The sequence below is a fragment of the Pinus tabuliformis genome, chromosome Q, assembly GCF_031772625.1.
Source record: "Pinus tabuliformis cultivar Carrire ecotype Pingquan chromosome Q, CPIR1, whole genome shotgun sequence".
NCBI lineage: Eukaryota > Viridiplantae > Streptophyta > Pinopsida > Pinales > Pinaceae > Pinus > Pinus tabuliformis.
In genome coordinates, this window is record NC_142296.1 from 1112177545 (window position 1) to 1112249633 (window position 72089).

The 72089-nt window shown below is 36.9% G+C and overlaps 1 protein-coding gene across 2 annotated transcripts; it reads left to right on the forward strand.

The window, feature by feature from the left end:
* Window positions 1–15198: 15198 nt before the first annotated feature.
* On the forward strand, window positions 15199–18157 carry LOC149223398 (uncharacterized). Of its 2 annotated transcripts, XM_089385825.1 has the most exons (3): window positions 15199–15421; window positions 15516–15615; window positions 15791–18157. In XM_089385825.1, the coding sequence occupies exon 3, from the start codon at window positions 16079–16081 to the stop codon at window positions 17417–17419; it is 1341 nt and encodes a 446-aa protein (XP_089241951.1). In that variant the 5' UTR covers window positions 15199–15421; window positions 15516–15615; window positions 15791–16078; the 3' UTR covers window positions 17420–18157. The 2 variants fall into 2 exon arrangements, with proteins under 2 accessions (XP_089241951.1, XP_089241950.1); XM_089385824.1 differs by having other exon boundaries at window positions 15516–18157.
* Window positions 18158–72089: the final 53932 nt, after the last annotated feature.

The following is a 72089-nucleotide window of genomic DNA, read 5'->3' on the forward strand; positions in this document are numbered from 1 at the left end:
CAGGGTATGATTAATAGGAATGGGACACTAATGAGATGGAGAAACACAAGTATGTTGCCCACAATGATCACACTAGAAAGGGGAGGTTATAGATTGATCATGATCCTGAGGGGGTGCCAAAGGATATAAATAATATTCAATGAGGTGTTCTTCCTCGACACTATACTCAGAAAGGGGAAAGGTATCAAGGTCACATGATATCATATGAGAACAAGTGCGGGAATCACTTTCAAAATTATGAACAAGAGAGGGAGGCAAAGAGGGGGGTGGATTTTTGTATCCAACAAGATTTTCTTCCCCAAAATAATAAGGCTCAGGGGATTTGAATATAGCATCATACTTAGGAGAGGTGGGATCCTTACCGATTTCCTTAGTATCAAATATTGTGCCTCTCATAACAAGAAAATTGATCACTTCCAACTTCCCCTCTTTATGCAAAGGAAAACAAAATTTATCCTTCCCAAGGGCATCAATGGATATGTCATCATGAATAATACCTGAGAGAAAGGGAGGACCAATTTCATCCTCATCCTCCTTGTCGGTGTCGTAAATGGGAGCACAATCAAATTGAGGACCAACAATTTCCCATTTCTCCTTTTCAATATGGAAGTAATCTCCAATGTCATCTTCTAAGGGGAAAATGGGATCACCTTCCTCAAGGTTCTCAAAAGGAGAGTCATGAGGAGTAATATCCTCGAGAAAGGTAAGGTTGGTCTCAACTTAATTCTTCCCAACACATGTGTTCTCAAAATCACCCTTTTCTTCATGTGGACCTGAGGAGGACTCGTCTCCCTGCTCATTACTTAGATTGTCAGTATCTTGATGATGGTTAATGAAGGCTTCCTCTTGGATGCTTAATGTTGGGCATACTTGAAAATGTCTAAGGAAGTCATCAACAAACTCCTCAATAGATGAGATGCTCTTCGGCTCATGAAAATGCAACCATGAGTTATGACCACTGAGAGATCCCATGAACAACAACATAAGGACATCTTGGTGAACAACCTCCTCTCTTGAAGCATGTGCATTAAATATTTCTGCGTGGTCAATTACGGGGAATGGATCACCATAAAACAAGGGCACCCCACGTACCATCCTTCCCATTACATGATTAGGGTGCCCAAGGGTGCTAGAAATGTCCAAAGCGGGAAATTTATCAAAGAAAGACAACCTATTTGAGATATTCATGAAAAATATGTAGGAGTCTCCAGGGTGAATTTAAATATGCCTAGAGAAATACTTGCTTCACCCTACAATCATCGACCTTAAAGTTCAATGAAGAACTAGGGCTTCATTCTTCTAATGGAATCGCTAATAATGTTATGTCTATTAGAAAATTATATATTACGGAGTAATGGAACATATAAAATATTGCAGAAATATAAACACAGAAAACGCACAAAACAAGAGAGACACAGATATACGTGGTTCACCCAATTTGGGCTACGTCCACCCCAAACAGCCAGTCCTTCCTTTCTATTATCCAGCAAAATGAAGAGACACAACCTACAGCAAATCCGTTGTAATATCCTCTGTTTTCTCTCACAGTCTCACCTCTCTGTTTCTCGCTCACAGAATACACATCTATATCATAGCCTCAAATACAATACCCTCATACAAAGAGAGGGGTTGCCTTCTAGGGCAAAAAACCCTAAACTAAACATAAGTTCTACCATCAGATCATCCGCCTAATGAACGGCCCAGATTGACTAGAAATTACTATACTTTTACAAGGCAATTTTACATTTGTTTTTAGCTTCGGGGGTGCTGCCCCCGAGCCCCCGTCGGGGGACCGCTGGCCCCCGACCCCCCAGCCGGGGGGGATAGGCCCCCCCGGACCCCCGCGGGGGGGACAAGTCCCCCCCGACCCCCCAGCGTGGAGGGGTGTACAAACTTCCTGGGGTATACATCCGGTTGAAACAAAGACCTCTGAACAATCATGCTCCACACACAACAATCTCCCACTTGGAGAATGATTGTAGAAACTCCACTACTGCTTCATTTGCTGGACAATGACTCCTCTTTGGACCTGGTTGTTTCTCATCTTCATCGCCATCCTTGAAGACCAACTGAAACTGAGCATATTCTCAGTTTCTCCCTGGTTACAACTTTTGTTAGCATATCTGCAGGATTCTGGCTAGTGTGTATCTTTTCCAGCTTCAACTCTCCATCTTCCAACACTGATTGTATGAAATGGTACTTGAGCTGTATGTGTTTAGTTCTAGAATGAAATGCTGAGTTCTTTGCAAGATGAATGGCACTTTGACTATCACTGTATAACGTGCCCATATCATGCTCCTTACCCAATTCACCCATAAACCTTTGTAACCAAATCATTTCTTTACTAGCCTCTGTAACAACAACATACTCTGCTTCTGTTGTTGAAAGTGCAACAACACTTTGGATTTTTGAAACCCAACTGACAGCTGTTCCTCCAACAGTAAATACATATCATGTAGTGCTCCTCCTGTTATCCCTGTCACCTGCCATATCTGCATCAACATATCCCTGTAGAGAAATGTTTGCACCACCAAAGCATAATGCTTGATTTGTGGTACCTTTCAAATATCTAAGAATCCATTTCACTGCCATCCAATGTTCCTTTCCTGGATTATTCATGTACCTGCTTACAACTCCCACTGCATGTGCAATATCAGGCCTTGTGCAGACCATTGCATACATTAAGCTTCCAACTGCTGATGCATATGGAACTTTAGACATATAATCCATGTCTTCTTGGGTCTTTGGGCACATTTCCTTGCTAAGTTTGAAATGGCTAGCAAAAGGCGTACTAAGTGGTTTTGCATTGTGCATGTTAAATCTTTTCAACACCTTTTGTATGTACTCATTCTGAGACAATGTTAATTTACGATTTTTCCTGTCTCTAGTGATTCTCATACCAAGGATTTGTTTTGCAGCTCCCAAATCCTTCATTGCAAATGAATTTGCCAATTTTCTTTTGAGTACATTTATTTCCTGCATGTTAGATCCTGCAACAAGCATGTCATCCACATACAATAACAATATAATATAGCTGCCATCATTTTGCTTTTTCAAATAAACACAATGATCAGAGTGACATCTAGTATAACCTTGTTCAGACATAAACTTGTCAAATTTTAGATACCACTGCCTTGGAGCCTGTTTTAAGCCATACAAGCTCTTCTTCAACCTGCACACTAGTTTCTCCTTCCCTTTCACCTCATATCCTTGTGGCTGATGCATATATATCTCTTCCTCCAAATCCCCATGGAGAAAGGCTGTCTTTACATCTAACTGCTCAAGATGCAAATCTTCAGCTGCTACAAGACTTAAAATGGTTCTGATTGAAGTCATTTTAACAACAGGAGAAAATATTTCATCAAAATCAATACCTTTCTTCTGTGCAAACCCCTTCACCACAAGTCTAGCTTTGTACCTCTGTTTTCCTCCATCTTCTTCCTTAAGCCTGTAAACCCATTTATTCTTCAATGTAGTTTTTCCTGCAGGCAACCTGACTAAATCCCAAGTCTGGTTATGCATTAAGGAGTCCATCTCTTCTTCCATGGCTACCTCCCACTTCTTCCTGCTTTCAACCTGCATTGCTTCTTCATAACATTCGGGTTCACCAGAATCAGTGAACAATAAATAATATAATGAAGGAGAGTATCGTTCAGGGGGTCTACTTATCCTGGTAGATCTTCTAACACCACTTTTAGGTGTTTGGGGTGCCTGTTGTTGTTGTGGTGGTTGTTGTTGTTGTGGTTGTTGATTATTATTATTTTCAGGCACCTTTCCTTTTTCAGTGATTTCATCAAGAACTGCATATTCCTTGTTTTCCTTTTCCTGTTTCTTTTCCTGCAACTGATTCTTATACAAGACCTTTTCATTGAATATTACATCTCTGCTCCTAATGTTTCGTAATCATATAAGCGATAACCAAAATCATTAACACCATATCCAATAAAGGTACATTTCTTTGACTTTGCCTCAAGCTTTGTTCTATTTTCTTTATCAATATGGACAAAGGCCTCACAACCAAAAGGCTTTAAAAAGGAGTAGTTTACCTTTTTACCTGTCCATGCTTCCTCTGGAACACCACCATCCAAGGAACTTGAAGGCCCTTTGTTTATTAGATAAATAGCAGTATCTACAACATCTGCCCAAAACTGTAAAGGCAATCCTGCATGCAATCTCATGCACCTTGCATGCTCCATGATTGTTCTGTTCATCCTTTCTGACACACCATTTTCTTGTGGTGTTCTTGGAACTGTCTTCTCTCTGCGAATTCCATGCTCTGAACAGTGCCTATCAAACTCTTTGCTGCAATATTCACCTCCATTGTCTGATCTAAGACACTTCAATTTCTTTCCTGTCTCAATCTCAACCAAAGCTTTCCATTTCTTGAAAGTTTCAAATATATCAGATTTATTCTTAATACAATAAATCCAAGTTTTTCTAGTTGCATAATCAATAAAAGTAACATAATAACGAGAGCCACCGAGAGATGATACCTGAGCAGGTCCCCATACATCTGTATGTACAAGCTCTAATTTTTCATTCTTCTTTTCTTTCCCAACTCTGAGAAATCTGACTCTCTTCTGTTTTCCATAAATGCAATTCTCACAGAAGTCCAAATCAACATTCTTCAAACCTGGTAACAAATTCCTTGAGTGTAGAATCTTCATTCCCTTTTCACTCATGTGTCCGAGCCTATGATGCCATAATGCTGCATCTACTCCTTTGGAAGTTAAATCATTAACAGAGTTAGAAATACCATTGCATAAATACAATGTACCAACCTTTTCACCTTTTGCTATTACCAGGGCTCCTTTGGTCACCTTCCAAGCTTTATCTGTGAAAGTTGTCACACAACCTTCACCGCCTAACTGCCCTGTTGAAATCAGATTTTTCTTTAGATCTGGAACATGTCTTACCTCCTTTAATAGCCATTGGTTTCCATTCTGCTGTTTTACAAGAACCTTACCCATTCCAACGATTTTACAGGGTTTATCATCACCGAGACGAACTTGTCCAAAATCTCCTTGAACATAGTCATGAAAGTATTTCTTATCAGGTGTGGCATGGAATGAAGCCCCTGAATCTACCACCCAGGAATCAATAATATTTTCGAAAGAAAGAATCAAAGCATCTTGTAACACCTCATCTGTCACATTTGCTTCATGATTGTTTTCTTGTTGTGCATCTCCTTCTTTTCCCTTTCGAGATCTACAGTCTTTCTTTAAGTGTCCTTTCTTTCCACATTTCCAGCACACTATCCCCGATCTGGACTTGGATCTGCCTTTCCTTGATTTACTGCGATATCTTGAGCTCTTTCCTCTTTCCATTTTTCTTCCTCTAGACTCTGCACTCAAAGCATTTCCCGATGTCTCACGGAGCTTTTCCGTCGCATTTCCTCGCTAAGGATAGCACCGACAACATCATCAAACTTTAAAGTACTAGATCCAGAAACGGAGTTACTAATGGCCATTACCAAACCATTCCAACTTTCTGGTAATGAGCACAAGAATAACAGAGCTCTAACTTCATCATCAAAGTTTACCCCTACAGAACTTAACTGACTTGTAACTGTATTAAAATCATTTAAATGGTTTGCAACAGATCCACCTTCCGACATATTCATATTAAATAATTGTTTCATAAGAAATACCTTGTTTGAGGCCGAGGGTTTTTCATATAGTTTCGACAACGTCTGCATCAAACCCTCTGTCGTGGTTTCCTTCGAAATGTTTAAGGCGACTGATGCAGCAAGGCACAACCGTATTGTTCCGAGTGCCTTTCTATCGAGAAGGTTCCATTCTTCATCTTTCATACCCGTCGGCATCTTTGTTTTTCCGCCCAATGGTAGGTATAGATCTTTATGATACAGATAATCTTCCATCTGCATCTTCCACAGCGAGAAGTTTTGGCCATTAAATTTCTCGACCCTAAAATTACCATCTTCCGCCATTGATCCCACTCGAACCAGGAACCCTTCTTTCCTGCGAGTTTATCAGCCAAATAGACCTTCGGCTCTGATACCAGTTGTTAGAAAATTATATATTACAGAGCAATGGAACACATAAAATATTGCAGAAATATAAACACAGAAAACGCACAAAACAAGAGAGACACAGATATACGTGGTTCACCCAGTTTGGGTTACGTCCACCCCGAACAGCCAATCCTTCCTTTCTATTATCCAGCAAAATGAAGAGACACAACCTACAGCAAATCCGCTGTAATATCCTCTGTTTTCTCTCACAGTCTCACCTCTCTGTTTCTCGCTCACATAATACACATCTATATCACAGCCTCAAATACAATACCCTCATACAAAGAGAGGGGTTGCCTTCTAGGGCAAAAAACCCTAAACTAAACATAAGTTCTACCGTCAGATCATCCGCCTAATGAACGGCCCAGATTGACTAGAAATTACTATACTTTTACAAGGCAATTTTACATTTGTTTTTAGCTTCGGGGGTGCTGCCCCCGCCGGGGGACTGCTGGCCCCTGGACCCCCCCGGACCCCCGCGGGGGGGACAAGTCCCCCCCGCGTGGAGGGGTGTACAAACTTCCTGGGGTATACATCCGGCTGAAACAAAGACCTCTGAACAATCATGCTCCACACACAACAATGTCAATATTTCGTATGGGAAACCAAACACATGTTTCGTGTCCCCGACAATAGCGCAAATATTTTACCGTTCAAACTAGCAAGGGTCCTAGGAGGGAATCCTAAAGGGACAATTCATAGGTCAAGGGAAACAATGGAGTAATAGCCCACTGCCACCTCAACTACAGCTCCCTACTATTTATGGAATTTGACCAATGGGAGGAGACCCAGTATGATAAGGATCACAAAGATTAATAGATCACAGGTAGGATAAAGGGTGATTCTAGAAGCTTATTCACAAGAGAGGCTCAATATTGTGGCTTTCTTGTCTTGGAAGACAAGATGGAAGGCTCTCTAGGAAGGGCTTGGGGAGAATTTCAAGGGTTAGGTTTTGAGTATGTGTCTTGTGAAGGAGATCCCTGAGCCCTATTATTCCTTTGGAAACTTGGGTTCTAGGTGATCTTTGAAGAATTAACCTTGATAGTGCATCAAACCACACATGACCAAGTGGACCCAAGGTTGGGTTAAGGGGATAGGATCTAGAAACCAATGATATGCTTGACTTAATTAGGGAGGGGAAAGGGATCAAGGAATGAATTTTAAATAAAAGGCAATGCAAGGATCATAGTGAGGCTTCTAGCTTAAGGGAAACCAAGGGCAATAATTGGTCTTCGAGCTAGGGCTTGTGATATCTCAAGATCCCACCGTTGGAATCTCATGAAATTTGGAGGGCTTCTTGAGGACACACTAGTGCAGTTGTGGACCAAATATCAAAGTATTTGGATGGCTAGATTGTGAGATAGTTGATGCCCTAGGTGACTAGAGGACTAGACCTATGGGAGAGGAAAGGGGAGACAGAAAAAGGTTTAAGGTGACCACCTTTGGGTGGACCAGTGCTTAATCCTTTGGGGAGATTGGAGTCAGGTAGAATTATGACTATAGACCTTTGAATTTTCTAAGTCAAGGAGGCCTCAAAGACAACTTTTCTTAACACTAAGGCAACAACAACAACAACTTCAAAGACTTTATACTTCAATTTGCAAGATAAATGGATTATTAAGATGAATTTCAGCAATGAAACATCCCTAGGAACATTCATTATACATAGCCCATACATGAAGCATTCACTATCCAGAAACAAAATTTCCACAACTTCACATGGAGAGATGCAACAAATAAGCCCTAGAATGGCGAAATCCCAACAATAATGTATGTGACCAAATTAGAAAGAAAGAATAACATTAAAATGTACTTACATGTATAAGAATATATCCAACCATAAAAAAAACTTGCCATCAAGAAGCTCCAAGACATGTAAGAATTATCCAAACATGAAAAATTCATTCCATGCTCCAAAAATTCATCCTCAAAGAAGGATAGAGAAAATCTCTAAAGAGATACAAGTTCCAAATCCAAGTGATGATGCTAAAATGAATCCTCATCACTTCTATTTATACACTTCTAATGAGTTTGATTTAGCTACCTGGGCATACATTAGCCCCTAAAATAAAATAATGTGCAAAACAACTAACTTTTGGTGACAAGCCCACCAAACTAGCTCATAGACCAAAGAATACGCCTCTCAAGAGGTCAAATGATCAATAATACATGTCGTTGAGCCTTCGAAGAATCCTAATGAAGTCCATAAGTGCCACAATGATGAATAGGACTCCAAAAAGTAGTGGACAAGGGGTTGGCCCCTTGTTCTCCAAAAAATAAAGGTGGGAGGGCACACAATTAACCTCATGGGTTTCCAAGTAGGTCAAATATGCCTGTAGACCATCTGTAAGGGCTCATATGATGGGGTAAGTGATGCCACATCAGCATACAGGTCCTGGGTCATCAACCAAGTGCATGGTACAATTGTGGGGCCGACAGGTGCATCTTCCTCGTCTAATAGGTGAATCTCGAGCAATCTATGAACATCTTTGGGGATCCATGGAGTGTTGTCTACTGTTGTGGAGGCCCATGGCTCTCAACACACACCCTGCATGTGCCAATGTAACCCTCTGGAGGGTTAGGACCCCGTATAGGGAGACCAAGCCCAAAATGGAGACCATTTGCAATCCTGCATAAGATCCAATGTGTCTCCTAGCCTTCCAGTATAACAATTCATCAAAGGAAATTGAGTTAAAGAACTTACAAACCATGGATAATAGGTGGACACTTCGTAAATATGCCCTTCCATAGCAGGCTTTAGCATTTGCTAATGTCTCCAAGCTCCAAATGGGGTTAACCAAGTATCCTATTAGGTGGTTTCTACCTTTAGAGGGGATAGTATGTCCAAGGTACATCCTTCAAAGGGTGATGGCATGTGATAAATAGATGAATGGAGTAGGGAATGAAAATGGGAAGCCATGGGCCACATGTTGGGGTACAAGGGTAGCTAAGAAAATGGAAGCCCACACTTGGGTATATAATGTATAGGAGGGAGAAATCGTGGTGCATGAGGTTCCTCGACCTTGATTTTTCCACCCTTCTTTATATTCCTTTTGCCTTTTATGATTTTTCTTTGTTTAACTACTCGAGGATCAAGGGATAAGAGCATGATGTATAAGGTATAACAGTGGATATCTCCTTTAAGGTAGGGCGGTTCATCGCCCACCAGGGGTTGGGACAATCATGGGTTCCTAAATGATAAAGGAGGCTCATCTAGGGCCTATAGGAACCTAGGTGATGACCATGAGAATGGGGTAGAACTCATGCATTGACTTTTTCCCACGTGCTAAATGTGTTTGTCCCGACCATCTTTTGCATTTTGTGGTACATTTTCCTGTTAAATGTGGCCAATTATGCTTTTACTTTTCTTTTCAGCTGCATCAACCTCTAGGACATCATTCCCAGCTCGAACCAAGGTGTGGGCAAGGGAAGGGGGGAGGTTAACCCTATGTGGACCCATTGGAGGAATGTGGACCCAGGTGGCAGAAATGATGAATGGGGTTATAATGAGCGGAAGGGGAGTGATATATGTGGATGAGGGAATGGGACCACGCAACCAAAATCAGGGTTTCCCATGTAGTACCATCCCTAAAGCTCAAAAGCCAACAAATGAGATCTTACGGGACTAGGGTCCAAGGTTAACACTAAAAGAGGTCTAGGGGACAAGAGCACAGACCTAGCCCACTCTTTCCACTAAATCCCCCCATTAATCCATGCCCATAAGTATCCATGGTAAACAAATTGCAATACTCAATTACCAAATAACAAGGCATACCTTTAGGTTTGGGAGGCCCACCTTCAAACATACGATCATGGGAGATGGGTGAGGGACCACATGGTTAGCTTAGGTGGCGGAGAAATGGCACAATGAGCTAGTTGGTGGCTACAAGGGGCTACTGGCTGCCAGCTGAGGACCATCTCAGAAAAAAAATTCTCCTAAGGATATCACCCACAAAATGGTGGGTAACACGAGGATCTATACTAAACCAAACATTGCACATGTGGTGAGAGATTTAGGTAGTTATATTTCAAAACCAAAGAAGGAGCATTGAATAGTTTAAAGAGGACTTATAATTATTTGCATAACACTATAGATTATGGAATTGGTTACTAAGGAATACCTAAAGCATATAGAGTGTTGGAATTACATGGCTTTGTTGACATGGACTAGGTTGATGATATAGATCATATAAAACCTACAAGTGGTTATGTGTTTAATCTTTTGGGAGGAGCAATTAGTTGGATTAGCAACAGACAATATGTAGTTGCACTCTCAACTACAAAATTTGATGACATGGAAGTGACTCATGCAAGTAAGAAAGTTCTATGGTTATAAAAATAGTGTTCAAGCATTGGGTTTGTATAGCAAGTTGTAAGGTTAGATTGTGACAATAATATGTTATATTTCTGGAAAAGAAACTTGATTATCATTTTGAGATAAATCATATTAATGTTCAATGTCACTTTGGAAGAGACATGGTTGAAGTCAATAAGGTGTTGTTGGTGAAGGTGCATAATTTGAAGAATGTTGTAGATTCATTACCAAAGTCTGTTAGCATTGAGAAGTTTTCTCAATGTAGAAACAATGGAATTGCCACCCTAAATTGTTGATCATGTAATCACCGAGCCCCTTGCATGCAAATAAAACAACAAGTGGGAGAATGTTGGGTATGTGTTATATTATTTGCATAGTTATTTCCATGTGTTTCTTTGCATCGAGCATGTTAGGGGAGTTATGGGGGGGGGGGGGGTGGGGGGTGTTTCAACTAGCACCCCCTATATGTGGGTTCAAGAGTGGAGCCCCAATTATTTATTTATTTATTTATTTACTTTTGTGGGTGGAGTTGTTTTGGTCCATTTTTTGCCTCTTTTGATGTTTTCCTACTAATGGCTTTCAACCCATTATAATCTAATTCCAATCATGGATTTAGGGTTTTAATCTAATCTAGGTAAATGGATTAGGATTGTTGATCCCACAAGATCATATAGATTGTATTACATATAGTGAAGTTAATACAATGAGGGTTAAAGGTATGGCTCTAAATAATTGGCAATTTTCCCAATTAAGGGTTTCTAAGGTAAATTTTTTAGTACTATGTGTGAGAAGGATTATTTTCATTTTTGTTGTATAAGGAATATGTATTCACAATGATTTATTGTTAAGGCTTAAAACTCACAACATGCTTTGTAGGTTCACAATTTAAGTCCCATGGGTTTAAGTGAACTTCAACTATAACATCCACTTCAAACTAAGTATCGTCCTCAAAATATGAGGTTGTACACATGAGTTCCTCAGGGATTTGTTTCCTAGGAATGTGTGGTGAAAAGCCAATGACATATATGTATTGCTTACTATCACATGAGAGAATCATAAATAAGTCTATATAGTTTAAAACTTGGTTGAATTCTTTATAATAAGTATACTATGTATTTCGTTCAACGACAAGTTAAATGGACTAATTACATTTGGAACCAATTAATTTTGTAGAAAACTTCCTTTTAATTGTAATCTAGTGATACATAAAGTTAGAGTTCTCATCGATCAAGAACAATGATAAAATTTTTGATAATCTTGGTCGTCGTAATCCACTATACATGGATCTTGGACCATAGGATTTGCTCATGTTTAAAATTTCTATTGAATTCTTATTAAATTTGTGACAAGAAAGAAAGTTTATTTACTATAAGATTAGCGTACTATATTACATATATATGTGAAAACGTAATATTGATGATAATTGTGAGAAACATTTACAAGATAATTTTGAAATTAAGAAGCACTAAACTTCAATAAAAAAATTAAAAATTAAATTCAAATAACAACCTTATCATTATTGGTTAAAATTAATAAACAATTTTTTTTTTTTTTTTTAATTATAAAATTAATAGATCATTTTAAACTTTAGTCTAAACTTACCTACATGAAGCTAAATGGCTAATAATAATCAATTAGTTGTATGGTAATGAATCCACTTATTTCCTCATCGCCGGACAACGAGGTGGTTGTCTCACTAGGATATTATCCCCTCCACCCGGTTTCAAATCCCATGAGAGGGACACCATGGCCCATCATAGTAACGCTCCTCCACCCAGTTGACCCATCATAATAATGCTGGAAAGATAGGCTTCCCGTTGGAGTCTGAGATCTTGGCTCCAATTTTCAAATTGTTACATATATCTGAAAAGGTTGCTAGTTCCCCATCAACAATTTAGTTTAAAAAAATGAATCCACTTTTAAATTTTGTATGCACTTTCCATCCCATACCCTGGTCTTACTTTAATTGTAAAATAAGAAAAAATGAAATCTAAATTCTTAAATTGTAACCCTACTTTTAATCTTTAAAAAAACACACATATATAATAAATAAATTTTGAGCCCCCATGAAAGCAACTCAATGCAAAAATGTGTGATCGAGGTACTATGCGTACATTTTAACCAAAGATCAAGCAGGAAGATCACATAGTCAAAGTTGACCACTTCTCAATCATCTATACTTGCGACAACTTCCTTAGATTATTGTTCACGTGCAAATATGTTTGAGGGAAAGTTTTCCCAGTAGATTCACTATGGAAAAACTTTTTGAGTGTTTTGGGTATGGATGGTATGTACTATTATTCTATATATAATAATTTTTAATTATTTTTTTCATTTTATTATTTATTTATTTTTATTTTTAATATGTGTGGGAATAGTTTTTATAATTTTGTTGGTAAGTTAAATTATATTATGTAATAAATGTAATTTTTTATTCATATAATTTTTTATTAAATTTTGTTTATAAAGTATAAAATAGCTATTAAATAAGTGTACTATTAAGGTTTTTGTCATGTAATGATTAATTGTTTAAAATTTTAAAAGTTTTTTTTTACATAATTTTAAACTAAATGTTATAATAGTAGTCGTCGTAATCAACTATGTATCATGTAAGTACGAGATCAGTCTAGTAATTAACTATGTATTATGTAAGTACGATATCAATCTAATTATCTATTCCTCTAGTCATACACACATATGTATAAATTAAATTTTAAGCCCATCAAGGATAGTTTAAGTTGTTGGGACTCATGAGCATTATGTTGTCCACCTCAATTCAAATATTGGCTAACCTTATTTGATATGGATTACATATTATTAGACCAAGCCAATGGGGTTTTTCTAGACAATAACACTATGTGATTCTTAGTGACAACAATAATTGTATGTTCTAGATATCGATTCCTCATATCACTCTCTCTGTGTAATTTATTAAATTATAAGAACAATAATTTTAAGTAAATATGACATATGTTTGATATAGAAAGTTTAACCTAAATTTTATTACAATGTTTTATAATTCTAGTTCTTCAAGTTATTTCGTTATTTCATGAAGAATTTATTACTTCCTTTATATATATATAGTTTTGTCATTCTCTATTTTTTGTTTTCTATATGTGATTTACAATGCCGTTGAATGACAAAATTTCATCTTCTACATTACCATTAAAAAATTAGTGTAACTAACATACAATAATAACCATATTGCGAGTATTAAAATATTTTTTTTCTCTATTAGTAACTTCAATTTAGTGGAAAAACATAAACCACTTCTACCTTAAAAGAATAAAAAAAGAGTAAACTTCCCTTGCCTAAACAATTCAGTATTAAAATGAATTTACACTAGTTTAATTTATTTATCGTCTCATTTCTTATCCTAAAGTAAGTGAATAGCACGTTGGTACTTGGCGAGCCAATATATGCACTAGTTTTATCTATTTATTATCTCATCAACTATCCTTAAGTAAGTAAATATTGTTGATACTTAGCAAACACATCTATAAATTTTTCCTTTCTTCTTTAAATTACTTTGGAAAATGATATTAACTACCAACATCATAACAATTGGTAAGCCCAAAAGACTCAAGAAAAAATATTCAACTTCATGTAAACAGAAACACAAGTAACTTAACAAGTATATAAACATATATTAATAAATGATTTTTAGCAAGTATAATAAACATATATTAATAAATGATTTTTTTTGTCTTTTGATATTTTTTTTTGATAAATTTCTTTTTTAATTTTTAAATTTTAATTTATAAACATTACATACACAAAATAATTTTCATTTATATTAACTTATAAAATGTATTTATGGTTTAATATATATATATATATATATATATATATATATATATATATATATATATATATTTTTTTTTTTTTTTTTCAAGTTGGTTAGTTTGGAAGTGACATTCACTTCTGTTTTTCTTTTCTTTTCATTTTTTTTCTAAAAAAATATTTGGGCATATCAACCTAAAATGATGACATCTTGCCGACTTATTAGCAGAGTCTAACCTCGCGGGCTTTTAGAATTACTAACCCCGCGACATCTTATTAGCGAGGTGCTTTAGTGACGAAAACTCGACCAATTAAATTAACCCTCAAAGCTAAAATTGCATTCACTTATAAAATTTCAAATCAATACTTTTCACATAATTTTTTTATTAATAGTACATTTTATCACTATTTATTTTGCATCTGGTAAACATTTATAATTTAATAATTAACTATATCTAAAAATTTATTTATAAATTATTTATTTTATTAAAAATAAAACATATTTTCATATAGAATAACAAAATATCTATACATTCTCTTAGGGTAATATTTATACATTCTTTTTGTAACCTAAGTTTATTAGGTAAGGGGAGTGTACAAAATACAAAATTTATAAATAAATGGTAAAAAAAACAAAACATCTAAAGTTAGTCTAGTGAGTCTAGCTAAAATTAGTTTAGTCAGCCTAGTCTAGTCAGTGTAGTCAATGATGTAAAAGCAATTTCAATATTTTTCTAGTTGATTAAGCTATTTGGAAAATAAATCTTCCTTTAATTTAAAATTTTTATTATGAATTATTTTCTAAAAATATTTACACTCTAATCATACCAACAACAAAATTCTTAAGACTGTAAATATTGACTTCATGAAACTAAAAAGAAAACAAGTACATAAACTTCACTTGAGAAGGTGTTCCTTGGATTTCAAATATTATAAGATAATTAGACACCTAGTGATAAGCAAAAATTTAAAAGACAAAGCGCGTATAGGAGTGGAAAACATTAATAACAAATTTCATGTTCGCACTGAGTACTCTCATTGCAATACCAATACACGAGGGCGAAGGCTTAGAAAAAATACCAATACACAAGGGCGAAGGCTTAGAAAAAAAAGGGGGAAATATTATGAAGGAAAGGGTAAAATTGAGGTAGTCCAAGTAAGGAAGCGAGGGTGTATACGCAGTAGTAGTATTTGCAGCCAGGGTGCGATCGAGGGAGGGAGCGATCGAGCGGGTGATTGAGAATGGAAAGCAGCAGTTCCTTCGGACGACTGTCGGAAATCCCATAAAGGTCGGGCCAATACAAGAAACTCTTATAAGGTTTTTTAATTTTTGGTGCATATTAATCTCATAATTTTGATTACAATTTGACTGCAATTGGGTAGGGTTTAGTGCCCAAAAGGAACCCTGGATCTGCCGCAGCTTTTCTGTTCATAAATGTGATCGATTATGGTTTTACGAATTTCTGCGGGAAGTTCAGAACAGGTACGATTTTCAGGAAAAAAAATTGAGGGCTTTTCTGGAGCTTAGTTCAGTTTATGTAATCAATGGGTGCAATGGAATTAGTACTGGAAATGGGTTTACTGGAAGGATTGTAGCATTCAATTTGGTGTTTTATTTTGTTTTTTGGGGAAGTGATAGATCCAAAGTCGTCAAACAGGTAATTTGTGGGTGTGCGGCAGTGGGAAAATTTAAAGGAGAGGAATTGGTGCTGCCCAGTAGCTTCAGTGTACAGGGAATTTTCTTGATGTGGGTTTTAATTTTGGGGCTCAGTGGTTGATTGGGGTTAGCAATACTAGCCCTAATTACAGCACATAGGGGAGTTTGATTGGGAGTACTGAGGGTTTGAAGTGGCTTAATACTATCAGTGGTACTGTGGGGTTGCTGTGTGTGGGGGTGGGAGCACAACTTGTAAACTGAGTTACTTGTATGGCATTGACCAATTGAAATGCCACCCCGAGAGCAGCCTTCCCGTATAAATACTTTGGAGTTGAGGGCTCAGATTGAGAAGAAAATTGGTCCTGAGCGATCCGAGCGGTATTTTAACTACCTCACTAACTTTCTGAGCAGGAAACTTGAAAAGCGTGAATTTGACAAGCTTTGCTGCTCGGCGATTGGCGTTGAAAATGTTAGTTTGCACAATAACTTACTTAAAGCCATTTTGACGAATGCATGTCAGGCTACTCTTCCCCCACAGCCTGCTGTGCGAGATACTGATAAGCCTCTAAAAGGTGCTCGTCGGAAAGTTAGTTCCCCACGTGTTGGGAACGAAGATGGTTCTCCGCAGAATTCTCCTTCTCCAACTCATCCTACAGTTGCGACAGTTTGGGCCAATGGGGATACATTTCCTTCATCTCCTCGCAAAGGCAGGTCTGGCAGGGATCGCAGGTTTAGGGATAGACCGAGCCCTCTGGGTCCCCATGGAAGGGCAGATCATAGTGCACCACAAGGAATTATTAGTGACGAAGTTGCAGTTAAATCCTCAGAAAATGGTGACTTGAACTCTTGTGATCTGTATAGGCCATTGCAGCGTCCTCCAGGTACGGCTGAGCAGCCTGAAGTTGAGACTGATAGTATATCTCTGCCTTCTTTAAAGAGACAACGGGTTAGGATTGCAACTCCCCAGGAGCAAATATCTGTTGACAGCAAAGCTGCCCTTGAGGCAGTGACTGTGGAAGGTGGGGAAGAAGTAGAGCAAGTAGATGATAAGTCTACCATCTGGGTTGAAAGTCCATTGCAAGCTCCTTTAGGAGTTCCTTTCTGTCCGGGAAGTGTTGGTGCAGCTCGGAGAGCCCCCTACAATGGCTCAGTAAGTTATCTGACAGGTACATTGAGTAACCGAAATGAGGGTTTTGATAATTGTGAATTGTTGCCTGATACTGAAACATTACATAGGCGGATGGAGCAGATAGCAGCAGCAGAAGGCTTGCAAGGTGTATCCATGGAATCTGCTAAATTGTTAAACAGTGGATTGAACAGCTTCTTGAATAGGTTGATCAAGTCTAGCATAGACTTAAGGGGAGCAAAATTGTGTCATGAACAGGGCAAGCAAGCACCACCTAAGCAGAATCTATACAAGTTAGGACCAGGTGTGAATGGGTTCTGGCCGGCCCATTCTATGCAGGTGCAAAGCACAAGCACTCTCATAGAAGCTCCACTGAAAGCAAGGAGTCGTTCCCCACTTTCCCTGCTAGATTTTAAGGTGGCAATGGAATTGAACCCTCAACAACTTGGGGAAGACTGGCCATTGCAGCTGGAAAAAATTAATTCACTTGTATCTGAAGAATGAAAGGTTACAACTTTTCTATTATCAGTTCCTTGTTCGCTGCTTGAAGCTTCTACCTTTCCAAAGCTCTGCCACCATTCAGGTCATTGTAAAAGCAGCAAAATGCATTTTATTTTAAATGTCAAGGAGAGAAAATTTTGAACTCTTTTTACATTAATTATTCTGAAGATATTTGCCCTGTCTCTTCAGTTGAATCAGGAAAGTTAGGTATTTCTTTTCAAATGCGGATTCAATCTTCTGGGCAAGTTACAGGCAGAGGGTGGAAATGCTAGATTTCTCCCCAAGGAAGTTAAACCTGTAAATCACCTTGAAAAGGTCCAAATCCAAACAAATTATGGATACATTGTGACAGTTGAGCAGTCACTTCCCCCACACTTATTAGGGAAAGAAGGAGGTTGCATTGTTGTATGTTAAAACAATCACTTTTGGGGCTGTCCTGCCACTATTGCAATTCTTGAAATTTGCTTGCCACCCTTTTTTTAATGAGCATTGCAGAGCAACGTGACATGGATGTTTTTGCACATAAGGCTTGAGCTGATTGTAGAAATCAAATCATTGATGGGGTCTAGGGATTATGTGCCACACTTGGGATCTAGGGTGGTACATTTGTATGTATTTTCAATGCTGAGAACTGGCTTGGGAAACAGGCTTTGAATGGAAAACAACACCTTCTTAATGTGGTTAAGTAGCCATATCCAGAAAAGTTCTAATGTGAAGCTTCCCAATCAGTTGAAAATGTCAGACTTGAGTTTGTGGTTAGTGATATTTTGTTTCTTTGCAATCTCACATTGTGGGATAGCTTCCATTTATCTAAACTAAAGTTACATTGTTTGTACAAAATTGATTCACATCAAAGATATTTTTTCTGGCATCTTGTTATATTCATTGACATGCCTCATAGTCTTCAAATGTGTAATCTTGCATCTAAAGTAGTTAATATGTTGCAGATACACTGCCATAATACGTTTTCCATTTCAGCTGGCAATATGTTATAGCTTTTTCTAACGTCTTTATGGTTTTACAATGCTGTGTTGTTTTTTCAGTGCCAGGATGTTAAATCTGGTTTCTTTCATATTTGTTTGCTGACCGAATTTTGGTGTGAAATACAGTTTACTGTACTGCAGCTATAAGAGTTGTTGTTGAGCTGGGCACCACTACACTGCCTTTTACCTATTTACTGAATTTCTTGCGGTAAGAATTTGTCTTTAGTCGGAACATTCTAAATTGCACTTTTTTGAAGTGGAAGTTTATTTTTGGGGTGCATTATACCCTCCTTACTAGGAAGCAGGAAAACCTTCCCGGCACAATTTTGAGGAAGCATTCTTGAATTGGGCACTGAATAAATCAGCTGGCTTTTATGGCAACTATTTGTAAGATTAATAGTCTAATTTGACAGACTGTCTGAAGAACCACATGACAGCTAATGTGCCAGCTATAGTTTTCTGTATTGGTAATGATGATTGTCGATCACTGAAGGTAAATTGAGCTTTTTATTCAGTTCTCTCTAAAATTTTATATTTAATCACTTGCAGTTAAGGTATTATTTTGTTTCAAACTGCAAATATTATATTATAAATTGTAAATATTCCATCTTGATAATGCGTAATTTATCACAGATTATTGTAGGTGGCAGTCACCTAAGTTGATAGATTTTATTGTTGTTTTGTATCAAAGTGATTATTAGTCTACAGGGTTAAATGCATTTCGCACTGTGCTGCCACTTCATGATTGTATGCCTATCCCTTGGAAAGTTCTTAGTCCTGCTCAGGTTTTTATATATATAAATGAGACATGACATTTTGGAAGCTATTTTTGTCGTTCTAGCTGACCTAGCATCTGTGGAAACTAATGTCAGTTCCGTTTAGGGTTTACATTCATACTTGTTATTTGTGTTTTCTAAGTTGTACTTATATTATGATTTTATTCAGTTCAGCTATCAGTGTTTTTCTTTCATAAAACAAGAACTGGATTTTAGCATATTTGTGGAGGATTTGTTGCTCTGTTACTGTTTTTTGTCATGTAATATATGTCCTCATTTATCACACCTTATTTGTTGGAAAGCTTTTAAATCTCCCAATTGTTATTGAAAATTTGATCTCATTATTTCGTATTTCAGAGTGTGTTTGACAGAATATTTGTTGTCACAATACGTATCATAGAACATTTTTAGAAGATGCAAGGTTACTGTCTCATACCTAGAGAATGTCACTCTTTCTTGTAATTGGCGACAGAACCATTTCTGGATTATTTATTATGATTTTCAATTCAAGGCTGATTTTAACTTATGCTATTATGCATCGTGTATCTTTGTGCTTTTGTTTTGGTGGTTTTACAACGTTGTGTTGCTCTTTTGGGTGCCAATGGGGGTATTTTTAGTTTCCTTCGTTATTCTGTGCTGATAGAAGTTTGGTGAGAAATACACTTTTACTGTATTGCAGCTATACGAATGATTCTGAAGCTGGGCATCACTCTTGCGGTTACCGTTTTTTATTCATATTTCAGTTACTTTTTTTTTTTAAATTAATTTATATGGTCTTTCGTCAGAATGTTCTAAAGTGGTTTTCAGTTGAAAAATGTGGAAGCTTATTTCCAGGGTACACAATACCCTCGTTATTAGGAAGCAGGAAAATCTTTTCCGCACAATTTTGAGCAAGCGTTCTCAAATGGTGCACTGAATAAATCAGTTGGCTTTTGTAGCAACGATTTGCAAGATTTCTAGTTTAATGTGGCAGACTTTGTGAAGAAGCATATGGCAGTTTCTATTGATGATGATTATTGTGGGTCACTGAAGGTAAATTGAGCTTCATTGAAATCTATTTATCTTAAAAATTATATTTAATCACCATTAAGTTTGGTATACAGGTCATTTTTCTATTGATGATGATGATTGTGGGTCACTGACGGTACATTGAGCCTTATTTGAATTCAAGTCTCTTAATTTTTATATTTAATCACTATTAGTTTTAGGTATAATTTTTTGGACTTTAATGTAAAGCTTAACAAAACATCATAAACTCTGCAAATAATTCATGTTGATAATGCAGATCTTATCAGAGATTGTTGTATGAAGTGCACTGCCAAGTTTACTAGATTTTAATATTGCTTTGAAAGCAATTCAGTCCACAGGGTTAAATGCTTTTAGTTCTATATGATACCACTGCAGAATTTTATGCCCATCCTTTGGAAAGCTCTAAGTTCTCCTCTGGTTTTTGATTTATAAATGAGACAACATTTTTGAGCTATCTTTATCTTTTTGGCTGATGTAGCATCTGCGGAAACTAATGTCAGTTCTGTTTAGGGTTTGCAGTTCATACTTGTTATTTGTGTTTTCTAAGTTGTACCATGATTATAATATCACGAAGTTCAGATATCAGTGTCTTCTTTTTACAAAAAGAACTAGTTATGACATTGTGAAAGCTTTGTTGCATTGTTACTTCTTTTTTTCCTTTAACATATGCCCTCAGTCTCCCAGATGTTATCTAAAATTTGATCTCATTATGTTGTGTTTCAGAGGCTGTTTGACAAAGCAATTGCTGTCATAATGTCTCTTATAACATTAGAAGATGCAAGATTACTGCCTCTCACCTTAAGATTGTCACTTCTTGGCGCAAGTTGTGTCAAACACCATGGTTGGATTAGTTATGGTCATTTTCAATCCAAATAGAATCTGGTTTTGATTCATGATGTTATCCATCTGGCATTAGAGATGCCAGATTAAAGGTTTGACATTTCGAGGAATTTTTATGCTGAAACAAGAGATTTGTTAATTTACATCTAGAATTATTTTATCTGAGTGCCTTCCGTTCTGATAAACGTTTCTTTTGACTATTAATTATACAAGATGTACATAGGCATGTTATACAAAAATAAATGGACTTCAAAAGCAGATGGTACAAGCACGAGCGAAACACACACCATGCTAAAATCGGCCCTTAGGGCAGACAAAAACCATAGAGTTTATAAAGTATCTAACCAGCAACAACATAAACTGGCCCGTGGCCCTGATATAACCAGAAGTTTATTAACATCAGGCAGCAGCAGGAAGAAGCTTGGAGGGGGGCATCGGATCATCATGGTTCCTGTGGGTTGACCTCTAATATTGGAGTCTAATATTGCAGTTATTTAACAATATAATGTGAAACTTAATTTTTATGAAGTATCTAACAAGCAACAACATAAACTGGCCCGTGGCCCTCATATAACCAGAAGTTTATAGCAGCAGGAACAGTAGTCCACTGGCCCGTGGCCCTGATATAACCAGAAGTTTATAGCAGCAGGAACAGTAGTCCACTGGCCCATGGCCCCAAAATAGGCAGTCCATTAACATCAGGCAGCAGCAGGAAGAAGCTTGGGGGGGGGGGCATCGGATCATCATGGTTTCTGTGGGTTGGCCTCTAATATTGGAGCTATATAACAATATAATGTGAAACTTAATTTCTTTCCAAAGAGCATATTCTCCGGAACAGAGCTGCAAGCTTTTGTGAATTTGACACATGTTACAGCCTGTTTTCGCTTTCAATATGAATGGTTTTTTCAATTTTATTTTTCTATTCACCATTTTTTTTTAAGTAGATTTTGCAGCCTATGCGAACTCTCTCATATTGAAATTGTGATTGATATGCTTTGCATAAGGTATGATGTTTGCTGTCACTGTTTTTACACTTATTTTTTAATTAATTCTGTTTGGTGATATAAGTAGGCAGATTATAGTTTGTTATGGAAATAAAACTGCATTGTTGAATATGAAATCAACCTTGAAGTTGTTGATGGGAACAGTATATTTTAATTCTGTTTGGTGATATTGGTAGGGAGATTATAGTTTATTAGGGAAATAACGTTGCATTGTTGAATATGAATTCAAGCTTGAAGTTGTTGCTGGAAACAGTATATAAAGTCGTTGGATTTTGTATCTTGCAACTTATCTGAGTAACATGTATGGATGTTTATTGGTCTAGACCTAATGTTCGGGTATGGTTGCTTATTGGTCTTGAACTATTGTTACGTTATTTTGTGGGATCATATGTCCTTCTAACTTTTAGATAGTTAGATTGCTATATATTTGTTTATTGGTCTTGAACTGTTTATTGGTCTTGAACTAACGTTACGTTATTTTGTGGGATCATATGTCCTTCTAACTTTTAGATAGTTAGATTGCTATATATTTGTTCTTTAATTAAGCATAAAGAAAGTTAGACATAATAGAATTATTTTGTGGGATCATATGTCCTTCTACCTTTTAGATAGTTAGATTGCTATATATTTGTTGTTTAATTAAGAATAAAGAAAGTTGACATAATAGACCTAGTACTAACAAGGTGGGCGAATGATTAGATGCCTTGCCTTGACCCAGAGTAAGGCTTAATTGTTCTACTTATCAGATGTTTTTTTAAGAAGACAATTGAATATTGTATATAGATTTATCATAATGGAGCATTAATCAATTATATATTTAATTAAATATAACTATTATAAATTATTATGGTAACTAAGAAATAAGTTCCCCGATATTCATGGTATATAAATTCCAAAACATTTGATCTTTATGTTTAATAGTGACCCAGAGTAAGGCTTAATTGTTCTACTTATCAGATGTTTTTTTAAGAAGACAATTGAATATTGTATATGGATTTATCATAATGGAGCATTAATCAATTATATATTTAATTAAATATAACTATTATAAATTATTATGGTAACTAAGAAATAAGTTCCCCGATATTCATGGTATATAAATTCCAAAACATTTGATCTTTATGTTTAATAGAGGTAGTCACAATGAAGTGGTGTTCTACTTAATTTAATGGTTGGATGAGTGGGATTTTATTTGTTTATTTGGCTTTCCCTTAAATTATATTGTGAAACAAAAAATAATAAATGTTTAGTATAGGAAGTCACAATGAAGTGGTATTTCTTGTTAATTTAATGGTTGGATGAGTGATTTTATTTGCTTATTTGGCTTTCCCTTAAATTATATTGTGAAACAAAAAATAATAAATATTTTCACTAGGGATGTTTCACAATATTATTTTACATGTTTCTCAACACACCTAATAAAAAGGTTAGATGTGCTTAACAATTGTGAATCTTGGTATAGTTTTGATGAAAAATCTTCTTATTCAAAAAATTCTTATTCCACATTTTTTGATAGGGTTGTTTTGCCATAACAAAACACCATTTTTACATGTTTATTGACACACCTAATAAAAAGGTCATGTCTGCTTAACAATTGTGCATCTCGGAATTGTTTCAATGACAAACCTTCCTACTTAAAATTTCTTATTCCACATTTTTGATAGTATTGTTTTGCCTAACACAACACTAATATACCATGCTTCCTTTACCATTAGTTATATCTACAAAGAAATAAGGGTCGCTTGGTGTGGAGTATTCTCGTCTTTATTATGAAAAAATAATAATTGAAAACCAAATAGTTGGCAACTATGTTACTTGAGGTGGTTTAGTTGCTATAATGGATACCAAGATCAATGGCCATGTTGTTATCTCAAATTACATTTCAAGTTGTAATTTGAGTTAAAATTGTATAGAGTTTTCAAAAGAGGCTTGTGGATGGATGTCAATTTGCATTGGAAAGTTGCATTGGTTGTTATGTACATTGAAGGAATTACAAAGGAAGTTGTGCATAGTGAGATCCATAGGGACTTGTAAGTGTTGTGCCAAGGAAGGTTATGGTGCAAGCGATGTTGGTACAAAAGCTCATGGTTGTGAAAGTTGGAATTACCATCACCATAAAAGGTAGAATAGTTGAAGCTTGTAAAGGTTGTGAACTAGCATTAAGGATTCAATCATTGATTCATCCACAAAGAGAGTACCCTTAATTGCTTGTTACGACGATAAATGTATCTATTTCATAATAGAGCTTTGAAAATTTTAATTTAATTATCAAAAATTGTGCTATTAGGCATGTTTTTTTGGAATAGAGCTTCCAATTTTTTAATTTAATTATCAATTATTACTAGGTTGATGGTAAGGATTTAACCTGTAAGGAGTATTCTAGAATACTCATAGTAGCATACACAAATAAAAAATTGTGATTTATCTTCAAAGTAGTTATGTCATTTTTCCCTTTTAATTAAATTGATTAATTAAAAAAATGTCATATGAACAAGCGTCATATGAAATATGTTATGGTTTTTTGGGAATATGATATTGATCAACCATGGTATTGTAACAAAGCCTATTCACAAAATAAGAATCTTCATAGTAAAGTGGGGTAAATTTCAATGATTAAGAATGTTGTTTAGTGTTACATAAAAAAATTTGTTGCCGACGTTTTGAACTAATCAATGTGATTCATCTTAAGGATAAATATATGATGAAAATATGATCCAACCATAGAAATAAATGTAGAGAAACCCTAACAATTAAAGAGTAAAAAAAATGACCATTAAAAAAAATAATAAAACTTCTAAAATTTGATAGATATAATATTGTAATAATAAATAATAATTATTAAAAAATAATAAAATCTAAATTAAATATATATTAAGTCATAACAAATTATTAATAGAAAAATTTATATATCATAAACTTAATAATACTATTAATGGAAAAGGTAAATATAATAAATAATAGGAATGAATCAAAGCAAATTTATATATCATAAACTTAATAATGCTATTAATGGAAAAGGTAAATATAATAAATAATAGGAATGAGTCAAAGCTAAAGTGGAATGGGTGAATTAAGTATAAGTAAAATGTAAGGAAAAAGTTTAAATATAGAAAGTAAAATAACTCTAAATTATTAATAATATTAATAATACCTTATATTATTAATAATATTAATTATGTCTTATAGTGATTAATGACTAGTAATTATTAATTATATCTCATCAATAAGGGATAGTAGCTTTTTAGAATTATCAAGAAGATTTAAAGTAGTAATAATTAATTATTATATAAAATTATATATCATAAAAAATGGGTTAGGGTTCAAAACAAGAATAAAGGAAACAACAAGAAAACCAAAAGAGTAAAAAAGAGAAAAGACCTAAAAACCAAGGGCGGAAAGGGGAAGAGAAATGGAAAATAAAAAGAAATAAACTTGGACGAAAGAGTGTGAATCCAATTTCTATTGATTTTCCAACCATCATCTCTATTAAGATTGTTGGTCCCCTTCTTAGTCTTGATGGCTTCTCTAAACTTTCTATGATGATAGTGAGAAATATTAGTAAGGACGCAAGCATCCTCAATACGTATGTGATGTTTAATGTTTACAAAATGTTTAGCGAGAGCCGAGGAATGAGAATGATTATGTCTGCAGAGTATTCTTGAATTCTAAGCTTAATGGAATGACCAATCACTCCTACATAGGGCTTCCCATAGGAGCACGAGATCATGTAAAATTGTTTTGTGGTTAAGGGGTCAATCGGGTCTTTGACGAATATGAGGGAAGATTGAATAGTGTTGAGCAACTTAAAGATTGAAGAAATATTATTCTTCCTCCATTAATAATATTTATTATATTATTACTATATTTAGTATTATGTTATATTTATCTCATCCATTAATAATCTTATTAATCTTATTATATATAAAATTTTATATTAATATTCCCTTTTGAGGTAGTATATATTTAATTTAGATTTAATATCTTTTTAATAATAATTATTTATTATTAAAATATACTATCTTATCAATTGTATTTTTTATTATTTTTCCAGACGACTATTTTTTTTTGACTTCATCTTTTAGTTCTTAGGGTTCCTCCCTATTTATTCCTCTAGTTGGATCAAATTGTTTTCATCTATTCTTTTTGAGGATGAGTTACATTGGTTGATTCGAAATATTGGTAACACAAATCTTGATGTAATGGATCTAGAAGATGTATTTCAAATTATCTATTGATTCATAATAATAATAATAAATTTATAATTTAGTTAGTGTTTATGATTTTTTTTAAATTTTAATAACTTGAGGTGTATAATGAAGTATTTTGATGTTTATTATGAATATTTGCCCATGGTATTATACCAAGCCTATTTATAGACTAAGAATCTCCATAGTAAAATGGAGGTAGATATCTATGGTCAAGAATCTTGTTCCATATTTTTTTAAATGTATATATTTTAACTTATACATTAATATCTTTAATAATTAATAATTAATGATAATAATATAATTTAAAATAAAGTTATAATTTAGTTAGTTTTTGTGATTTTTTAGATGTTTTGATGTGTAGGAATTCCTTGTAGATTCAAAATACTTACGTAATATGTTAAAATAAAAGACTTGAATCTACTCTACTCATTAGTGGAAACAATTAATCGATCGAGAAATCACGAAACATGAGACAAGATTCAATCACATATGCTCAAAGGTTTTACTAAGGGGAAAACTTGTTGCTCAAAACCCCTTCCTATTTGTATATTACATTAGATCAGAAAAATAGAGAAGATTTACAATGCTTGCTCAATCATGAGCAACCTCTGCACTAGTACAATCTATTTCACTGCCTCACAAGCTAACTCTGACCAATATTTAGCCAATTTTGTATCCTGCCAAGCTCCTATTTCCTTGCATTGTTTCTCAAGGAATTAGCCCCCTATTAATTAGGGAAATCTCCAACCTGAATTGCACAATCTCTATAGGCCTTTCTTTCACTATATGCACCACCTATACAACTCAGAAAATTATACAACTGATAGTACACTGCCCTTGAACTCCAATCTCAACTGGGTAACTCAAATTTCATGCATGCATGAGTTTATTATGGTGGATTTATCAGTTAACTGGGTGAACACATGAAGCTGAACCCCACTGCTAAACCTCCTACTAGTTACTCCAACAATTTGAACTAGTTTAACTGGCATTAACTCAATTTAGCTAAATTAAAATATTACAACTCAAATGAAACTCAACCTAAGCTCCTAAAATTTAGAAACCAATCTACATGACTCGAGTTAGGCCCTCAACTCAAATTCATTGAGCCAACTAAGTGAAATTAACTTAGTTAACTCATTATCATTGTCTTGCGATGTGGAATTACAATTTTCTCCTAATCTAATTTAAAGGAAAATTAAATCAGAATCTTCTTGTTGCCATTTTCAACACTCCTCAACAAGAAAGGGATTATCTACTACCGTGATCTTGCCTCTATAGAACTCGAATTTGCATCTTTACAATGCCTTTGTCAAAATATCTGCATCCCGTTCTTCTATAGGAATGTACTCGAACAACATGATTCTCCTCTGCATACAATCTCATAGATTGTGATACCGGATGTTGATATTCTTAGATCGATTATGAAAAACTGGGTTTTCAGAGATTTTGATACAACTCTGATTGTCAAAGTAAATCATAGTGGGATCCATCATCTGACCAAATAACCCAACAAGAATCTTCCTCATCCAAATAGCTTCACAAGTTGCTTGACTAGCAACCATGTACTCTACTTCTGTTGAATTAAATGCAACTGATCTTTGCTTCATGCTATACCAAGCACTGTTGACCCAATACCGAAGATATATCCTGATGTGTTTTTCATGTCTGATGGAGTTCCTACCCAATCTACATTTGTGAATCCTTGCAACTTCACTCCCTCTGTTCGCTTGTACCAAAGACCAAACTGAGTGGTGCCTTTGAGGTATCTCAACACATGTTTCGTTGGCTTAACTATTTATTGACTAAGCTAGTTAGCTACATAACACATGTCTAGTCGTGTGTTCACCAAATACATAAGTGAACCCACAAGCTGCCTGTAAATAGTAGCCTCCACTACTTCACCTGAAGTAGCATTTTCCTTCCTCCAATTCCGTGCTAGAGGATTCTCCATAGGTTTTCCGCTCTCCATGTGGAACTTCTTCAATATCTCGTTGGCATACTTTCCCTGAGAGACAAACATTTCCCAATCTCCTTACCATACTTCCATACCAAGGAAATAATGCATAAGCCCCAGGTCCTTCATCTCAAATTCTCTTGCAAGATCTTCTTTACAAGATTTGACCAGCTTCTCATCACTTATTAAAATTAAATCATCGAAATATAATACTATAATCAATAATTTACCTTCAACCAAAATATGGTAAAGGTTTGCATCTACTTCACTTTTGGTGAAGCCCAACCTGGTGAAAAAGTTGTTAAACTTGGTATACCAAGCATGGGGTTCTTGTTTCATTCCATACATCTCTCGCTTGAGTCTGCACACATACGAATCTCTATCGAAGGTCTCAAATCCTTTCGGCTTCTCAATGTACACCTCTTCCTCAATCACTCCATTGAGGAATGTTGTCTTCACATCCATATGATTTATCTTCCATCCCATTTGTGCTGCAAGAGATAGAACTGATTTGATTGAAGAGTACCTTGCTATTGGAGCAAAGGTATCCTCGTAATCAATTCCCTCCACCTGAGAACCCCTTGGCCACAAATATGGCCTTGTGCTTCTCGATGCTTCCATCTGCTACTTGTTTCACCTTGTAGATCCACCTTGAACCTACCATTGACTTGTTCTCTGGTCTTGGGAAAACTTCCCAAACACTTCTTTTGACAATGGAATCATATTCCTCTACCATGGCATCAATCCATACTAGCTTCTCCACTGCTTCCTCGAATGATGATGGTTCTATCTCAACTAGCTCACTCATCAGAGCCATGTACCCAATGTACCTATATGGTGACCTCCTCTACCTGCGTTGTGATGTGGGTGCTCCCCCATTATCTCTAGCATCATGCAATAATTTTTCAGCTTCCCTAGTGCACTTCCTTCCATCTCTAGATGTCTTTTCATGAGTGGGTACTTCCACTCTCTGCTCCTCTGTTTGTGGTTGTTTCACATCATCTTAAGGTTTTTCCTGTGGAGCCAAAAGCTCCTCATCTGCATGTAATTGAAGCTCCCTCTCAAGGGAACATATCATGGCCTTCTCTTCATTGAACTTCACATCTCTACGAACAAATGTCATCCTATGAGATGACAGGTACACCTGATAGTTGTGAGGTGTATCAGTGTACCCCTCAAATATTCCCAACTCAGTGGTCGGCTCTAGATTTTTCATGCATCCTTAGTAACATGACAATCAACTAATTAACTGAAGGTCCTGAAGTGTGACACATCAGGTCTCTTCCCCGAAAAATATTCTTTTGGTGTACTCATCCCAAGAATTCGATGAGGACTCTTGTTCTGCACATATACAACTGTGTTGTTGTTAATTTTTGCAACTAGGGTCAAATTCCACATTGGACAACTTAGATGACCAAGATGATGATTACATTAAATTCCTCTTTTCTAGAGGACCACAATCGACCTAAAGATTACCCGATTTGGTTAAGCGGAAGTTAAGTTTTGAATTATTTTATTCATTCATTCTTTATGGAGATGGTCAGCCCTAACCACTTGGGTAACTGCTTGGGTTAACCTCAACCCCAAGTAAACCCTCAATAAATCCTATGAAAGGAAGCGACCTCAAGCTCATTTCACACTTGATCAAGACATGTTTCTATTCTTCTATTTTATTTTGGCTTGCACAAGTTCGTCGATCGAAGTTCACACAAGGTTTGGAATTACAGGCGAAAAGTTCGCTCTGGGTTAGTGTTTTCTGAATCTCAGTCACTGGCACAGAACATAAGTTTTTCATCCTTAGTCGCAGGCACAAAGTGGGCAAGAGAGCGACTCTGGCTCTCTGGTTGCTCAGACACAGTTCAGTGAGAGCGACTTTAGGTTCAAAGGCATATCAGAAGGTTTCGGTCCCCATCGCTCGCACAAGGTAGCCCTGGGAGCGACCCTGTCATCTCGGTCGCTCGCACAACTCGAAAATGGTGTGACTTTGGTTTTTTAGTCACTCGCACAACTTGGCAAGAGTGCGAATTTGGGTTTATCAGTACAGTTCCATAATCGCTCGCATCAAGACCTCCTGAGAGCAACCTTGCAGTTGCAGTTGCTCGCAAACAGTGACAAAGAGAGTGACCAAGGAGTTTTCAATCGCACAGAGACAGTTCGATGAGAGCAACTAGGGTTATGAGCTAGAGTTTGGCATCTTGGCTTCAATGATCTGGTAGATCTAGGTTTCTCTCTTATGTTATACAGATCTGTAGATCTGTATATATGATTTACTATTTTCCACTGCAACATCATATGTATTGAGCTCATTGTACTCACTATTGAAATATTTTTATGACAATCTACTAAAGAAGAAGATTTGAAAGGGTTTCCCCCTTGTGGGGTTTTTCATTGGTCTTGGACCAATCTACTATCTCTTATGGTTGTTCTGTTGTCTTCTTTATCACTGCATATATTGTTCTTTGTTTAGTTACATTTTTGATTGATTATACTAATAATAATTGGATGCATTGTTAATGAAAAGATAAACTGGGCTAAAGTAATTGATACAACATAGAACAATCAGAAAATTTAACATGTTATCGGAGCTAAGGTAAAAGACAAGCCCAAGAGAAGACAAGCTTTGAAGCCCTCTCCTTCAGAAAGAAAATTTCATATTCAAGGTCAAGATGTCGTCCTTTACCTTCAAGGAGCATGAAAATTTGGGTGATGCATCAAAATTTGTTGCATGGAAAGTCAGATTGGAAATCATAGTAGACAACAATGATGTGCTAGAATACATTCAAGGAAGGATGCCCGAGCCTCTAGAAAATGCTTCCGCTTCTCTCAAGAACAAGTACAAGAAAGGTAAGTCTAAAGCAAAGAAAATTATAGCTGATGGTTTACAAGATCATTTACTTACTTATGTTGGGAATTTAAGAAAGTCTAAAGACATGTATGACAAGATAACTGACATGTATGAAGTCAACAACCTGAATGAGATCATCACCTTGAAATATCAACTCAAGGAAGTTAATATGAACAAAGGGGAAGTTGTCCAATCCTACATTATGAGGATCTCTCATCTTAGAGATCAATTGCAGAGGGTTGGAGAAAATGTACCTGACAAGGAGCTAGTAGTTGTGACTCTTAGAGGTCTCCCCCCCATTTGGGAAACCTTCATTACTACTACTAGGAACAACAATATCCTTTCATCATATGATGAGATCATTGTAAAACTCACTCAAGAAGAATCTAGGATGATAGTAAGAGGAAGGATTCAAAATCATGAAGAGGGAGAGCCCGCTGCATACATCTCTCATGGGAAAATAAATAAGACAAGAGGAGGTTCATCAAGGAAGCTTCCTTCTCAAAATAAAAAAAGGAGGAATGAGAGATCGACATCTCATGTTGAATTCTTCAATTTTCAAAAGAAGGGTCATTACGCACAAGACTGTCATGAGAAAATAAAGAGGTCACATTACAACACTAGAGGCAACTACAATAACAAAATATGAAAAGAAAATCAAATAAATAGCCATGACAAAAAAGATGATAGAAGAAGAAGAGACTCCTCAAGCGACCATGAAGAATATCATCCTCCTCAAAAGAAGCCAAGGGTTCCCAGGTATGAAAGTAATGTTGTAAATAAATCTAAATACATTCTCAAATCTGCTCTTACTAGTTCTTCTCCACTGGATTCGTGGGACAGTTGGTTTGTTGATAGTGGGGCTGCTCATCATTTCTCTAGTTATAAAGAATTCCTCTCTAATCTAGTAGAGAGGGAGACTAAGCTAAATATCATTCTTGGATACAACTCTACTCATCCCGTGAAAGGTTTTGGGTCCCTCAAATTTCAACTAAATTATGGGGAATCAGTTATGCTACATGATGTTATGTATGTACCAAGATTAATGAAGAATGTGGTATACATATCTCAATTTGAAGATAAAGGGATGAGGGTTTCTTTCATCAAATGTAAAGTTCTAACTTGGCCTGTTGATTCACCTATGAGGGATGCCTTTTGTTGGGTCCCTATAATACTAGTGATTACCCCATTACTATTGTAGTTATACCCCTTATTAATATTGTTGTGCCCCTATTGCCCCCATATTGTTATTACTGTGCCCCATAGAATCCCTCTATTGTTATTTTTGTGGCTTTATATTATTATTGTTAGGTCGGCTGGATTATATTGTGACTCCTTAGCCTCCTATATATAGAAAGGAGGTTTTGTCATTTGAATCATCCAAGAATTGCTCATTTATGTAATGTAAAGGAGGTTGCCCCCTCGAAGAGGCTGAATTCTAAGGTGTTGATCTATCTTTTTTATCTTTTCTTGATCTGGTTTCATAACATTTGGTATCAGAGCGTTGGATTCTAGGGTTTCGCTGCTCCAAACAGGTCTTCGTGGCATTTTCGCTATAAATTTTTTTCTGCGACGTTTCAGAAGTTGCAAAAAAACCATTTGAGAAGAAATTGCGCTGAACCTCGGGTCCGAATTTCAGAGCTTTTAGTGCTATATTTGCGGAGATATGATCTAAGGAATTTGGTCTTTTTGCAGACTCCTGAATTACATTCCAAACAGGGGACCTGGGGAAAATCATCATAACTTTCTCTCTGGGGATCAGATTGAAATTTCGTAAGAAGGTACAGAAAGAGGACGGACTGTAGTTTCTTGTATGCATTTTCAGATCCAAAGGTCGAAACAGTGACTCGTGGTAGGTCGTACAAGTTCGCTCTACCGAACTAGTCTATAATCAAGTCACTATGGGATATTTCGCATAACTCTTCCCTGGAGAATCCAATTTGGGTTGGACTTGTGGCATTGGAAAGAGGACACAAAGGACTACTGCAGGTCACAAATTCAGAACTAGATGATCGGAAAGTACAAAGATACATCAGAGGCAATATCGAGCTCCTACAAAGTGAAAAAAGGTGTGTAGTTTTTTAATTTTTTTTGCATAAGATTGGTTTGAAAAATTAATTTGAAGGAATTCAAAGGGCATAGTAAAGCATTATTATTGATAATTGATGCCCAAGGAAAGAAAATGCAAACACCTAGTAGGAAACCTGAAAGCTCTAGCATGACCCATGAAGAAGAGGAAGAAATGCAACATGATATATCAAAATTACGAGACCAAGTGCAACAATTGTCACTTGCACAAAAAGAAACATAATCTAAGATGGATGGTTTAAAGAAAGATGTAGAAGCTAAGATGGATGGTTTAAAGAAAAGCGTAGAACCTAAGATGGACGATTTGAAGATAGATATGAAGACAGACATGGACGAATTGAAGATAAATATGAATAAGTTGCTACAAGAAATGGTCACTAAGGGTGAAAGGGTACTAAAGGAAACTCATGATGAGAACAAAAGAAATGTTAATCATGATTCCATAGACTCTAATGTTGGATCGAAGACTCACCATATTCCAAAAATCGATATGAGGAAGTTTGATGGCAAGGATCCCGCCACATGGATATTACAGATGGAGCAATTCTTCGATCTCGATAATGTGCAAAACACACAAAAGGTACGTATGGCAACTTTATATTTGGAACCAAATCAGTTTGTATGGTATCAATGGCTTTTCTCTCGTAAACAATTTATCACTTGGGCAATTTTTACGAAAGAATTGATAGCACATTATGAGGATACAAAAAGAAACACTTTTTTTAGCCAATTGATAAGTCTCAAACAAAAGGGTTCAATAATGGAGCACATTGAGGAGTTCCAAAAATTGAACATAAGGGTAAAAGATATTCCAGAGGAGCATACGATTTATGTGTTCATAGGGTCTTTAAAGGACAATATCCAACATGATGTTCGCCTTTGGGAACCTGATTCATTAGAGAAGGCATTCAGGTTAGCAAGAAAAATGGAAAGCAAAATTATGGCAACCAGGAAGCATACCACTCACAACTATAAAGACGGAAGTGTTGTTGCCCCTAGTCTTCCACAACCTATAAGGTTGACACCACAACAATTGGAAGAAAAAATAGAAAAAGGGCTTTGTTATAGTTGTGATAGCAAATACACTAAAGGTCACAAGTGTGCTGAGAAGAAATTATTCTACATAGATTGTCAAGAGGAAGAAGAAAAGGAGCAAGAAAGGTCAAAAGAAGAGGATATACTCGAGGAACAAAGCCTAAATGAAGAACAAATAAATCCAACCATATCTTGTAATGCATTGGCGGGAATTACCACTCCTGAAACTATCAAGATAGAAGGACAAATCAAGAAGAAAAAAGGTAATAGTGTTGATTGATTCAGGAAGCACCCACAATTTTATTCATTGTAAGGTAGCAAAAGAATTGAATTGCTTCCTATATCCAACACCAGAGTGTCAAGTGATGATTTCAAATGGAGGAACAATAAATTTCTCTGGAAAGTGCCATAATATCAAGCCATCCATGGGAGAATATGTATTGACTAGCTCAATGCTTTCCATTCCAATGGGAGGTGCTGATGTTGTACTAGGAGTCCAATGGCTACAATCCTTGGGTACAATAGCTTTTAATTTTCAAGAACTTTTCATCAAATTTTCTACGGAAGGAAAGGAAGTTGAATTAAGGGGTATTGTAGGGAAACCAGGAAAGATAATCAGCTCTAATGGTATGACAAAGCTTCTAAAAAGGGAGCAAAGAGGTGTAATTGCACAATTATGTTCGCTAGATGTTTCCACATTGGAATCATCTATTTCTCTAGATATCCAAAAAGTCCTGGACAATCATTCCAAGGTATTTGAGACTCCCAAAGGTCTCCCACCTATGCATAATCATGATCATGCTATTCATCTAATTCCAGGAAGTGTTCCTCCAAACATCAGGCCATACAGATATCCCTATGTCCAAAAGAGTGAAATTGAACGTATGGTTGCAGAAATGCTAGAGGGTGGTATAATTCAACCGAGTCAAAGTTCTTTCTCTGCTCCAGTAGTATTGGTGCACAAGAAGGATGGATCATGGCGCATGTGTCCGGATTATAGGGAGCTCAACAAGATCACTATTAAAGATAAGTTCCCCATTCCTGTCATTGATGAATTACTGGATGAATTGCATGGATCAATTTATTTCACCAAGTTGGATCTTCGTTCAGGATATCATCAAATCAGAATGAAGACTGAAGACATTCCGAAAATAGCATTTAGAACTCATGAGGGTCATTATGAATTTTTGGTCATGCCTTTTGGCCTTATCAATGCACCTTCAAAATTTCAAGGTTTGATGAATTCAATTTTCAAACCATTCCTTAGAAAATTTGTGTCAGTATTTTTTGATGATATACTAACCTACAACAACTCTTGGAAGGATCATGTTGAACATGTTGACAGGGTGCTACAACTATTGGAGGAGAAACAATTACATGCAAAAAGATCCAAATGTTTCTTTGGAGTCCAGGAGGTGGAATATCTAGGTCATATTGTATCTCATGAAGGAGTTAAGGTAGACCCTAGCAAAATTAAGGCCATTAAGGAATGGAAAATCCCCACATCCATAAAGCATCTGCGAGGATTTCTCGGGTTGACAGGGTATTATCGCAAGTTTGTTAATAATTATGGGAGAATAGCCACACCTCTAACAACATTATTGAAGAAAGATGCATTTTCATGGACTCCGGAAGCAACAAAGGCCTTTGAACATCTTAAAGAGGCAATGTACCAAGTACCGGTCTTAGCTACACCGGACTTCACAAAAACCTTTATTGTGGAATGTGATGCTTCAGGAAATGGAATTGGTGCTGTTCTAATGCAAGATGAAAGACCCATTGCTTTTGAAAGTCGTCCAATCAAGGGAAAGTTTTTAAGCAAAGCTATTTATGAGAAGGAAATGTTGGAAATACTCCATGCACTTAAGAAATGGCGACCCTACCTAGTGGGAAGACACTTCAAGGTAAAAACAGATCATGATAGCCTTAAATACTTTTTAGAAGAAATATTATTCTCTGAAGAGCAACAAAAGTGGGCCACAAAGATGTTGGGTTATAAATTTGAAATCATCTACAAAAAAGGGAAGCAAAATGTGGTGGCAGATGCACTCTCAAGAAAGGATGAGGATGTGGAAGCATTGTTGAGCGCCATTTCTATTATCCAAATAGATTGGATAAACGAAGCAAGGGACGAATGGAAGAATGACGAAGAAGTGTGGGCACTTATTCAAAAGTTACAACAAGATTCCAGTACGTCTGATACATTTAGCTGGCAAAATGATTCGTTATGGTACAAAGATCGCTTATACCTCTGTAAGAATTCCCCGCTAAAACAAAAGATTCTTATGGAATTGCACACTTCTCCCTTAGGAGGGCACTCAGGATTTTTAAAAACTTACCACAGGGTTAAGAAGGAATTTTTTTGGGATGGCCTTGAATCAGATATTCAAAATTTTGTGGCGGAATGTTTGGTTTGCCAACAAAATAAAGTTGAAACAATTAAGACACCGGGTCTATTACAACCTTTATCCATTCCAAGCCAACGTTGGGAGGAGGTTTCAATGGATTTATCACAGGTTTACCCAAGTCTGAGGGAAAGAGTGTCATCATGGTGGTAGTTGACAGACTTACCAAGTATGCACACTTTTGTGCATTATCACATCCATTTAAAGCCAGTACATTTTCTACTGCATTTATGGAAACAATTCAAAAGCGACATGGAAACCCAAAGATTATTGTAAGTGACGGAGATCCCATTTTCACTAGAAATTTTTGGACAGAATTATTTTCTTGTCTTGGTACTCAGTTAGCTCATAGCTCATCTTATCATCCTCAATCTGATGGGCAAACATTTTTTGTTGCTTTGTATCTGATAAACAGACACAATGGGTCAAATGGTTGCCTCTGGCTGAATGGTGGTATAACACTTCCTTCCATACATCAACAAAAATGACCCCATTTATGGCACTTTATGGGTATCAACCACCATCCATCACATCATATTTAAGAAAAAATTCTAAGGTTCAGGCAGTGGAACATCACATCGAACATCAACAACAAGTCCTCCAACTCTTAAAGGATAACCTCGTGTTGGCATAGAATAGAATGAAACAACAGGCAGATCAACATCGTAGCAAAAGAAGTTTTGATGTAGGTGATTGGGTATTCCTACGGCTACAACCATATAAGCAAATGTCCCTCAAGCAAGCTAAAAAGGATAATAAATTATCACCAAAGTATTATGGTTCGTACAAGGTGTTGCAAAAGATTGGTACTATGGCATACAAATTGGAGCTTCCTGCAACTTCTCGATTGCACCCAGTTTTCCATGTTTCATGTTTAAAGAAGGTTATAGGCGACAAGCTCCCAGTTCAAACAATATTGCCAGAACTTGACGAGGAAGGAAAAATTATATTGGAACCGGAAGCAGTCACAAAAACAAGAACTCGACAGCTACGAAATCGATCAATTTCAGAGTATCTTATCAAGTGGAAGAACTTATCCGCTGAAGATTCCACATGGGAGGATGAGAATTTTGTGCAGAAGTATCCAGAACTACTCAAGCGTTGAGGACAACACTTTTTTGAAGGAGAGGGGCATGTTGGGTCCCTATAATACTAGTGCTTACTCCATTACTATTGTAGTTATACCCCTTATTAATATTGTTGTGCCCCTATTTCCCCCATATTGTTATTACTGTGCCCCATAGAATCCCTCTATTGTTATTTTTGTGGCTTTATATTATTGTTGTTAGGTCGGCTGGATTATATTGTGACTCCTTAGACTCCTATATATAGAAAGGAGGTTTTGTCATTTGAATCATCCAAGAATTGCTCATTTATGTAATGTAAAGGAGGTTGCCCCCTCGAAGAGGTTGAATTCTAAGGCGTTGATCTATCTTTTCTTGAGCTAGTTTCATAACACCTTTGCACTAGAATCGAGAACTGAAGGACTCTTTAGGGTCACTAGAAGACCTCTCCTTGCATTGGTTCATAATACCAATCACTTGAGCGAATTATGGCACCGAAGACTGGCTCATCTTCACTATGATGCACTTCTGAAATTGAAGAAATTGTTTCTGGTATTCCCGACGTTCAAACTCATCATGATGGATTTTGCCCGGGTTGTGCAAGTGGAAAGTAAACAAGGGGACCATTTCCCTCTAGTAAGAACAAAACTCATGACATCCTCCATCTCATTCATTTTGATATATGTGGTCCAATGCCTGTACATTATGTTGGTGGTCATCTATACTACATTACCTTTATTGATGACTTCTCAAGAAAGACATGGATATACTATCTTAAGCACAAGGATGAAGCCTTTGAAACATTCAAGGAATTCAAAGCCTTGATCGAAAATCAATCAGGAAAGAGAATCAAAGTCTTCAGGTTCGACAATGGAGGAGAATACATGTCAAAATAATTCATAGCATTTTTCAAGAAAGATGGAATCAAGAAGGAAATGATTGTGCCATATACTCCTGAACATAATGGTCTAGCCGAAAGAAAGAACAAGTCTATATTAGAAGCTGCCCATGATATGCTCCATGATCAAAAGGTGCCAAAGTTCCTTTGGGTCGAAGCTACATCTACTGTTGTATACGTTTAGAATAGGGTGCCTTATCAAGCATTAGAAAACAAGAATCCTAAAGAAATATTCACAGGCGTTAAGCTGATATCAACCATATTCATGTATTTGGATGCCCAATATATTTTCATGTGATGAAAGACAAAAGGAACAAATTGGAAGCTACTGGCAGAAAAGGTAGGTTTGTGGTTTATTTTGAAAATTCTAAAGCATATATAATTTATATTCATGGTCAGAGGAAGGTCAAAATTAGCAGGGACATAACGTTTGATGAAGGTGCAACTCTTGAAAAGAAAGAGATCTTCCTCCACCTTCTCCTCCCAAGGAAGAGAATGATGACGAGGATATCCTAGATGGTTCTTATGTACATGAGTCTGATATGGTTGATGATCCCATAGAACCTATGGATCCGTTAGATCCTCCTCCAAGTGATCCTCCCTCTAGGAAGAGACCAATTTGGCTTCACGATTATTTATAGGATTTTGAAAGAAATGTCCCCATTCGCAGATCATTCAGAGAAAGGAAACAACCATGCAGGTATCAAATATATGTTGCTTTTATCAGTACTTTGATTCATGTCGAACCATCCACATTCAAAGAAGCAGTAAAAGAACAAGTTTGGAAGGATGCGATAGATGAAGAATATGAATCAATTATGAAAAATGATGTATGGGATATTGTACCCATACCGAAAGGGAAGTCTGTTGTGACTTCAAAATGGATATTTAAAATCAAACATGGAATTGATGGCAACATTAAGAAATATAAAGCAAGGTTCATAGCTCGAGGCTTCTCTTAGAAAGAGGGAGAAGAATATGATGACATATTTGCTCATGTAGCTCGATATGCAACCATCCATTTTATAGTTTCCCTTGCTACGAGTCAGGGATGGACTCTTCATAAGATGGATGTAAAGACCACATTCCTTCATGTCATGTTACAAGAAGAGGTATATTTTTAACACCACAGGGATTCGAATTAGAAGATCAAAGAACACATGTTTGCAGATTAAAGAAGGCATTGTATGGATTGAAGCAAGCTCCCTGAGCTTGGTATGATAGTATTGGCAGTTACTTAGTGAAGCTCAGATTCACAAGAAGAAATGATGATCCCAACCTCTACTTCAAGGTAGTCCACGGTATGCCACTGATTTTGATTTTATATGTTGACGATATATTTCTGATAGGTAGTGAGTCCCTAATGATCAAATGTAAGAGGAAGCTAGCCTTTGAGTTTGAGATGAAAGACCTTGGTCTCATGCACTATTTTTTGGGCCTTGAAGTATGGAAAAATCCTGGTGAGATTTTCCTTTCACAAGGAAAATATGTTGTAAAGTTGTTGGAAAGATTTGGAATGACTGAATGTAAATCCATGGTTACACCAATGGAAATGAACTTCAAGAAGTTATGTGGAGATGCTGCAAGACCAAACTTAGAAAATCCATCCCAGTATAGACAACTGATTGGGGCTCTGATGTTCCTTGTGAACACCCGTCCAGACATATGCTATGCAATAAGCACATTGAGTCATGACCGAGCCCCGCCACTCACATTGGATAGTTGCAAGACACATATTGAGATATTTGAATGTGTCAATCACACTTGGCCTGAGATATTCTACAGGAAATGTTCAACTTCATGGATACACTGATTTTGATTGGGTTGGAAATGTTATCAACAAGAAAAGTACATCTAGATGTTGTTTTAGCCTTGGATCTTCCATGATATCCTAGATGAGCAGGAAACAAAATTCTATAGCATTGAGCACAACCGAAGAATAATATATTGCTGGTAGCATGGCTAGCTATGAGGTAGTATGGTTAAGAAAGCTCTTTGGAGAGATATTTGAGCAGGTCCTAGATACAACAGTGATATACAGTGACAACAAGAGTGGAATCCATTTGTAGAAAATCCTTTGTTTCATGACAAGTCCAAGCATATTGAGATTTAATATCACTTCATTCAAGACATGGTGTAGAGAGGAGTTGTCAAGCTCCATCACATATCGACAGATGAACAAATTTCATATATTCTCACCAAGGAATTACTAAAGAGAAAGTTCTCTATTTTTAGAGAAAAACTTGGACTGATGGATGTAGCCCCTTCGAATAAGGGGCAACGCTAATCGAGGACACTAAGCATACTCTTCCCACCCTGCTTGATCTCTTCGAGTGAGGAATTGAGATAGAGGGCTCCTGGGGTTGAGGGAACTCTAGAAAATAGGGCGCTACCCTACATGTTACTTAGGGTAGAAGAATGATGCTCCCCTATCTTTATAGGGTCAGAGAATGTTGCTCTCGTCTTTGTCTTTGCAAAGTATACCCCAGTTGGAATCATACCCTCAAGAAGGCCAACTTGATGGGAATACCGCTCCTTGTTTTGGCCAACGATTTGAGAGTTTACTTGGGGTGTACAACCTAAGTCAATTATGATGCAGGTGTTCTACCACATGATTACTGAGGGTCATCATTGGGAAGATCGATAGGCAATAGGATTGGGTTGGAGATGTGCTCCCCTGTATGATATATAATCTTATTTCTTGGTATGGGTGGAAGCTATTACTTCCAGATTCTTCTTCTTCTTATAGATTTTAGAAGGTTTTAGAAAATAGAGTTGAGCAGAGGCAATCAAATCATTATAGGATGATGCGAAGATGAACTGACAGAAATTGGCAGGTGGAATTCTTCCTAATTGAGAGGGAGTGTTAATTTTTGCAACTAGGGTCAAATTATACATTGGATATCTCAGATGAAAAGATGATGATTTCATTAAATTCCTCTTTTTTAGAGGACCAAAATAAACCTAAAGATTACCCGATTTGGTCAAGCAGAAGTAAAGTTTTGAATTATTTTATTCATTATGGAGTAGGTCGGCCCTAACCACTTGGGTAATTGCTTGGGTTAACTTTAACCCCAAGTTAACCCTCAAGAAATACTATAAAATGAAGCAACCTCAAGCTCATTTCAACACACTTGATCAAGACATGTTTCTATTCTTATATTTTGTTTTGGCTTGCACTGGTTCGTCAGTAGAAGTTCGCACAGGGTCCAAAATTCTAGGTGAAAGGTTCACTCTAGGTTAAGGTTTTCTGGATCTCGGTCGCTGGCAAAGAAATTAAGTTTTTCATCCTTGTTTGTAGGCAAAAAGTGGGAAAGAGAGTGACTCTAGCTCTTTGGTCGCTCGGAGACATTTCAATGAGAGAGACTCTGGGTTCAGAGGCATATCAGAAGGTTCCAGTCCTCAGTCGCTCACACAAGGTAGCCCTGGGAGTGACCCTGTTATCATAGTCGCTCACAAAAATCAGTAAGGGTATCAATTTAATTTGTCCATCACTCGCACAACTCGGAAAGAGTGTGACTTTGGGTTTTAGTATTACAATGCCACAGTTTCTCACATAGCTTAGAAAGAGTGTGACTTTGGGTTTTAGCATTACAATGCCACAATCACTCGCATCAAGACCTCTTGAGAGTGACCCTGTAGTTACAGTCACTCGCAAATAGTGACAGAGAGAGAGCGAACAAGGAGTTGTCAGTCGCACAAAGACAGTTTGATGAGAGAAACCAGGGTTCTGAGCTAGGGTTTGGCATATTGGCTTCAATTGGCTTCAATGATCTGGTATATCTAGGTTTCTCTCTTATGTTATATAGATTTGTAGATTTGTAGATATGATTTACTATTATCCGCTACAAAATCATATGTATTGGGCTCATTGTACTCATTGTTGAAATATTTTTATGACAATCTACTAAAGAAGAAAATTTGAAAGGGTTTCCCCCTTGTGGGGTTTTTCCCTGGTCTTGGACCAATCTGTTGTCTCTTATGGTTGTGTTGTTTTATTCTCTATCACTTCATATATTATTCTTTCTTCAGTTACGTTTTTGATTGATTATACTCTTAATAATTGGATGCATTGTTAATGAAAAGATAAATTGGGCTAAAGTAATTGACACAACATAGAACAATAAGAAAATTTAACAGTTGCATGCATCAGCCCACAAGTGCAACGGTAGGCCCGGATCATGTAACATCGCATGTGCATCTCCCACAATACTTATGTACTTGAACTCATTCGACACACATTCACCACTTTTATCACTCCTGAGAGCCTTCACTTTCCTTCCAATGTCTTTCTCAACAAGTGCTTTAAATTCAAAAATTTTGGAGAATGTTTGGTCTTTCTTCTGCATGAATAAAATCCAGCACTTACATGAGAAATCATCTACAAATATCACATAATACCTGTGCTTAATCGTGGAGGCTGTCGAGAAAGGTCCACACACATTTGAGTGAACTCTTTCAAGGACTACTTGCACTCTAATGTACTTATCATAAAAGGTTCCTTTGGTGTACTTCCATAGTGTACACCCTTTGCATGTATCTCGCTGCTCTAGTGCACCCTTGGGAAGTCCTGTAGAAATCTGCTGCATGATCTTCAAGGCTCCATGGTGCAAATGGCCAAGTCTCCTATGCCATAATTCATTGATGTCTCGGCTTTGCACCTTCTCTTATTTCGTGCTCAAAGAAGTACAGTCTTCTACATCCAATTTGTAGAGGTTCCTCACCCGAACTTTGATCCACTTCACTTGTCCCGTGGTGATATGTCTAAGGAAAGTCTTTTCTTTTCTAAATATCACATTGTAGCCACAATCTTCCAACATAGCAAATGAAACTAAATTCTTCTTTAGACCCGGAACATACATGACATATTTTAATGTGAGAGGAGAATCATAATCCCTCTAAAAAGTAACTATATCGATATCGGTTGTGCTATACCTTCCATCATCTTCCATCTCTATGTGCATCTGGAGGTCCTTCTTCTCCAAGTCACTAAAAAATTCTTTGTTGCCCGTCATATGGAATGAGGCTCCACTATCCAAATGCCACACACTACCCATCACCGATATCACCATACATGAAATTAGTGTGAAATGCAACTCGAATTGTGAAGTTATATATTCACTTGCTACTCCTCTTGAGGGATTCTTACCAACCTTCTTGTGTGAACACTTCGTGGCATAGTGTCCCGGCTCATGACAGTGAAAACATTTGATATTCAACAAGTCCTTCTTGCCTTCCTGATCAGAATCTCCTTTGGATTGGAATTTATTCCCTTTCCCTTTGTTTTCCTTTCCATCCAAGGCATAATTCTCCTCATCATCATGCTTAGATGAGGTTCCATCTCTGGCATTCCATCTTATCTCTTATTGCACCAATTCATACCACAATCACTCACAATTTGGTAGCTTCTCCCTCCCATTTACCGAATCCTGCTAGTTGTGTCAGCTCTTGGGAAGGCCTAGAAGTGCTAGGCTTACTAGATCATCTTAAACAACTGTAATACCAACACTCCCAAGTTCATCCTGACATTGGGTGAACCTGCTCAAGTACTCTGGTATTGTGTTCCCTTCTCCATATTGATCTTCTGAAGCTTGTCCTTTAGTGCCATCTTATTTTGGTCACTGCTATTTTGAAACAAGTCTATCAAGCCTTGCCACATTGCATATGGGGTATCCTTCCTATGGATATTCGAGACAATATGATCTCGAACTCCTAGTATGATCCTCCTCGCATTTTCCACACATTTCTTCCACTCTGCGAGATCTTGAGCATCAATTGTTGGAGGATTAGGAATACCATTGTCTATGAATTCCTTCAGCTCATTATCTTCCAATATTAACTCCATCATGTCCTTCCAAGAAATATAATTCAAGCTAACCTCAAGGGCATACATGAGTCTCAATCCATAGAATGACATCTTATTGGCTCTAAAGAATGATACTGCAAATTCAATTTACCTGCAAAGGCAAACTCGAATTCTTCTCTTCTATTGTGATTCCTACTCTAATACCATGTATAAATTCCTCGTATATTCAAACTGCTTATGTAATATGATAAAACCAAAGATTTGAATCTACTCTACTCATCAACGGAAAAAACTATTTGATCAAGAAATCACAAAACATGAGACAAGATCCAATCACATATGCTCAAATATTTATCTAAGGGGAAAGATTGCTGCTCAAAACCCCTTCCTATCTATATATTGCATTAGATCAGAAAAATAGAGAAGATTTACAATGCTTTCTCAAGCTTGAGCAACATTTGCACTAGTACAATTTATCTCATTGCCTCACAAGTTGACTCTGGCCAATAGTTAGCCAATTTTTCTGCTTGCCAAGCTCCTATTTCCTTGTGTTGTTTCTCAAGGAATTATGCCCCTATTAATTAGGGAAATCCCAATCCTGAATTGCACAATCTCTATAGGTCCTTTTCTGAATGCATGCACCACCTGTACAACTCGGAAAATTACACAATTGATAGTACATTTCCCTTGAATTCCAATCTCAACTGGGTATCTCAAATTTCATGCATGCATGAGTTATTATGGTTGATTTATTAGTTAACTGGTTGAACACATAAAGTTGCACCCCACTGCTAGACCTTCTACCAGTTCCTCCAGTAGTTGGAACTAGTTTAATTGACATTACCTCAGTTTAACTGAATTAAACTATTACAACTCAAATTAAACTCAACCTAGGCTCCTAAAATTTAGGAACCACACTACATGACTCAAGTTAGGCCCTCAACCCGAATTAACTGAGCTAAATAAGTGAAATTAACTTAGTTAACTCATTCTCGTTGTCTTGTGATGTGGAATTACGATTTTCTCCTAATTTAATTTAAGGGAAGATTAAATCTGATTTTCTTTTTTCCATTTTCAACATGATGTTTATTATGAAATGATGCCTATTGGTGTTTATCAACTGTTTAATTTATATAGTTGTATAAATTTAATACAATTGAGAAATCCACTTATAGCGATGCAACACTATCAAATCAAAAAATCCAAATGAAAAAGATATTAAAATGCCAATGCTTACTTACCTTGTCTATTGATGGACTATTTAGAAAAAGGTGCTACATTGCCAAAATCTAGGTGAGGGATTTACAAGATCAAAAAATGATTCACTAAAGGTGGCAAGGTTGAAGCATTAAAATTAATAAATTACAAGGGCAACCAAAATGTCAATGATAAATGTGTTACAAATTACTACTTTATTGTAGCATATGTATTGCACCAAAGAGGCTTGAGAATAAGAAGAGAGGCCTTGAATTTCTCAAGGATAGAAAGTGCATTGCATTACTACTTGTGTTTATTCTATTTCTTAGGATGTAGGATATCTTTGACTTGCCTATGGTTTGGTGGAATCATTGGATAAACTATTAATATTTTTCTTATTTATGCATGTTATAAGAGTTGCATGGTAAGTGGGACTAAATATTAAGATGCCAAAAACCAATACAAGTTTGTAAAAGACCAAGGCTCATGATGTCATGGATAGCTATGTTATGGGCACACTAAATATAGGGCACATTATTAGCCTTAGTACATTGATGGGCATAGTTTCATAAAGAAAACATAGACATTGTTTATGTATTATGAGAATTTTGAGGTCAGAAATAGACTACAAACCAAAAAATCTATCATCAAAATCAATTTTAAAACAACCAATACGATTTAAAATGATAATATCATCCCTAGGGGTGAATATTTTTGGAGGGAAAAAAATAAAACTACTTTTTTATAATCATATTTTCATTATGGTTGCTCAAATATCAAATATAGGCACTCATTGGATACACTTGTTGGGTTTACTTAAAAGTATGAAGAGTGGATACTCATCTAAATAATAGTTACGCTTAACATTTAAGTAAACCTATAAGAAAATAAGTCAAATTTATAATTAAAAAAAAAAAAAAAAAAACTTTCTTTTCCTTTTAAAATTCATCTCTTATTATATTATTTTCTTTAAGGTATCCATTTTAGCTCTCAAAATTTCCCAAATACAAAAGGATGAAACATAGCAAGCTTATCAAGTTGGACATCCAACATAGACTACAAGGCTTTCCAACGAGTAAAGTGAGAATCATGGCTAGTCTATAGCGAATCCCAAAATTAGATATGATATGTAAGAGAGAAAGAGAGATGGATTATGAGGGGCATAGGTGAACTTATTAACTGGAATCATGAAAAATCATATAATAGGAATGATCATCAACTATGGAAAATGCAATAATTTTGATAATAACTTATAAGGAAGTCCATGTTCATAAGGTCCCAAGGTTAGGAACATAGGTTCAAAGGAGTGTACAAGCCCAATTTTAGATAATAAAACTTAGGTTGTAAGAAATTTGTCACTTGATACATGTTTAGAAGTGTTGTTTCATTATGGGACAAGATAAGTGCATCAATAAAATAGCAAGGGTCCCCTCAATTTAAAATTAGTCTACATAATTGGAGTAATGTGTAGGGGTGAAGAGAGGATTGCAAACAATTTCAACACACATATGAAAGTGAGGCCAAAATCCTCGAGAGGAAGTTTCCAAGGTGTTCCTATATTCATTAGCTCAAAAGAATTAAAGAAAGAGAAAGGAATTGGGGCACTATTAAATATTAGAAGAGGAAAGCAAACCCTACCTTAAGTCAAACAAGCAATCAAAATATTCATCATAAAAAGAATATAGAATTGATATGATCTTTTAAATAAATAATACAAATTATGAAGATGTGAAACAACACAAACAATCAATCTAAGAATGGAACAATTTGAGTAATAAGTATGTCTCAATTTGTCAAGCACTGGTATGATTGGTGCAACATCTTTTGGAGGAGTGTTCCTTGACTTGTAGGAGGAATGTGTGACCATGGATGAGTGAGGAAGTATATTGAATTAACTTGAAACAAATAATATGCATCATATCATTGTGGAACCTAATATCCATAATGATGCCCACAACATGAAGAATGAGGGAATAACTCCAAAAAGAAAAGCCAAATTTTCTCTTAGCTAATATGTCTCTAAAGAGGAGAAAATTGGTGTCTTAGATGCAAAGCTTTTATGTTATTTCATTGGTAAAATAGTTGTAAAGGTTTCTTCTTTATAATCAAGGAGAGAAGCACTTTATATTATAGAGAAATGTGTGATTATGATACTAACATTCCTTTTCACTACAGAATAATGAAGAGGGAACATGTTCTTGGGCATGCATAGTTTGAGGGCTTAGAAAGCAGGGGAATCTGAGATCAAATAGTGATCAAGTTTGAATCATTGTGGAAATGACAGATCCAACTAAGTAAAATGTGTAGCCTATAATCTTCTATAATGAAAAAAGAGGAACAAAAAGGGCCAAAATGAAAACCAATACACCTTTATGATCTCTAAGGTTAGTTGGTGTTGACAGACTTATCTCTCTTGCGGACAAGAGCAATCTCCATGGGTTCGGAAACCAAACACTAGAAAAAAACACAAAAATATACAAACTTTCCCTAGATTACTATTGAAAATATAGACATGCAAATAATTTGTAATATGAAGTTTGTCCTCAATCGTTCTTTGTTTGTTGTAGCTCACATTCTACCTTTGATCCTCAAAGCCAAAATCACAATATCACCAACAAAAAACTAATCAAAGCATTTGATATATAAAATACTCAACAAATTCTAAGCGGATTATCAAGGAGTTCCATTACAATATTTTCACAATAAAAAAACATTTGTGGGAAAGAAATATATTTTGTATTAATAAGGAAAAGGAGAGATTTACAACCAAAGCCTTGATGTTGATAGCCTCCTCTCAATAGTCCTCGAGTCCAACCTTTCATTTAAAATCCTTCAATGGATACTTTAGCAGGGTGGAAGTATACTTCAAAAGTATGAAAAACCAACCCCTTTTCCCTTTGAGTGTCTTATATTTATAAGCCAAGGATGGAAGTTTGGGATCTACTTAGATAGGAATTAGATTCACAATGGGAGGGATATGATCCATTATGGTAGGGATGATAACCATTTGAGAACAGATTCGAGTCCATATCCTCACTGAACGGAAAGATACTGCCATGAGGCTTCTAGAATAGAAGCTTCATGACCTTTTTTTATTTTTTACCCACATGAAAAAACCAACGCACTTTTTGATAAGACAAATTGCAATCGAAACACAAGATATTAGTTATGCAAGGTGCGATGTCACAAGTCATAATGCAAAAGCCTGTGATGGTATCCTAACATAGGGGTTTTAAGGTATGTAAGTCAAGATTCTTATCTTTCATGGAGAGGTATTTCTTCCATCTTCTTCAGTTATCATGGCAATAGTTCTTCAGATAGTGAAAGCTCTGAATCTAGCAACATTTGCCTAGATGCGACAAAATACTGCGTAACAATTGAACTTCAAATTATATGCCATTTGACTATTCCAAATAAATTTGTGCATGTAACCAATCCATGATTACAAATTATTTTGTTGATCCTTAAGGAAAAAATTTTATTGTGAAACATAGGGATTTGTTATTACATTTTCCCCTTTGACACAAGTAGTGAATATAGAGGATGGAGTTGCAAATGTTTTAAAGTGTCTACCAACCATTTGATGCAAGGTTAGAAATATGTTTTTTCCATGACTCAAATTTTTTAATAGGTTAAGGTTTTGGACCCTCCAAAGTATTCTTGAATGTCCACACATGACTAGCTTCACTTATGTGAATAATGGACACTAATATGGAATCCACTTGGTACTATGGTGGTCCACAAGATAGGTCACTTACAAGAGCCATAAATTTCTCATAGGAACTCTATTTAAGGTAATATTTGCACTCTTGGAAATTTCACAATCTATAGAACATCAAGAGGTTGCAAAATACCATCGCAAATCTTTGACGTTGTAATAGCCCCGGTGAAAATTTAATGTAATAAAAGTTTATAAAACCATAACCACGAATGATGGGACACTTATTCCAAGCCGAATGTTGGGAAAGACATCCGAGGGGGTTTTCATTTGGTTGTTTATGGCTAAGGAAATTGGCAAAGGAAATGAATAAGGTATTAAAAGGAAAAAAGGCATATTTGGCACATTTATTTATGAAAATAATGGAAATTAGGAGAAACAGGAGGTGAAGGGTCACAGGTTGCATGTGAGGAGGAAAATGAAGGAAAATAATGGAAAATAAAGAAAATAGAGGCCTCATTCATAAAAAGGCTTCTGAGGATCATTTGGTAACCTTTTTTTCAGTTCAGTGTTGGAGCTCTCTCTCTCATTATTATCTCTCTCATACTCTTGGACACAGAGTTTTCTTGGAGCAATCTTGGATGGTATGGCATATTTGGATTCTTAGAGCAAGAAAGCAAAGGAAAAGAAGGAAAGCGCAAGGAGGCATCAGGATCAGCAACTACATCATATTTTCTTGCAGGTACTGTGTTGCATGTATGTTTCCGTTACTAGTTTTGGCATGCATGACACATGCATGTGGTTCCTTGGTTGTGATCTGTCATTAGCATGGAGGATTGCCCAAATTGATAGTGGATTTCCTAGCCTTGCCATTTCCTTGATAGACATGGTGATTGTGGGTTTATTTTCATTGTTTATTTTTGGTTGATTTTCATGTTCCTTAGCTTAGCTTGGGTTGAGTTATTAGTTCCTGGAAGCCCTGGTTGGACAAATGCTTCCGAAACCGTATAACAACTTGGGTTGAGTTACTAGTCCTAGAATCCTTGGTCGGACAAATGCTTTGGAAGCCCTTAGTGGGTTGAGTTACTAGTCCTGGAAGCCTTGGTTGGAAAAACTCTCTAAAAGCACGACGGCAGATGTGGGTTGAGTTACTAGTCCCGAAAGCCTTGGTTGGAACAAACGCTCTAGAAGCCCTAGAAGGCTTAGATGGAGACCAATCTGATGATGGTTTTGTGATGTCCGACCATGAGGTGGAATCATTATTTGATGGGTTGAGGTGGATGGCCTCTGGAAGCCCTCGATGAGTTTTGATTGATGTGTTCTATGAGATCCCACATTCATGCTTGGAATATGGCATGGGGGTGAATGGCTGAAGAGAGATTTGGCTCAACCATTCTATAGTCGGGTGGAATGTGGAAGTCCTATCCTAGGTTTCGATTTTTCATCATTAATGAATGGTTATTTCCACTTGCATTTATATGAGAATTTTGATGGATTATATGTGGTCTATATGACTGCACTTTCATGAGTATTTTCTGCTGCTATTATGTTGGTTATGTATGTGTTTAATGACAGTAGCCATGTGTGGCTCTCATCATGTTTTTACTTATAATTGGATCATCAATGTATCTATGACCTAATGGATGGAATGAGAGTTGGTGCATTGAGGCATCAATGGTTCTTAGCAATTCTCAGCAAAGTATGAGACCCCTATGCTCAAAACTGTGAATTACACCTTCAGATTACACATTTGCAATATGTTTGACGAGATGTCCGTCATGGCTAGTAGGGGTCGAGTCAAGGTCTTGGACAAGTATTTTATTTAGTACTATCATTTCCATGTTATCTTACTAATTTGAAGATTATGTATCACTTATGGGAAGTGACCCAGGCTTTGAGCCTAAAAGAGTGGCTTAAACCCTGGGGTTGATGGCACAACATTGACAATTCTAGTCCACAATCGCTGGTAGGTAGGCCTGTAAGAGTGACTTTAGGTTTTTGGCCTCTCCCTTGCCCATAGCATGAGAGCGACTATGGACCAAGAGACCTAAAACAACAGTGGGACCTAGGGACAAGCTGCCTGAGTGGCTAACTTGTCCTCTAAGGGTTATGTTGATGATATTGGATGTATGTATGGTGTGTTTCCTTTTATTCAACTTCTTTAATATGACTTAGGAGGTCGAATCACATCATAGTGGCCTCTTGTCTCATGTTTACCCCTGCTAGCCGGTTTCTTGGGTAGATGTGGGAGGAGGGTGTCACAGAGTGGTATCAGAGAATAGCTCACCCTTCAGATTGGATGGGCTATGTGTTGGTCATGCATGCATGTCAGTTTCATGTGTGTCCCTCACACTTGAATTCCATATGTTGTTGCAATTGCATGATGTTGATCATTGTTGTGGTGATGTCATCATGAGGAACTTAGCATGCTTTTGTGGGGTGCATCGATGTGAGTATATGACTGGTTATGTGTTGTTATATATCACTTACAAGTATCATGTGGTTTTTTGGTTACATCCTTGTATGTTTGGTCTTATGTATCATTCTTGTTTATTAGGTTACATGATGCTACATATGAGTGTTGTTCATTTATGCTTGATTATATGCATTATGTGTGGGAATGGCCCGTACTCGTGCTTGAGTTCCATCCGCATGTAGGCTAGTGTATTGTCTACATTGTGGTTGTGCATGGTCCACATACAATGGTATGGTTTATGTCATCATGCATGAGGTCATGGTATGTATGGTTATGTAATTCTTATGCATTTTCATGTTTGCATGTGGTCAAGTCTACCATGATGTAGTGGATGTTTTCATGCATGAGGTTGTAGTGTGTGATGTGTTAATGTCATGCTTTGATGACTAGACCCTAGCTAGAATGACAGTTGCATGGCTATATGCTTATGTACTATTGTATACATTGTTATGAGTAGGTTATGAAAGTATTATGAAAATATGTTGATCTTGCGGACAAGGTATCCTCCATGAGCTATATTAAGGTACGTTGGTTTATTGTGATTTGGCTTAGCTGACATGATATACCTTGTAGGAAGAAACATCAAATTACTAGCAAGATGGTTGACTACAGAGACTCTCCCTAGGAATCTGAAGAGAAGTATGGTGTTGGGAACTCTTTCGATTTGGCAGTGACATTGAGAAGCTTAAAGGAAGAGATAAGGAGTTGTAAGGCAGATAATGACATAATCATACAGTCACGGGAAATGTTAGCAGAGGTAAATGCAACCTTACTTCAGAGCTTCTCGGATTTGTGGGGACAGGGGTCGCTTCGGATTAGTCATGAGTAGGAAAACAAAAATAATGGGGCATATGGAAATAGATCGCATGGCAGTTACCAATCAGATATAGATGACACAATCTGAGATGATAGATTGTTGGACACTCCAAAGAGGAGAAGGGACAAACACATGTATGATTCTAGTTCTGATTCAGATAGGAACTATGATCGTCATCAGTATCATCCTTACAGGAGGAGTGATAGGGGATACCTTTTGGATGAAGAAAGAAAAACAACCTAATTTTGATGGGGAAATGAAGAAACCATAGGATGTAGAGGCATGGTTGCTTGGCATGAGGAAGTTATTTAGGTTGTATGATTATTCAAAGAACATGAAAGCTAGAGTAGCTACCTTCAGTCTCAAAGGTAAAGTGGACATTTGGTGGGAAGATGTAAAGAATGTCAGGTGTATTCATGAGGAATATCTGTCTTGGAGTGAGTTTGAACATTTATTTAAGAAGAAGTAATTTTTAGAAAGGTACTTTGATGATAGGGCAAAATAAATCTATGAACTACAGATGGGTTTCATGACAGATGATGAGTACACTAGTAAGTTCTTGGAGTTACTGAGATATGTGCCTTACCTCATAGAGGAGAAGGCCAAGATTCAAAGGTTCATTAGTGGGTAACCGGCTGCATTTAAAGACAAGATTGAGTTCAATTAACCTAGATATTTGGAGGAGGCCATTCAAAAGTTGAAGCATTTATATGAATAATCGAAGCGCAACAATGAAACCAAGCTAAGATGGAGAGGTAATGTAAAGAACAAAGGAAAATGGGATAAAAGGAGAGCAAGGCCACAGGGTATAGATAACAAGGAGAACATTGCACCACCTTAGAGGTTCAATACATTAGATAGAGGGCAGGGACATCAATCTGAAGAAAAGAATAAGGATTGAGGATGGAAGCCTATAAAGTGTTGGACTTGTGGCAAAGATCATCACAGGAGAGATTGTCCGCAGAATCAGGGTGGTAGACCTCAGATATACAGTGCACAGGAGGTGCAGACTATTGGAGATGTTGGCTGGAGTATTCGATGTATTTATGCATCCATGGATAACAAACAAGCATAGAATCAGTCATCTATCATCAATATAGATGGTACGCTTTGTGATCACGTTATTTCTATTTTGATTGGTCCTTAATCTAATTATAGCTATGTTAGTCCTCACTTGGTGGATAAATGTTGTTTGAATAAGGAGTTTCATACAGAGTCTTGGTTAGTGCAATTGGATATAGGTACAAAGAAATGAGTGCATCATTGGGTAAGAGCTTGCACAATTGACTTAACAACACATTTGAATATATTACCATTGGGATCATACACCATGTTATTGGGCATGGATTGGTTGTATCTACATAGAACCAAGGTATATTGTTATGACCAAGCTATTGAGTGTGTTGATGAAAATGGAGAACCAAGAGTCTTACAAGGTAAGAAGGACATATCAATTAGGATGGTGACAACTATGCAAGCAAAGCGTAGCCGCAGGAAAAAGCTATTTGCAGTGCATATTTCTAGTGATAAGGGTAAGGAGGTTGAGAATACAGATGTGTTGAACAAGTACCCAGTTTTACATCAGTTCAAGGATGTATTTCCTGAGGACATTACAGAGTTTCCACCTCACAGGGAGGTAGAATTTTCTACTGAGTTAGTGCCAGGGGAAGCTCCAACATTGAAAGCAGCTTACAGGATGAGCACACCTGAGTTGGTTGAGTTAAATCTTTAGCTAAAGGAAATGTTGGACAAAGGATACATTAGGCCAAGTGTATCACCATGGGGCGAACCAGCCTTGTTTGTGAAGAAGAAAGATGGTACTCTCATATTATGCATTGATTACAGGCAGCTGAACAAAGTGATTATCAATAAAAAGTACCCTTTGCTCAGGATTGATGACTTGTTTGATCAACTGAAGGGGGAAACAGTGTTCTCAAAGATTGATCTGAGATCTGGATACCATAAGGTACGCATCAAGGAATAAGGCATTTACAACACTGCACTCAGGACCAGGTATGGGGATTATGAGTTTGTTGTAGTTCCATTTGGCTTAAATAATGCTCCAACTACATTCATGTGCTTGATGAATAATGTATTGCGTCCATATTTGGATAAGTTTGTTATTGTGTTCATTGATGATATATTGGTATATTCTAAAAACGAAAAAGAGCATGCCGAGCATTTAGCAACAATGTTGAAATTGTTGAGAGAGCATCAGTTGTATGCTAAGCTTAGCAAATGTTGTTTCTTTCAGACGAAGGTCCAATTACTTGGGGTATGTCGTCTCCAAGGAAGGCATTGCAGTAGATCCAAAGAAGATAAGGGCCATCATGGAGTGGGTAGCTCCTAAGAATGTGGATGAGGTGAAATCCTTCATGGGTTTGGCAGGTTACTATAGGAGGTTCATCATGAGCTTCTTGCAGATTTCTTATCCTATCACATCTTTGCAAAGAAAGGATAATAATTTGAATGGACAGAGGAATGTGAGGCTAGTTTTGAGCAGCTCAAGAAGTTGTTAATGCATGCACCAGTGTTGAATATCACAGACCCCGACAAAGAATTTTTTGTGTGCACGGATGTGTGCAAGAGAGGACTTGGTGGATTCCTTATGCGGGATGGACAAGTAATATGCTATGAGTCGTGAAAACTGAATGAGCATGAGTAGAACTTTCCCATGCATGATCTTGAGTTGGAAGCAATTATACATGCACTAAAGATGTGGAGACACTATCTTCTGGGCAGGAGGTTCACATTGATGAGTGATCACAGTGGTTTGTGGTATCTATTTGACCAACCGAATCTGAATGGTGGGAAGGCTTGGTGGTTGGCCATAATCAGTGCGTTCAACTTTGAGATCAAATACATCAAAGGCAAGGAGAACAAAGTGGAAGATTCTCTTAACAGGAAGGTACAGGTGCATCACTTAGAAACTATGAGGTCTTATGGGATAGATTTACAGGACAAGATCTTGTGGGCACGACAACAAGATGTCAAATATATGGAGATTGTGCACAGGCTACAACAAAGTACAGGTACATGTACATGTACACGTACAAGTATAGGTACAGGTACATGTATAAGTGATGGTAGAGGTACAAGTATAGGGACATGTATATGTCATGGTACAGGTATAGGTATAGGTAGTGGTATAGGTATAGGGGTAGGTGCACAGGACTTGGACTATTGTCTTACAACATATGGATTGGTCAGGTTCCAAGACAGTATATATGTGTCAGATGACATTGATCTCAAGAAGTTGACCTTGAGGGAGTTTCATGCGAAAAAATATTCAGGTCACCCATGTTACCAAAAGACACTGACAATAATGAAGAGATATTACTATTGGCCAAACTTGAAGAGGGATGTAGCAGAGTTTGTGGCTAGATGTTTTGGTTGTCAACAAGTGAAAGTAGAGTGTAAGCATCCAGGTGGACTACTACAGTCGATTGTGATTCCAGAATGGAAATGGGAGGTCATTTCCATGGAATTCATCACAGGTTTGCCAAAGATATTGAAGAAACATGATTCCATCATGGTCATTGTCGACAAGTTAACAAAGGTTACATACTTCATTCCAGTGAAGTCTATGTTCTTAGCTAGTGATGTGGTACAGGTATTCATCTGAGATGTGGTTAGGTTACACGGTGTTCCAAAGAAGATTGTCAGACAGGGATGTGAAGTTCACTTCCAAGTTTTGGAAGGAGTTATTTGCATGTTTGGGCACAAAGGTTGCCTTTAGCACAACTTATCATCCGCAGACAAATGGACAGACAAAGAGGATCAACAAGATATTAGAGGACATGTTGAGGATGTATGTAATGCATCAGCAACAGAAGTGGGAAGATTATCCCCCTTTGGTCAAGTTTGCATACAACATTGTTATCAGGAGTCATTGAGGATGAGTCATTTTGAGGCACTGTATGGGTAGAGTTGTAACACTCCTATTAGTTGGAGTGATCTGGTTAGCAGGGTATTGATTGGACCAGATATGTTGGCAAACATGGAACATGAAATGCAAGTAATCAAGAAGAATTTAAAGGAGGCACATGAAAGGCAGAAGAGTTATGCAGATAGGAATAGGTTGTTCAAGGAGTTTCAGGTTGGGGAACATGTGTACTTGCACATCAAACCAAAGAATATCTCCTTGCGGATTGTCTCATGTACCAAGTTGGCACCACGGTTTTGTGGACCCTTTATTATCGTTGAGAGGATTGGACCAGTAGCCTATCGACTTGAACTGTCTCCAAAAATGAAATTCCATGATGTTTTCCATGTCTCATTGCTTAAGAAGTATGTTAAAGATGTTGATCATGTAATTGAATGGTCTGTATTGTAGGTGGAACCAGATGGAAAATTCTAGCTGGAGCCTCAGTGTATATTGCAGAAAAATGTGCTCATGCTTTGGAACCAAGCAATAGAGAAATTTAAAGTGCAATGGAAGAAATTTGGGCCCGATGAAGCTACATGGGAGATGGTGGACCAGATTCGGGCCATGTATCCTTCCTTGTTTGTCGGTTGAGGCAAAGCAACTTGATATGGTGGTTTGGTATATGCTTTATGATGGTTTGATATATGCTATATGATGTTTTGATATATGCTTAAACATGTTGCTTAATATATGTTTTGATATATGCTTTGGTATATCATTTGGCATATGTTTTGGTATCTATATTTTGGTGATGTTGTTATATGTGTACCCGTGTATGGATGTAAATACCATAACGAGCTATTTTATAAAGATACATTATGCATTATGGGTGTAATTTTATTATGCTATCATGTGGTTATGTTATCATGATGTTAATATGTTACATGAGTTGGCACTCAGCAGGATGATCATTGTAAATACTGTAATGAGTTGTGTTATAAAGCTCCACTATGTGGTATGTTCTCATGATGTTTTTCTCTTGAGAATATCCTTCATTGTGAATATTGCATCACGCTGTATTATAAAGCTCCATGAGCAGTATGTATTCTTTCGCGTGTTTCTAAGGTATATGTGTGATTGAACACTAAGGACGGTGTCCCCCAAGGGGGAGGGTTCTGTAACAACCCTGGTGAAAATTTCATGTAATAAAAGTTAAAAGAAACATAACCATGGATGATGGGACACTTATTCCAAGTTGAATGTTGGGCAAGATGTCCTAGGGGGTGTTCATTTAGATGTTTATGGCTAAAGAAATTGGCAAAGGCAATGGCTAAGGCATTAAAAGGCAAAAAGGCATTTTTGGCACATTTATTTATGAAAATAATGGAAATTAGTAGAAAAGGGAGGTGAAAGGTCATAGGTTGCATGTGAGGAGGAAAATGAATAAAAATAATGGAAAATGAACAAAATAGAGGCCTCATTCATAAAAAGGCTTCGAAGGATCAATTGGTAACCTTTTGTCAATTCAGTGTTGGAGCTCTCTCTCATTATTCTCTCTCTCATACTCTTGGACAATTAGATTTTTCTTGGAGCACTCTTAGAGGGTGTAGCATACTTGGATTCTTGGAGAAAGAAAGCAAAGGTAAAGCAGGAAAGTGCAAGGAGGCATCAAGATCAACAACTACATCAGTTTTTCTTGCAGGTACCGAGTTGCATGTATGTTTCCTTCACTAGTTTTGGCATGCATGGAACAAGCATGTGGTTTCTTGGGTGTGATCTGTCACAAACATGGAGGATTGCCCAGATTGACAGTGGATTGCATAGCCTTGCCATTTCCTAGATAGGCATGGTGATTGTAGGTTTATTTTCATTGTTTTTTTTTTGTCGGTTCTCATGTTCCTTAGCTTGGATTGAGTTATTAGTTCTTGGAAGCCCTGATTGGAAAAACGACCTAGAAGCCCTGTAAGAACTTGGTTGAGTTACTAGTCCTAGAAGACTTGGTTGGAAAAATGCTCTGGAATCCCTTGGTGGGTTGAGTTACTAATCCTGGAAGCCTTGGTTTGACAAATGCTCTTGACGCCCGACGACAGATGTGGGTTGAGTTACTAGTCCTGGAAGCCTCGGTTGGAACAAACGCTCTGGAAGCCCTGGAAGGCTTGGATGGAGACACTTCTGATGATGGTTTTGTGATTTCCAACAGTGAGGTGGATTGACTGTTTGATGGGTTGAGGTGTATGGTCATTCATGCTTGGAATATGGCACGGGGGTGAATGACTGAAGAGATATTTGACTCAACCAGTCTACAGTCGGGTGGAACGTGGAAGTCCCATCTCGGGTTTAGATTTTACATCATTAATGAATGGTTATTCCCCTTGTATTTCTATGAGAATTTTGATGGATTATATGTGGTCTATATGACTACACTTTCATGAGTATTTTCTACTACTACTATGTTGGTTATGTATGTGTTTTATGACAACAAGCATGTGTGGATCTCATCATGTTTTTACTTATAATTGGATGATCAATGTATATATGACCTAATGGATGGAATGGAAGTTGATTCATTGAGAAATCAATGGTTCTTAGCGATTCTCAACTAAGTATGAGACCCATATGCTTAGAACTGTGAATTACATGTAGATTACACATTTGCAACATGTTTGACAAAATGTCTGTTGTGGCTAGTAGGGGTCTGTTAGGGGTCTTGAACAAGTATTTTCTTTATTACTATCATTTCCACGTTATCTTACTAATTTGAAGAGATGGATCACTTATGGACAGTGGCCTGGACTCTGAGAATGAAAAAGTGGCTTAAACCTAAGGGTCACCTGCAGAACATTGACAATTCTGGTCCATAACCGCTGGCAGGCAGGCATATGAGAGCGACTTTAGGTTGTTGGTCACTCCCTTGCCTATAGCACGAGAGCTACTATGGCTCAAGAGACCTAAAACAACAGTGGGGCCCAGGGACAGGCTGTCTCATTAGTTGATTTGTCCTATGAGAGTTCTGTTGATGATATTGGATGTCTGTATGCTGTGTTTTCGCCGGTTCCACTTCCTTAATGTGACTTAGGAGGTCGAATCATATCATAGTGACCTCTCTTCACATTTTTACCGTTTTTGGCCAATTCTTGGGTAGATGTGGGAGGAGGGTGTTACAGACGCCAAACCATGTCATGAAATACATTGCACATGCTCCAAATTTTTTACGACCCCAGATCACCAAAATGGAACTTTCCCTTAATGGACCCTATAACCTATTAGCTTCAATTTTTTAATCCAAAAATAACCAAAAATAGATGAAAAATCATATAGAATCTATTTCAAATCATATAACCCAATGTCAAAATTCCTTAGCTTTAGCTTGGACAAATCCAATGTAAAAGCCATAAGTGCTTTCCTCAAACTAAGGATCAATAAAATTTAAACCAGAAGAGTAAATTAGAGAACACCAAATCCATAAAATCCCACTAAAAATATTTATTACCATATTGTTATTTCCTTCCACTTGGTCTGAGTCCAACACCATACGATGGAATATCTTCTTACTTTTCATCACTAACCTTGTCTTTTTTATCTCACCATTTGAATATAGAAATTTTCCTAATAATTTTGATGGTGTGTTAGCATTTTGTTATCCCTTCTATTACACGCCCAACATTATACAATGATTGTATAGATAATTAAACATATTTCAATCCTTAAATATTGTGGCATCCATCCAATCAAGTGAGCATTTTGTCCAATAAAAAAGTTAATTTAAGACAAGATCTCAATAGAGAAAATTATGTAAAGCTCATGTGACACCATCATTGCTATCGAAATCATATCTTTGAATAGTTGATTCCTTAGGAGGAGGCTCACCTCCTTCCCCATTTACCCTGAAATTGTTGCTTTCCATTGTTTGGTTTCTATAAACACAAGACCTATAAAGCACCAACAATCTCACTCTTCTCATTCACACTCTGCAATCATGTTCCATGACTCTGTGGTTCATAAAATGAGGACTAATCAAAAAATTCAATGGTATTTGGCCCTCCCCTCATACTTTGACAGTCTGGGTACACAAGAATTGATATTTGTTGACAAGAACATACACACTCTGGAAAATGTTTTTTCACATTCCTCTTTGAAGAATTAAAAGAAGACAAGGATTTAATTTCAGGAGTGTCCTATATTTTTTGGGATCCCAAGCAATTTATTTAAATTAGTGGATCCAATATTTTAACTTGAAAAATAATATACCATCAGTTGTTCTAGTCTAGGTAAAGCTCCCCCATTTTCCCCTCCATTGTTGGAATAAATAAACCCTAGAGAATATAGGTAATTCCTTAGGAAATCACATTGACAAAGTGGAGCCTAGAAAAGGAATGTTTGTATGTGTTCGGATATTTTTTGAAGTTGATTTAGAAAAGAGATTCCCTTAATCCATTTACCTATAGCGGGAAAACTAGAACTTTATCCAACTAGTGGATTATTATTAGATCTCGTTCAAGTGTAAATTCTGCCATAAGTATGGCCATTTTTCTTGGAATTTCCAAAAATCCAATATGGAAGACAAACAAGGAGAACAAGGAGGTCAATGGAAACAACCAAAACAAAAACACACCAATATCAAATAAGAAAAATCTATCCGTGTGTCCCCTCCCCAACTCTTCACCCCTTATTGATCTCTTCTCCTTTAGGAAAAACCCCTCGCAAAACCCTCAATCAGAAAACATGAAGAACATACAAAATCCCTAGGGAAATAGATATGAAGTTTTATCTCAAACAAAAATACTTCAAAATATTGAAGTTCTAACAAAAGAAAGGGACAAAAATTCCCCACTAGAATATGTCCCAACCTAAACAGCTAGCTCGTCCCTCTCTAAGAACATGGATATCCCCAATTCAACAGGAGGATCCTCTCTTCCCCCATTCTCCTTGGGACTTTTCTTCCCTAGATAAAATCAACATGAAAGAAATTGAAGGAAGAAGCAATCAAAGACTCAATGATGAGTAAATCATCTAAGAAAGCAGGAAGGAGACTCATTAAGGATAAAAGGGAGGATGTGTGGATAGGGACAAAGGAACAAGAACAAAACACACTATAAAGGGTTTATCTAATAGAAGCATCATATGCATGAATAATTAGTGTGACATTATCCTCATAATAATGTAGGTTTTAACCCCATAGAGAAATTACCTACATACAAATTCTAAAAAAATAGAAAATAAACAATGGTGAGAGCATAAAACATAAAACAAATATACATAATATTTTACCCTGAATCCCAAAACCGAGACTACCAGATTGATTTTTCATTCTGTTCCTTTCAATGTTACAATACATATATATACATGTTGAAACATCCATGAACCCCAATTCACTAACCCTGGATTAGAACATAATCGTAGTTCCCTTGACCAGATATATAAAATACCATGGATAGAAAACCATCATGCCCAAAACCATGTGCAAAATCCATGCACAAACCATAGGCAGGTCCGCCCACCTAAATTAGGGTCCAAAAAATTTCCCGGGGCATTGTGCCCGACGCAACATACAAGGGGGGCTTTCACCCCCCCGTGACCCCCCTGCATTTGGGATAGTCTCGGAAAGAATATAACACACACCCAACAAATAAAAGTAGGGGGGGAGATAAATCAAATAGTAAATTATAGATGTCACCTCCTATAATTAAAAAGGTTTGGGTAGTTTTAATTATAGGAGGTGACATCTATAATTTTACACTCACACATGCCATTTTTCGATGTTGAGCACGCTATATAGTGCAATTGAGTTTATGATTTTCTAGTGCTAAAAATTCCCCCCTGATGTGTGAGTTTATAAGCAAGTGTATAGCTTAAATACATCATATTGTTTTGCTCATTGATGAGTCATGCTGACAAGTTATTGGGAGAGAGATGCTTGTTTAGAGAGAGAAAGTAGGGGATCCTGAGGAAGAGACCATAGAATCCATTGTTGGTAGAAAATATTTACATATACATACTAGGTAGGCATGTCCCATGCTTGTGACGATCACTTTAAAATGGATGGTTACATAATTTGGTACACAAGAAGAATCTTGTCATAAATGTTTAGAATATAATTGCTACTACTGAAGTAGCTGATTTCTTCACCCTTGGGGGCATATCTCATAGAAGGTGGATGGTTGATGCATATGCCCCATGTACTAGGGTGATGAGTGATAATGACACTACTGGCATATGTGCCATCTTGGTAGATGGGTCTTCGACCAAAATGAGAAATTGCAACTATCAAATAGTGTGACACTTCCTGATGTGAAATAATGCCGACATTGAACATAAGAAGTGTCAATGAAATCAATGGGAAATGATGGCTCCCATTGTTTCATTCGAGGTTCACATTGAATGGGAATGAGAACCAAGATACTTCTTATTTATTGGAAAATGGGAGCCGACATCGACAGGAAGGAGGATGCAACAATTCAGAAAAGAGGTTTTCTAGGAAATTCATTTGAGGCTTGATATGGATAAAAAACCATGGAATGGTGAAAAAGGTTATGATGATTTATGTTGAAAGAGTGATATGGAGATTATAAAATTCCCAAGGTTGGAGCATGATGCGATTGGTAGCAGTTAAAACAAACTGAAGTACTAAAACCACTTGAGTCATGAGGATATCCAGGGAAAAAATAGATGGTTTCTTTAATTGGGTGAGTTGGGTTTGCAACAATATGACATTCATGATAGAAGTGGTAGAGAGTCACAATGTGAAACTAGTATTGAGAAGACAAGATATAACAATATGCTCTCCAACCAAGGGTGACTTGGGATTATCACTAGGCAGTAGGTATGAAAATGAGTGAATTCCTTGCTTCCAAAAAACTATTTGTACACTTTCCCAAAGAATGTAAAGATGGTTTGGGATGTTCAAACACAGAGATTGGTACCCCCATGTGATGTAACCTCAATGATGGTACATGGGAATTACTACAGGGGTGGGGGGGTCATTAGATTGTCTTGGTGTGGGGGAAATTAATGGGGGTTGATCATGAAAATGGTCTACTACATTATGGATGTGTGAGAGGAAAAATGTGAAGTTGGTGGTGCACTAATGATGATAAAAAAATATAAGTGCTCAGTAACATAGAGGGTTGGTTGCAATGAGCCAAGAAAGAGGAATGTGGCCATGCTTTGAGTCATGCAAATGAACGCTTCCTGGAAGAGAGATGAAAGATTGGATGTGAGTAATATAAAGGGTACTACTGTATGGGGAAATACATGAAGGTTAGAAAATAGCTGACCATGCACAAATGATACCTATTACTAGAGAGAGGTGTGGGTGAACATGGTTGGTGTATGAGGGCCCTATAGTAAAGTTGGGGGAGTGAACTGGGTTATGTAGATTTCTCTACAAGAGAATGTTATCATTCCATTTAGGAAATAATTCCTTGAGTGTGATTCCACTTCCTTGTATATGGATAGCCATCGAAGACAAGAAAATGTATCCTACAACCATGAGTCAAACACCCTAAGTGAAAGTATCATATCATAAATATACAAAATATTAAGAGTGTGTATTTGAAAAATACAAAATGAAAACATGACACACATGAGGACGAGCTAGATATGCATGAAAACCATGAAGGTGAAAATTTATCACGCCAAAAGGAAGGTACTAATGAGAAGTGTGTAATGCGTTGATTCAATTGGTACAAATAGTTTTGGAAAAAAATCTCGTGGGTTCGCACATGGTCTTCTAAAAGTTTCAAGATAGGGCGTATAAAAGGGGCTGGTGCCCATGATGCCATCTCATTGTGCTTTAGTGAGGTGGTGATTATAGAGCTACTTAGTGATCCTGGTGCTATTTGAGTAATCATATAAGTTAGGGCTCATATGGCCCTTTTTATGTTATGGGGGCCACAACCATGCGAGTGAATTAATGGCAATCATGGTGACTGTGCAAGAGGTAAATGTACAGTCATGATGGTAACGAGAATTGTCTAAGGTGTTGTTGTGTGAGTGACCATGCAGTTAGGGTGGTCATAGTTGCATGAACCAATGTGACTATAAAATGTTAAGGCATGCAGCACATTGTAGCTAGAGGAAAAACAATCATGGCTATTGCAACCACCATTCAAATCTCATTTGTGTAACTCCCCACACACATAAGATGACTAAAGTTGCGGTGACCATGTAGCTAAGAAAAAAAATAGTTGCACAACTAATTTGGATTTATGAAGGAATGAAATGAAATTAAAATTTAAATAAAAACACAGAGATATAGTAAAAACAAAACTTCAATTAAATAGCAACTATTGAACAATGTTTACATGCAAAAAAGAAATAATTTAGCTCGGGCGATGGTAGCTTATCTCTGAGAAGATATTTGACAACTACATGAGAAGAGTTGCAATGAGGCTCTTAGGAATTTTTATCATCAAGCAATAATAAAAAACCCTAAACATACAAAAACCTAACCCTAGGAGATGAAATGCCAAAATCTCGTGGGTTCAGTTGGGGTTTGTTGGAACGTCAACTTCCCGGGGTCGTAACTTTGGCACACGATATTTGTTTGGCGCGCATGATAGATCAATAGAAATTTATGTCCAAGCATAATAAATTCCAACTAAAATTTATCACATTTTCTTGTTTTCCCAAGAAAACATCGGTTAGGGCCTCAAAATGGCTTCAAAAGTTCAGGACCTGAAAAAATTGCCAAAAAAGGAAACTGCCAAAATAGGAAATTGTTCTGGAAATTAGGAAAATGAAAGGAAATAGTTTTGAGGCTCTAAGTGGAATAGGTGGGTGGCCATCAATATCCTCCTGGATCAGTAAAACCCCATGTAATTATATAAGTTATAATTGTGTGGGCTGACAAGATTGTTGAAGATATAGTAGCAGGGGTGTGGCTCTTTTGGTTTACTAACTGGCCCTTTGTACATGTAGACATCACTAATGGCACTTCACTAGAGGGGATACGATTAGGTTGAGATTTGTCCCATTGTGCAAGATATCCTAAAGGATTGGCTAGCTTTGGGATAATGTGGGCTTTTGAATTATTTCGAGTGTGCCCTAATCTATTCACAAGAGAAGATATTGTGATTCCTATTGAGACAATGGAGGCCTCACCGAGGGGCATTTGAGTTCAAATGAGAGGACTTGATGATATCCATGAAGGTGGATATATACTTCTTCATAGAGCTACATGCATGGGGGCAGGAGGTTCCCTTTGAGCCTTCACAACTAGTTATGACTTTGTATGAGTGAACCATACACCATTGCATGAAAAAGGTGGTGGAGGGAGGAGAAATATGAATGTTATCGATAATTAACATGGGGTTATGGGCTATTGTAGATATTATAATTTGGATCATCGATGAGACATCACCACACTACATTTCAATCTAGTAGTTCAATGTATTGGACTAGGTGCATGGTGACACCTCCTTTTACTAGGCACACTTCTTGCATGGGAGCTTAGTGGGCCAATTAACTGGAGAAGTGGAGGGATGGCTATGGATGTTTACCTTTGGTACACTCCTTTATATTTAATTCTTATAGTGGGTCACATTTTTAAATGCTTACAGATAGGAATGGAAGTGACCCATCCCCATTAATCATAAATCATGTATTGGGGGCACCTCATGATCCTTGAGGGGGGGAGAGATGTTTGAGAGGTTCTACAACTAGGGTTTCCATTAGTAGCGGCTCTTTATGCCCTAAATTATGTTGGAGTTCTCCTATCCAGGGATGGATTTCTAGGGGGACTTAAACATGCCTCTTCCCCCACATGAGAGATAGGGGCCCTCAGGTATGTGTTGTGTTTTCATCTACATTTCATTTTTTCATTTTGTTTGCATATATATATGATGATGTTGACATTGGATTTCTCTATGCATGCAGATATGGTCCCTCATGGCTATGAGATGCTAGACATATGTAATCACCCTTGATGGGGGGATCATGTGCGAGGACTAATGCATGGTGGGAAAGTGTGCCCAACTGAAAGTGACCTAAAGGGACGCTGAAGGTTGCGGTAAAATTGTCAATTTGACATATTGGTAGAAACTCCTCCTATGTGGGAGAGCGTCAAGGAAAATTCCCAATATGAGGAGATATAGAAGCTTGGAGCACAGGTGGAATCCCTCGAGTGGAGGGACCAAGATGTTTTTTAGCCTATGGCGATGATTTTGCTAAGAATCCGCAAGGAAAGTTGGGTGATGCTCAAGAAGGACATTGTAGTTGTTGTGGTGAGTCTGCATCAAGAGTGGCGATCAACACTGTGTAGGGTAGCCCAACAGTAACAACAATGCCCATTTTGGCTCATGACTGAAGGGTGAGACAAGATGCACCCGTGGGTGGTAGAGGGAGACAAGGTGTTTCTCTGTTGCTACCTCCTCCCTAGATATTATGTATGTACAAGAGGAAGCACTCATTATAAGGATGCTCAACATATTTTTTTCTAAGTCTCCTTTTTTATGGTTGATAGCCTCTCGATGTACACAAATATATATATATATATATATATATATATATATATATATATATATATATATATATATATATATATATATATATATATATATATATATATATATATATATATATATATATATATATATATATATATATATATATATACGCACATTTTGTGACATGTTGTTCTCTTTGATGTATGGATTTATAATGTTTTCTTGTTTGATATGGATGCTTTTATATATGTGTGAGGTTATATATATATACATACAATTTTTTTCTACGTCTCAATTTTTATGGTTGATGTAACAACCCAAAATAAACATGTAATTAATTAGATTAATCAAGTAATTTATAATCAACACGCAATTATCCACTAATTAACATCAAAGTTAGAGGTTAATGATGTATATGTGGTGCTTATTTATTTATTTGTTATGATAATGATGTTAAATGCTCATAACGGATATGATATGCATAGGGATCACGATGTTATGATATGATGTAAATTGACATGTGGTTCATTTATTATGTGATGTAATGGTATATCCTTAATGAAAATAAGTTGATGTTATAACCTATGAGGGTATTTTATGATGGTATCTTTGATGTTCATATGTTGAGATGTGGTGTGAATCATATGGTAATTGCATACAAATTTATGACATGCATGAGCATGAAGTTCATTATTTTGTGATTAACAATGATGAATGTTCTCATGATGACATGCAAGACTTGGCATGTGGATTATTTTCTATGATACTATGATGGTATAGCTAATGCATTGGTTGCATGTTGAGGTGTGATGATTGACAGGACTCCACAAATGGGCCGAGAGGGCTGGTTTATTTGATGATCCCGTAGGAGCCCATACCTACGAGGGAGAATATGTAACACCATATGGGCTGGGGACAAACTCAATCAACACTACATATGCCAGTGGTTCTTTTGTCTTGTGTAGCTCTTGATGGATAGCTCTTGAAGGGCTATGGGACCATCTTGAGGAGGCCAAGTACCTGATGTTCTAGGCTAGGTGCTTAGTATTGTATTGGGATGTCGAAGTATGGTAGGGGTGTAAGGACTTCGATGCCTGGGGTTGTGCGCCTTAGTGAGTTGTGCAGGGAGTGGGCCAACCTTGCGAGATGTCGATGACATTGAGAGCTGTACCAGATGCCTGCCTTGGGGCAGATGAGGTTTGAGTTAGGCGCAAGCCTTAGGGCCAGCCTTGGACTAGGATACAGATTGAGGAGGTCAGCCTTGGACTAGGATACAGACCGAGGAGGCTTATGCCTGATTCCGAAAGTGGGAAAAAGGACAGAGATTCCTAAGGATTTCCCTGGTGTTGTGAAACTTTCGATGCCTGTTGGTTATACTAGTTCAACAGAAAGTGCAGGGACTGTTACATGAAGTAATAAATAACCAAATAAATGTAAACTTCGGGACGAAGTTCCTTAAAGTGGGAGATTATGTAATGTCCCTTAATAAAAATAATAAATAATAAATAATAAATAAATAATAAACAATAAATAAAATAATAAATAATAAATTAATTACATGCTCTAAATAAATATAAACAAGAATAAACAGAAAAATAGTAAAAATCAGTAAAGCTATCAAAAAGTAAAAACAAAAGAAATAAAACAAGAAAAATAGTAAAAATCAGTAAAATTATCAAAAAGTAAAAACAAAAGAATAAAACAAGAAAGCAGTAAAGTTGCATGTTGACACATGGAGTGTGTGCATGTGGTTCCCCTTCCAATGTTTGCTCTATTTAATAGACGAGGAGGAAGATGAGAGGCATTCCATCATTCCATGATTCCACCATCCATTCTCTTGGGAGAATAGTGTGTAAGACAAAGGATTCCCTGGCAGTAATACGTTGATTGAGGGCTCAGGGGTGGCCAGTTGTAGCAAGATTTTGTGCAACTGAGCCTACGATTGGGTGGAGAGTCGTCCCCAAAACCTTGTTGTAATTAGCAAACTTCAACTGAAATCACAGAGCCCAGTTCAAACCTTTTTGCAGTTATCAAACTTCAATTGAAATCACAGGTAAGTGTCTCTACTCATAGTTTTGAAGTCTGATGTTAAATAGTGGATAATTGCATGTTGATTATAAATTACTTGGTTAATCTAATTAATTACATGTTTATTTTGGGCTGTTACAGTTGATAACCTCTTGATGTAAACAAACATTTTATATTTGTGTGTGTGTGTATGTGTGTATACATATACACACACACACACACATGTTGGGAGAAGCCCAACTTCACCAGATTTTAGGCAAGCCGGATTTTATGCAAGAAATCTGAGTTTTGTGGAGCATGCAATAGAGCAACTGAGCACAATGAAGACCCCACAAAAAATTCACTGTGCAATATAGGGGCTTCGCGGCGAAGACCCTCCCTTTTTGTAAAAGGCATAAAATATTGTAAAAGTTGATGGTTTTGGACCATAGTCCCTTGTATTTTGGAAACCATGGTATCGAGTCCATGGTAATGTAGTGATGTAATCCCTCATGTAATAGTATATATAGGGATGAATAATAAAGAAGGAAGAAATCGAATTGATCCAGATCTATGTTTATGGTGATATTTTTGTGATTTGTACTTTGGAGGAAGGGCGAGGCTCCGCAACTAAGTGTGTGGAGGCCTGGGTCTGCAGCTTAGTGCACAGGCAACCTGCAGTTGTGTGTACAGGAAAGAACTATTTGTTGTACCAATTCTCTATTATAAGCAACAATTCTTGTGGATGTAGTCCCACATTGGGATGAACCACAGTAAAATATGTGTCTCATGTGTTGATTTTCTTATTATTTGCACTTTATTTCAATATTGTGAAGTTTATGGATGTTTATGTTATGTTTAAGTGATGAATGTAATTATGTGAAGTAATATATAAGTGTGAAGTAGTTGATGTATGCAAAGTAGTTTATAAGTATTAAATCATAAATAAAATACGAAAGTGCCACATCGCAACGTCCCTCGGGCTGCAAAACCTTGGTTCTGCAGCCTTCCATAGTCACTTTGGGTGAGAATGTGACTTGCTTGCAAGTCTTTGCTGAAATGGCCAGTGATTGAGGATTTTTTTGGTACGCAGTAAAGTCCGAACCTGGGTCACCCAAAGCTAAGCCAACAAATGGTTCCATTTCCGGCGTCAGGATCCGTTTGAGGGATTTTTATGTGGCATCCGTCAAAGAAATAAATTCAATATTTGGTAGAAAATAAGGAATGAGAATTTGCAGAAAAAGAGAATAGAAACCCTCGTTTGTCAACTATGAGGTGGTTGGAGAAGTATATTTTAAAAGATCAATATGAAATCTTTTTCAGCTCATTCCATGTGGAGCTATACGAGTGGATATCAAGGTTGAATAAGAGGAAATATTGTTTTAAAGGAGACGAACCTAAGGAGTGGAATCATGAACTAATACATGACTCACGAACACTAACAACAGGATCTCAAGAGTTGTTGACTTCTGGATTGACAACATCTTGGGACGATTCATTACTAAGTTCGTGGTAGACTTGATTGTGTCTTATAGAAAAGTAGAAAGGAAATTTTTGAAAGGACCACAAGGTAAGTTCTTGAAATCTCTAAAACTATGGATTAATGTGCTTTTGTGGGAAAAGGGAATTTTACGGATACAGTCATATTATTAGTTACTTATGTTTGGGAGAAGATTCGAAGAATAAATTGGAACAACACAAAGTGGAAAAAGATATAGAATAGACACTAGGAAGAGATATCATGGCCAAGATCCAAAGGCTTTTATAGAAACTAACTATAGCCCCCTGTCGAGTGAGTCTAAAAGTGAAGAAAACCGCCCTGAGAACCATGAAGGAAATCCACAGTATTCACCCTCCCAACTTGAAAGTTCACCAAAGCTAGAATCAAGTAGTAATCAGGGTGATTTTTGTTTTCCTTGTACCCCTACCCCTCCCCTTACGAATCCCCCTCCTCCTTCAAGAAGAAATATGGTTGATGATATTAAGCTACCTATTTTTAAAGGGACTAGATGAGAGGATCCAAAGCAGTTCTAGTTTTTATGTGAAGTAGTATGGACAACGAAGTAGGTCCATGATGAAACTATAAATAAAGTGCAACTTATCACAACATTCCGAGATAGAGCACTGACATGGTACACGAAGTATTTGAGTAATCAAATCAGACCATTTATGGACATTAAAACAACGTTGAGTTGCAGTGCATCACAGAGCTAAAAGAAATCAAACAAAATCCTATTGAGTATGTGTGGGAATTTGACCAAAGATTCAAGATATTACTAGATCATGTGAGATTTGAAATAGTTTTGCAGCAACATAAATAATGGATTATAGTTGCGATGCTTCCACATATAAGACTACCTTTGTCACAATAGAATATAGAAACTCAAACCGAAGCTTTAAAACTTGCGATGAAATGATCCGGATTTAAACAGGAACGCAATAAATTACAGAGATAACCATAAACACAGAGATGTGATAACTATAAAGACAGATATGCAGCGGAAATAATACTTCATTTCATTAATGAAGAATACTGAAATATGCTTACAACCAAATATGGAAATAAACCAGCTAGGGCGATGGTAGCTTATCTCTGAGAAGAGATGTGCGGCTACATGCCTCTGAACTGTTCTGAACTGAGTTACAATGAGGCTCAAAGGCCTATTTATTGTTGAGAAACAATGGAAAACCCTTAACATTCCAAAACCTAACCCTAGAAGATGAAACGCCAAATTGTGGGCCCCGTTTGGGTAAATTGGTACATCAATTTCCCGAGGTCGTAACTTTGGCATACGATCTCCGTTTGACGCGTACGATAGCTCGTTAGAAAGATCTATCCGAGTACTACCACTTTGGGAGGCAACATGGGACCCATGTTTCCCAAGATTCCCAAAAAAACGTCGTTTAGGGCCTCAAAAAGGCTCCGGAAGTTCAGGACCCGAAAAACTGCTAAAAATAGTAAACTGTGCTACAATTTAGGAAACTGAAAAAGCTAAAAGAGACAGTTGTGGGGGTCCAAATGGGATAGGTGGGTAGCCACCAACATCCACCTGGATCATTCCTCCCCCCTTAGGAAGCAATGGTCCCCATTGCATTGAGTTCCTCCCTGAGATGAGGAAGCTTCTGCTGATCTGGTTCTTTGGTGAGCTGTTCTGCAATCTCTGATATGTCCAGAAATGGTGGGAAGCATGGTCGACAATGGTCCATATTGAACACTCGGTGCAAGCGAAGGAATGGAGGAATGCTGTACTTCAAAGAATTGTTGCC

Excerpts from the sequence above, each read along its gene's own strand:
- LOC149223398 (XM_089385824.1), top strand. The coding sequence starts at position 16,079 with ATGCCACCCCGAGAGCAGCCTTCCCGTATAAATACTTTGGAGTTGAGG.